At 39.7% G+C, this 72,089-nt stretch overlaps 4 protein-coding genes across 7 annotated transcripts; 1 reads left to right on the top strand and 3 right to left on the bottom strand.

Moving 5' to 3' along the window:
* Positions 1-3,800: 3,800 nt before the first annotated feature.
* On the bottom strand, positions 3,801-9,115 carry LOC145031329 (uncharacterized). Of its 4 annotated transcripts, XR_013676917.1 has the most exons (15): positions 8,351-9,115; positions 8,071-8,263; positions 7,891-7,917; positions 7,647-7,764; positions 7,335-7,436; positions 6,995-7,234; positions 6,374-6,875; positions 5,929-6,083; positions 5,512-5,572; positions 5,314-5,376; positions 5,117-5,230; positions 4,970-5,042; positions 4,556-4,681; positions 4,300-4,453; positions 3,801-4,118 (listed from the first exon to the last, which is right to left on the bottom strand). XR_013676917.1 is itself a non-coding variant. In XM_078979865.1 (7 exons), exons 2-6 carry the CDS (start codon positions 8,121-8,123, stop codon positions 7,148-7,150), a joined length of 342 nt encoding a protein of 113 aa, XP_078835991.1. In that variant the 5' UTR covers positions 8,124-8,255; positions 8,351-9,111; the 3' UTR covers positions 6,753-6,875; positions 6,995-7,147. The 4 variants fall into 4 exon arrangements, 2 of the variants coding, with proteins under 2 accessions (XP_078835991.1, XP_078835990.1); XR_013676916.1 differs by having other exon boundaries at positions 7,891-8,263; XM_078979865.1 differs by lacking the exons at positions 3,801-4,118; positions 4,300-4,453; positions 4,556-4,681; ... (3 more) ...; positions 5,512-5,572; positions 5,929-6,083 and having other exon boundaries at positions 6,753-6,875; positions 8,116-8,255; positions 8,351-9,111.
* A 2,337-nt stretch (positions 9,116-11,452) lies between these two features.
* LOC145029964 (uncharacterized) lies at positions 11,453-11,908 on the top strand. The gene has a single exon (XM_078978409.1). The coding sequence runs from the start codon at positions 11,453-11,455 to the stop codon at positions 11,906-11,908; it is 456 nt and encodes a 151-aa protein (XP_078834535.1).
* Positions 11,909-28,013: 16,105 nt separating this feature from the next.
* LOC145029965 (uncharacterized) lies at positions 28,014-31,066 on the bottom strand. Its single transcript, XM_078978410.1, has 3 exons — positions 31,024-31,066; positions 28,481-30,375; positions 28,014-28,372 (listed from the first exon to the last, which is right to left on the bottom strand). The coding sequence occupies exons 1-2, from the start codon at positions 31,064-31,066 to the stop codon at positions 28,517-28,519; spliced, it is 1,902 nt and encodes a 633-aa protein (XP_078834536.1). The 3' UTR covers positions 28,014-28,372; positions 28,481-28,516.
* Positions 31,067-33,304: 2,238 nt separating this feature from the next.
* LOC145031332 (uncharacterized) lies at positions 33,305-37,323 on the bottom strand. The gene is made up of 3 exons (XM_078979868.1): positions 36,259-37,323; positions 33,772-35,666; positions 33,305-33,663 (listed from the first exon to the last, which is right to left on the bottom strand). The coding sequence occupies exons 1-2, from the start codon at positions 37,289-37,291 to the stop codon at positions 33,808-33,810; spliced, it is 2,892 nt and encodes a 963-aa protein (XP_078835994.1). The 5' UTR covers positions 37,292-37,323; the 3' UTR covers positions 33,305-33,663; positions 33,772-33,807.
* Positions 37,324-72,089: the final 34,766 nt, after the last annotated feature.

A 72,089-nucleotide genomic window follows, 5' to 3' on the forward strand; every position in this document is an offset into this window, starting at 1 on the left:
TCATTAAGCTGACTTATACTTTGCACTTGCTATATAGCCATAGGCTCGATACTTCATATAGACATGAGAGATCATGTCGTAGTTGACAGGAACCAAAAAAATACCAAATTTCGTTTTATTCCTCTATCTGTACCAAATTAAACCACTTATGTTGTCCTTCATCCACATAACCTAATCTTAATCAAGATGCATCCAAAATCAATATTTACACAAGTAGGACTAGATTAATTAGTAATTTAGTATGGTAAGTCTTGGAACATCAAATTCAAAAAAAAACAAAAATACCCTTTTAAATCTTTATTACACAAGGGCTTAAAATAGTAAAACCACATACTAATATCTTTGTGCTATTATTATTAGTTTGAGCATATTTAATAGGTTTGACATAACCCCAAAAAGATATTTTTCCATTTTTTTTTCTTATTTATGCACCATAACATCGGGCCTTTTTTTGTTCTTTAATCCAAAAAGGCTAAGTCACATCCAATTACAACCATGGTAATAGTTGCAAAATTAAAGGATAACAAAAAAAAATTTTGATTTAAGATTATAAAGAATATGAAATAAAATTACAACATAATGAGGGTGGATTTTGATAGCATCATAATTTCATCTTGTGTGTTGCCAACATGCTTTAAACTTGTTCCATATTTTCCATGTTTAAGCAGATTCCATTCCCAATCCTCGACATTTGTTTTATCTTTCTCTAGTATACTTAATGAAGTTTTATTTTTTCATCTTATCTTTCTATTGTTTTTGTCTCTTATTTGTTCTTATCTACATGGTTTTATTATTTATTTTACAAATTTTCTTATTCAACTGCATTTTGAATCGTCTTTGTTTGTTTTTGGACAGGAAATTGCTAGTATTGATTCTAGAGTATGTGATAACGCGATTTGTTCAACATAGCATGGAGCTTGGGGATGAAGTTTATCTATAATTAAGTTTCAATTTTTTTTTTACTTTTATTTGTTACTTTATGTTTAACTGTACTTGTGTAACATCCATAAAATTCTCAAAAAAATTTAACTTTTAAATAAACCCAAAAACCATCATTGTTTACAATTTGTTTTCAAAATAAGTTAAACATTAGAGAAATCCCAAAAAACGTGAAACAAAGCATGAGGAGGTGCACGATCATGCCTTCGCCTTCCCATGATCCTCTGAAATACCTGAAAGATAATCTAAAACTCTAAGCCCAAAGCTTTGTGAATTCCCACAAAAAATACCATCAGAACACATAAACATCACAATAATAACATGCATATAGAACCTTCAGCATGTCTGGACTGCCACATCGGGCCTTCAGCCTGTTTGGACCGTCCTCTGGACCTTTGGCTTGACTAGATTGCCTTATAGGCCTTCAGTCTATCTGGGCAGCCCTGGGTCTCTTTGCCTTCAACATAAAGAAGGACCGTCTCATCCCACCCCAAACACACATCAACGTATATGATATCAACACTAGCTAGTATGCATAGAAAATCATTTAAATTTAACAGATCTCTAGCATTAACATATTGCTACACATAGTATCAAACAATAAACCAGGATTCAATCCAAAGGATTGGCTTGGGTGCCTTTGACCCGAAGATACAGTTAGGAAAACTCACCTCTCAAGCATTGTAAAACTAATAAGGTCTGACTCTGAATCTCAGCTCCCAACTCAAAAGCCTACAACCACCATGTGGCCAATTCCATCAAAACCCAAATACCCAAAATACCCTTAAAAGTCAAGCTTGGTCAACCATGGTCAAAGTTAAAGTCAACGTTCATGGTCAACAGTCCATGTTGAACCAACATTCCAGGTGCACTAATAAACTCGTCGTGTTTCTATATCAATCAGATGGTCAGGAAAACCCCAGCCAACTCGCTGAGTTGTCTTGAAAACACATTGTGTTTGCTCGAGCTTAATACATTTAGTTGTTCCTATGATTCCAGGGACTCCAAGGCTCAGATCTAAAGTAAAATGCTATCAAAAAGGATAAAGTTTCTAACTTTATCCTTTGGGGCTACTCCAAGTGTTCAAAAACCTATCCACTAGGCTTGAAGATTCAAGGGCTTAACCGATAAGCACAAAATGCTTGAGGTTTGAAACCCAACCTTTCCAGAAGAGATTCTAGCATCAAAATCAACATAAAGTTGGTTCTTTATAGACATGCATGTATTGAACCCAAAATGGGTCAAAAAGGGTAAAATATCACCTAAACTCCATGCATGGAATCAAAACTCAGCTAAAGACCAGATCCAAGCCACTACAAGATCACCTTGACCTAGACATTCGTAAAGTTGCAAACTTTATGAGATCCATCCATTTCAACATCCAATAATAAGGAGAAAAAGGGACAAAACACAAGATCTAGCTATATAAAGGAATAAAAATCGGATCTTGGACACTTACAATGGTCCAAAAGAGTGCCAAATTGAAGATGAGGGATTTGCTTGCTAGATCCTTACTTCCTTCTTCCAACTATCTTCTTCTTTTTCTCCAAAAATACTACACTAGCTCACAAATGAGAGGGAAGGATGATTAGGATTCACAAGGGTCGTTATGGGGGTTTGGAGGCTAATAAAAAAAATTCAACCATAGGGATTTAAGGGGATTAAATAGGATGCAAAACCCTAAAACTTAGGGTTTCTCATCCAGCTGCCAGCACGTCGAATTTCCCCTCACCAACACGTCATGTTCGTCCACAAAAATACGATGCCGAAAAGACCTTCCACTCGTCGTGTTAAAGATTTCAACACACCAAGTTCCCATGGAAAACATGCTTAAATGAATAAATCTCATACCTGGAAGTCAGGATGTTACAAGTTGGTTCCACATTTAGACATAATAGACTCAAAAAGTTTTAAAATATTGATAAAAAACAAGGGAAATTTTATTATTTTTTATGTGATACAATTTAATTATTCTATATTTTATATTATAGATAAGATTATATAGATACAAGTAACCTAAGTTATAGAATCTCTTAGAGTATTTATGGGTGTAAAAGGTGCCACAAAATAGTTTTTGTATTATGGAAAGTAATTAGGTACCACTAAAAGCTTAAAATGTGCAATTAAAAGTGGCATGAAATGTTGAATCAAACGAGCATGCAATGGCACAAAATATGTGCAACTAAAAACTTTTCTTCTATTGTGACGAATAAAAAAATTGTCCATAAAAGCTTAAGAAACTGCAGCAGCAAGAGTTAAAAATGTCACTAAAGAGTTTTAGTGGGAGCGTTTCTATTGGCACTTATTATATGTGCTGCATATTCTCTTAGAAGCATTTAGCGGCATTTTTTTGGAGGTTTTAGTGTCACTTTTTGTGTGCCACTAAATGACATATTTTTGTAGTGATGGGACTATTATTTTGAGTTGAACACAATGTAACAAGTATCACTACTAGAAAAAAGGCCTTTTACGACGCTCATTGCGCGTCGTAAAACGCTCAGACGACGCGCAAATGCGTGTCAAGGAAGGCCCTGTCATAAAGAGAGACGATGCGCATTTATGACGCGCATTTACGACGCGTATTTACGACACGCGGTTATGACACGCAATGCGTATCAAGGAAGGCCCTGTCATAAAGGAAGACGACACGCATTTGCGTGTCGTAACCTTACGACGCGCGTGTTTATGACACACAATGCATATCAAGGAAGCCCCTGTCAAGAAAGGCCATGTCATAAATGAAGATGACACACATTTTTGCGTATCATAATTTTAAATGTTCTAAAAAAAATATTTATATATTTATTAATTTTTAAATTAAATTTGCATTTAATGTCTCATAATAGAAATAAAATATCATATACAAAAAATACAATCCATTGCATAAAATTTAATATCATACAATTCTATTTTTTACAATATCTAAATTTGCATGTAATCTACTCTCTACATCAAATTCCAACTAAGTAAAGTTGCATCTTGCCTTTCATAATTCTTTAAGACTAATGCTCCAAACAGATGTTATATGGATAAGAAGTTGTACATTGGCCCATCTACTCTGTGTTTCATACTAACAATTGAAATGAAGAACGCAACACTTGCATTTGCAACATCTTATCTCTTTCGGCTTGAGCTTTCTTTTCCTCTTCTAACTCCAAAGCTATTCGCTTTCATCAACCCTATAAACACAACACAAAATCACTTGTCATTTTCATTCTACTTTTAAAATTAATTCTTATTAGGACATTCTGCTCTTAAACCTACCAATCTACAAATTTTTCAAAGAATATAATTTATAATTTTTATGGAAAGTACATTGCTATTTCTTGAATACAAGATGTTACAAATCAAGAAACTTACATGGACTGCCGACCACCATGAACCTGCAAGACACGAGACATCAAATAAATCAAAATTAAATTTTGATTTTTTTTGCTTTCAGTAACGATTAACATTTAACAAAAAAACAAAAGGTCAACCCACTCCCTTTGCCTCATTCCAGCTGACCCACTCCCTGGAAACAAGAAAAAAAAACTATCAACCAATAATTTACTTATATTTGAGAGGTTTTCATATTGATTTATTTATTTGTTAATAAATAGTTTACATACTACACCTATGGTATGGATTAAGTATTCAGGGGAGGATTTACTATCAAGGAAAATGTTGAGGGTAAATTGTTCACATTGGTTTAAGTGATCTGCAATCTCTTTGAATTTGAAAGTATGACTTCGTCTTGAAGCTGCATAAAATAAATATCAATGAATACAAGCGCATAAGTCATAATCACATCTATTATTGTGTGCACATTAAACTAACACTAATTGCTAAAAGAATAAAGGTTTTGACATGTGCTACCGACTTATGCACAAGTATTAATCAACTATGAAAAATGGTTTTATTATTGGACCTATTTAACATATGCATGGACTTATTAAGTTTATTCATGAAAAAGAATAGAATAGAAAAACACCTTTAGCAAATCTACCCAGTTTTAGCAAATGTATTACAAATACAAGAGTTGTTGTACCTCAACTGCTCTTGCTTCAAAAAAGTGATCAGGTCTGGGCGCATGACCACCATTATGCTGAAGGAAATTTTGCCTTCTTACAACCAAAAATAAATAATAAAAATAAAAATATAGACTAAAGTTTTTTTTATTAGATAAAGTACAGACCTTGGTTCCATAAACAAGACCACCTCCAGCAAGAGGATGAAAGCAAGCTACATTGACCTCATCTTCTGCACTCGGAAGCGCACTGACAAGTTCCATATCTGAAACTCTATATACCTGAAACCCAAAACCATATGTTCAAATAATAAACAACCATCAATCGACAAATGTGGATAGAAAATTAGAAAAAAAATAGTAACCTCTAAAACTGTGTAAATGGATAATGAGGTCTCCCCATAATAACAATGCTTTTAAGAGGGGAACTGTGATGTCGACCATAAGCAAGCAATATGTGTTCAGAGGTTGGCGAAAACCGCAAACATTTTTAAATTAATTAAATTACATTCAAACAGAACGTAAATTTCTTCATATTAGATATAATACATAAACCTACTTACCTGAATAGATGTTGAACAATGAGCAACTCTAATCGGCCTCGACTTAAGTATAGTACCAAAACTACACCAAACCAATATCAATACATTAGTAATTTTCAATTAAATAAATATATATATTAAAATATAAAATGATAAATAGAAAAAGAAATTGAAAATTTACGTTGCATCCTCGAGCAAATATATCCAAAACAATTATAGGTAGAATAACATAGTAGGTTGTTCGACTTCAGCAACAGTAATAAAGACTTAACACCAAAATAAGAAACTGGGACAGGAAAGTAAAGTTCACAGGGCAAAAAATATGGTAATGATAGGGAAGGGCAAAACTGGAATATATGCAGTTTTGGTAATCTGAATAGGGAACAGAGTATACCAAAGTTTTAGAGGCTTTTCTATAGAAATAGAAGATGATCTTACTCTGTCCACATCCACATTATTCTCTGCCTCCAGCTATGTTGTTGAAGTTGGAACCTTAAAAGAAATGTTCTTAGCTACATTAAGTTGTGAAGCTTTTTAAGCAAAAATGGAAAGGCATGAGATCTGATTGGTTAATTCATCAACCGAAATGTCTTCTGTAAGCAAAAAGTAAAACATGAACTTCAACTTAAAAAAAAACTAATACAGAAAAAGGCATAAATTAAAGGAGAATATGTTATATATCAATGGAAACATACTAGATTGGATAAGTTTCTCAATGGCAATGATATCATATGTTTTATCATTACATGACTCCTTAATTAGATCAAGCAAAGAAAGAACTGTTTGTTTCCAATACCGAATGTTGAACTCCATTGGTCATGCACTCATGCTATGAATACAAATAAAAAGTCTTAAGGAATTCAGAAAGATAGCTTAACCATACCTGGGAGATCTTGTAGTCAATGTCTCCCCTTGAGATGAAAACTTTAAATTACTACTACCCTCACTTCTTCTATTATTAAATCAATGCAGAACCTACTGCACCCATTAATGCTTTGATCATTTTGTTTCTTCAGGAAAAAAAAAGAAAAAACACATCAAATCATTCACTGATTCCATTAGATATCATAAACCAAATCGAACCTAGGCAACTCTTATCAAACACAACTAAGTTTTTCAGTTTTTGCATTTCTAAAACTCTAAAAAATCACTTCAAAAAATATAATAATAATAATAATAATAATAATAATAATAATAATAATAATAATAATAATAATAATAATAAATGATCGTGAAAAAAATATAAAAATGGCTACATAAACCAGAAGAAAAGGAGACAAGTCGGTCATAGACCATCCAAATGAAAACCAGCTATCCTTTTTTTCATCCTCTACTTGGCTTCTTCCATTGATTTTACATATTCAACTTTTGCATGTGCAAAGAACCTGAAAGATGAACGCAAAATCTCTAAAAGGTCACAATCATATATTACAAAAGATACAAGTAATTATTAAACCAAAAAAAAAAAAACAGTAACACGTGCTTGTGTAACCAGAACACAAACCTCCATAGAAGAATAACTTTTGGATCAAGATCTCTCTCAATACTTCTAGCTTCTGGGTCATCAGAATCCATCGTTTGTTGGAGTATACCAGCATATAACTTAATATATCACCTACGAAGATGACAGAAGTGCTAAATTTGGCTCCAAGATATCCTATAGTGAAACTAAGTAGTGGCGATCTCGAGCCCATGCAGAAACTGCATGACCCTTGGCAGGTTCATTTATTCCATCTTCAAATATCTATCATTTGTGAAAATTGAAGCTTAGAAATCTTGCACATCTAAGGGTACTTACTACTTCCATTACAACTGTTTAAATATGCAAGGAACAAGGATCATACCTCAACCCAATCCTTAGGACTGAGATCTTCCCATTTCTTATCCACCATCCAAGGAGGTTGACTGGAATCGTGATACATAGCAAGCCTTTCAAGTTGCAATGACTGAAAAAAAAACATGTGAGATATCAAAAAGACATAAACTTAATATTTTTTGGTAAATGATAAAAAAGTAGAAGACATATATCATGACTAGGACATAAAGAACTGAACTTTGTTAAGAATCCATTTCCTGTTTCTAAGACCTAAAGAGGTGTCAATGACTAAATATTTAAATGGAAAAGCAGGATACAAAAGATGGAAAATGGGACTGACCTTTCGTAATTTATCTAGTGCACCACTGGTGTCAAATGTTTCATTCCCCTTTTCATCTACTGTAAAAGCAGCAAGCTTTGCCAGAGTAAGACCAATAGCAAAAGGATGTCCTGGATTGCTGAACAAAAAAACATTGTTCAAATCAGGCAAATGAAGAAATATGGACTGAGAAGCTGATTTTTAGGCAACCTCATCCTCCATCCTTAGAGATTATTAAGAAAATGTGCAGAAATTATTAACAAACCTTTCCAGAAACCGATGCTTAAGGCCCCTGATGAAAATCCATGGACATATTCAGCCAAATATCGTCGAAGCATTAAAAGGATTATAGTTATTTGCAATATAAAGGAATAAAATAATGTTCAAGACAATAACAAGCCATCAATAAATTATAATTATACTAAGAAAACTGAATAAATTGTACCATTAAAAAGATTATAGTTATTTGTAATATAAAGGAATAAAATACTGTGACATGGCAAGGAGATATTGTTGCTGAAGCCCTCCACTCTAGGTTCTCTCCACCACAACCAAAACCAGATGATTTGAACGATTGGTGTAAACAGTCAAATGTCACTCCCAATACTTCAGAAGCATCATTTTGCTGAGCTGCATTTCTGAGAAAGTGAGATGAAGTAGGAAAGAAAAAGATTTTAATCCTTTTTTAATGTAAAAAACAAAATCTTTTTATAAATGTAACTAACCTCGACAGACAGCTGTTCCTTTTGTTTTTGGATTGCAACTTCTATGCAAGAATCGAACTGATGGAGAAATTCGTTCACCCTCCAACTGTCTAATTGTGGAGGGTGGCGACATAGAAACACGCTAATAGCCTACGCTGCCGACCATGGCGGTAGATGGTGCTTGGCGGGGAAAACAGAAAAGAATGAGAAGAAAATAATAGGAATCGATAGCTTAGGTTGGAGAAAATTTTGTCTCGAAGTCCTCTTCCCCCTCTTCCCTCGACGGTGACTCATAAATCCGGCAGACCCACACAAAAACCTTGAACAATTCCCTCTCTAGCCGCCAAGACGAACGAATAGAAGATTAGGGTTGTTTTGCGATGCTAGTGGTTTGGTTAGAGGGGATGTATGAACTAAATATAAGCAATTGTCCCTAATAGAAGATCTCAAAGGGACCCTGGTTTCAACAGAAGGCTTTCATCCAAAGGATACCTGATGTCAAAACGTGGCCGCTAATTAGGTTTTTTTTTCATGTGGAGGATGTAGTTGGAGGTTTTCATCCAGAGAAATCCCGAGTTGTGTTGGATGAAGGACTAGGGTTGGAGGCGTTGGAGGTGGGTGAAGATGAAGTCGATCCCTAAGGCTTTTTTCTTGCTAATTCAAAGATTAGGGTTGATGGCTGAGAAAGGATCGAACAGGCGGGGGTTTTGATTTTTATGGATTCCATTTCCCCCTGGTTTTGATTTTTATGGATTCCATTTCCCCCCTGGTTTTGATTTTTATGGATTCCATTTCCCCCCTTAGCTATTAAAACGCACGTTTCATTAAAATTATAAAGCGACAACCACAGACGACGCACGTTTAAGATAAAGCACCCTCCGTGTTTTTAATTTTTCTTCTTCAGACACTAATTCAAGGGAACGCAATAATGCGTGACCTAAATCCTTAAATTTTTTGAAGAGATGGCACTTTTTTAACGTCACTCTCTTTTGCGTAACATAAATCTCCGAGTGTCGTTGTTTGCGCATCGTAAAAGGGTCTTTTTCTTGTAGTGTATGGCTTAATTATTAATTGGAATATATTATTTATTATTATTATTATTATTATTATTATTATTATTATTATTATTATTATTATTATTATTTACCTTGACTCGCTCAACTTCACATACAAAGTATCTAAACAAATTACTAGATAGAAAAATAAGAGAATAAAAAAAGATGATTTGATGGTTAGTTCTTGTGTTTTATAAAACTTTGAACTTTACCCCTTAAGGTCGTCCTGTATACCTGCAACAAACATGCTCAGCCACGGACCACGACCATGCACACTATCCTGCAGGTTCGTGTTCGCTCGTGGTAGTGGTGATTTGTGGTGGCGAGTACAAGGCGAACGACCAATCCGTTTCTTCTTCACTCTCAGGTGAGTATCTTCTCTCTCTCTCTCTCTCTCTCTCTCTCTCTTTCTCTTTCTTTCTTTCTCTTTCTCTCTCTCTCTCTCTCTCTCTCTCTCTCTCTCTCTCTCTCTCTCTCTCTCTCTCCCCCCCCCCCTCTTCGTTCTTCTTTTCCATTCATTGTATGCACTCCTAAGTGGGTTCATGGGTTTTCGTGGCTGATCGTGAATCTATCCACGACGGTTGTCGTGGAGAGTATTACTGATGGTGTAATAATAATTTTTACAATACTATTTAATAAAGGCATGGTGGCAAGATGATGCGAGTGCATTGATGCAACAGGCTCTTGTCATGTCAATGGATAGTCCTATTGTACTATGACAACAAAAGATGCTCCTACTATGACAACAAAAGATATTGATATGTTGCTGCTCTACTATGACAACAAAAGATATTGATATGTTGGAGGCAGCTACTAATGATTAAGATTTGACATTTTGTAACTCACTATGAATATTAAGATTGATATTTTTACAATTTTGCTAAGGGGTTTTACAATTTTCCATTCTAGAAGGTGAAAAAGATAGTTTAGCGCAGGCAGATATGCGGAAACTCTTGGTTGATAATTCATTTGTCTCATCTATTCTTGCTTCAGTATGTCTTTTTCATGTCAGGGAACGTTACATTATACTTCCATCCACCTTGATTTCCTTTTTTACAAATCTGAGAGAGATAGGATATATCTTATATATATATATATATATATATATATATATATATGTGTGTGTGTGTGTGTGTGTGTGTATGTGTTGGGTGTTGTGTTGATGCAGAGGGGGCATGTGATTGCATATGCGTCAAGGAAGCTGAAGCCTCATGAGGCGAAGTACCCTACCCATGATCTTGAGTTGGTGGAGCTGGTTTTCTCCCTCAAGATTTACACCATTATCTTTATGGTGTTTGGTGTACAATCTACATGGATAATAAGAGATTACGATATCTTATGTAGTAAAAGATTATGATTGGAATAATTGTATCAACCCGACATGGCCAATGTTGTGGCCGACACCTTGAGGTGGAGGACAGTCAGCTCCCCGATTCTTGATCTTTATTTGAGGATGATTGTGATGAGTCCAGTCTTGGAGATGATCAGAGATACAAAGTAAGAGGCCATCAAGGAGGAGAACTAGAACAGTGGGCGGGTGGTCTTCCTGGTTTTAGCCTTTGATATCGATAACAGGGGTTTATTGACTCTTCATGGATGGCTTTTAGTATCGTATGTTGGTGGGGCTTGACAAGTAATGATAGATGAAGCTCACAACTCGAGATTTTCCAATCATCCATGGGATACCAAGATGCATCATGACCTTCAACATGACTATTAGTGGCCTTCTATAAGAGGGATGTGGCATGGTTGGTGGAGCGGTTCTTGACCTACTGGAAGAACAAGGCCTAACATCAGCATCCTCATGGAAAGTTGCAGCATTTGGAGGTCCCACTATGAAAGTGGTAGTAAGTCACGATGAATTTCTTTTAAAAATTGTCGAAGACTACAAAGGGTTTTGATGCTATCATGTCTGTACTGGCATGCCTCCTTTTGAGCTTCTGTATGGGAGCAAGTGTTTGACTCTTATCTGTTGAGGATAGGTCGGGCAGAGAGGTTTCTAACGGCTTAGACGTGGTTGATGGCCTAGAGCTGCCAGAAGAGTTATACGGACCGATAACGCTCTGAGATGGAGTTTAGGGTTGGATATTTGATTCTCCAAAAGGTGTCACTTTGGAAACGTGTTATACGATTCAAGAAATGGGGCAAAATGGGTTGCATGTTTATTGGCCCTTTTACAGTGATAGCCCAATTGGGAAAGGTGGCATACCGGTTAAAACTTCCTTTGGAATTGTGTCAGATTCACGACACCTTCCATGTTTCCCAGTTGAGGAAGTATATAGTTGATGATAATGTTCTGGTTCCTTTGGAGGACATTCAGGTCGATGGTCACTTGATTTACATCGAGAGGCTGAGGGCGATTCTATATAGGAAGTTGATGACCTTGTGGAACAAAGTAGTGAACATGGTGAAAGTTCAGTGGCAACATCGAAAAGGCTCTAAGTGGACTTTGGAGCCTAAGGTTGAGATGCTTACGCACTACCCTAATATGTTCGTAGAGGCAGAGTTAGAGGATGAGTTTTGATTTTAGTAGGGGAGAAGTGTCACACCCGTCTCCAAGTACCATTTTAACCCTTAACATTTTATGTTATTGAATTTTAGCCCTTTACGCTGGGCGTACAAAGATTGTACGCCAGGTGTAAGTCAACATTAGTAGTGATGGAAGATCATTCAAGAAGTGGTGGTGCATTAAAACATTTGGATCCAGTATCTACATATCTTTGTTCATCTATTGAAGGTATAAAGTTAATACCTTGGAGCTTGTTTTGATAGATCTTCTTTAGTCTTGGATTTATGTTTATTTTGTCTGAATACTTGTATTCGTTCTTCAGCCTCTTTTCACTCTGCCTCAATGACAGATGACTTATAGTGAGAGCCTCTTTTCAGCTCATTGTGATTATTGCAAAGTTTCATCGGACATATATGGGCTGTTCGAAGAGGATGTAACAAAATGGCTGATCTGATCAACATAGTAACGATCAACATCATCACACGAGAAAATTTGGAAATTTGCAGATGCACTCATATTATAATTCAAAAATGATCTAACTCTATAGAACTGTTTACCTATCCACATAACTGTTTTTCATTCCACAGAGCTGTTTGTTAGTCCGTAAGAGCTATTTTTCAGTCCACAGAGCTGTTTGTCAGTCCTCAGAGTTGTTTGTCATTTCGCAGAGCTTTTTGTTACTCTGTACAAATGTTTGTCAGTCTGTAGAGCTATTTGTTATTCCGCAGTCATTTTTCGTGTTTAAGTAATCATTTATTCTTCAAAAAAGTAGCACCTGTATTCTAAAATTTGATTAATAATAACCAGTATCTCTTGTAGACGATTGTTTTATATGTAATGTTTTATGTGTAATGTTTGCTATTGCTTTATCTTATTATTTGCAATGTTTTATGTTACCATGTCATTCTAATGTTTGTGTTTTCTGTTTCCATGTATTTATAATGTTTGTGTTTTATGTTTCCATGTATTTGTAATGTTTGTAGTCTCTGTTCCATGGAATAAAGTAGAAAACAACTAAACTTCTTTCGTAAATAACCTAATAAAAAACAAATACAAAACATTACATATAAATAAGCTGATTATAACCAAATACATCTAAATAAACAAATAAAAACCAAGTACATAAAAATAACCTACTACAACCACAATACAAATTAAATGTAACATCCCGAAATAGCAAGAGTTGAGTTGAAGGGCTAAAAGTGTAATATGGGAAAGAGTGACTCGGCGAGTCCATAGATGGACTCGGCGAGTAGAGTCGCGACTTGGTCGCGTGAATAGCCGACTCGGCGAGTCAATGAGATGGACTCGGCGAGTAGGCGCTGAGTGGAGAAAACCCTAATTCTCGGGGTTGAGCCCTATATAGAGAGCATTATGTTTCCTCCCCAGCCTCTTTATCACCCCCTTGAGTCCCAGAAACCCTAAAATCATGGAGAAGCACCATTGTTGAGTGGATTGGAGCTTGAAGAAGTAATTGTTGAAGAAAGTTTGGAAAATTGAAGGTGTGGAGCAAGGGGCTTTGCTTGCAGATTGGGGCATACCTTTGAGATAATATCTCGTTCTTAGGCTGTTGATCTCTTGTCTCTTCATTTTGGGGTTTGAGGGGAAGCTTATCTTGGGTGATATTCGAATCTAGAGGTTAGGTCTGAGGTTGCTACCTCAGATCTGGATTGGTGGAGAGTTGGAATGCAGGAAAGTCCCTGTGTTGAGTGTTGGATGAAGCTATCTTGTCCCAAACCTTAGCCCTAATGTGCAAAATGCATAGATCTCTTTGGATTCACGTAAAGATTGCCACTTTACGTGATGGATGAGTTGTAGGAGGCTAGATCTATGTTTTTTATCAAATGCATGGTCTGGAACGCTTCTGTTTGGATGCAGACCGGTGGTACTCGGCGAGTCACATGGGTGGACTCGACGAGTTGCTTGAAGATGAGCTGGAACTCGACGAGTTGGATGAACAACTCGGCGAGTAGGTTGAAGATAACCTTAGACTCGGCGAGTCTGTTCTTGGACTCGGCGAGTCTTGTCGAAGAGTCCCAATATTTTCTGGTTGAGTCGAAGAATCGGCGAGTCAAGGGATGACTCGGTGAGTTATGTGCGAGTGGACTCAGAGTTGTTGGACTCGGCGAGTCTCGGGGTGACTCGGCGAGTTAGGTCGCGGATTGAGTGAAGTTTTGAGTTGGGAACTCTGCGAGTCATAGGGTTGACTCGGCGATTAGGGTCAGTCAGGGGTTGACTTTGACCTAGTCTTTGACCAAGGGATGACCAGTGGTTCCAGGGGTATTTTGGTAATTGTTGATTATGGTTTGAGTTCAGTGCATTGGTGGTTGTCCAGTGGTGGAGATCGTATCAGGGATCGGAGCAGCTTGGGTTATCTGTTCAGTCGGCAGTTTCGAGGTAAGTTATCCTCACTATATCTATAGGGTTTAAGACACCAAGGCCGACCCTTTTATCGGATGGAAATCCAGGTAATTGTCTATTGTATGATATTGCGGGACATGGGCCGGAAGGCGTTACGTTATGGGCCAGAAGGCATTACATGTTGTGGGCCGGAAGGCAATGCAATGTGGATCGGAAGGTCATGGCCTGGAAAGGCGTATGTGCATAATTATTATGTTGGCTGAGTCGTAGGGTGATGTTATGCTAGTGATCGGCTAGGCTGGTATCTTGGTTAGGGTAATGATATGTTATGTGATCTGTTGATCGATTTGCTAACTGTGAACTGTTATACGATTACATGTTATGTGCATGGTTGTCTGGTCTGGAGTGTAACCCGGTATGCATTGTTGTTCTATGTTCTGTCATGATATGTATGCTTTTATGTTGCGGGCCGGAAGGCGATATGTTATGGGCCAGAAGGCAATGTGTTATGGGCCGGAAGGCATTACGCTATGGGCCGGAAGGCGATATGTTTTGGACCGGAAGGTTGTGGCCTGGAAGGGCGTATATGTGGTTGGTATTTTAGGGATATCTCACTAAGCTTTCGGGCTTACAGTTGTGGTTTTTATGTTTTCAGGTTCTCAAGAGTCTGTGGCAAGGCAAAGGCATGATCGTACCATTCCTCGCATTGGTGTTTTATGAAATGGACCTGGGAAAATACTCTGTTAAATAATATATTGAAAACCTTTTTTTAACAACGTTATTAAAATGGATTGTTTTGAAAAGTTTTAATTGTTTCGAAATTTTGGTCGTTACAAGTTGGTATCATAGCCTTGGTTTGAGCGAATTGGAGGAACACTCGTGTGACTCCAGTCTCAAATCGAGGAGGGTTTTAAAAAAGAGGAAATAAAATGGGTTTTTTTTTTAATTAAGTAAAGGAGGACGCAGAGGTACGATCAGCCGGAGCCAGTAAGTAACCCCAAATTACCATTCATGACATTTGTTTTATTGAGCTTTGATAGAACAGCATGCTAGAGTTAGGCTAGGGATCTTTAGGAATTCATGTTAATGTTGCCTGATTGTGATGCCTGTAGCCTAGGGTTCCTTATGGGAGATTCTCAGTGTTCCTCTAGTGGTGAGGGTTGAGCGTTGTTATGCATGTTTCTCTAGGGTGTTGTGGTAGTACTTCATACAAATATGGGTAGGTGTGGAAGGTAGTATGGGCCCGTACTACTGAAAGCACAGGATCCGGGACAAGATTGGGTACAGCAGGAGGAGTTGTGGACGGGTCAGTACCGCCCGAGATTATTGGTCAGATGAGCTCGTGCGAGTTGGATGCGAGGATTCGCGAGATCCTGCATGATGAGGTGGCTGCATTGTTCCGGGCTGAGTTGTCGGATTTGTTTGGGTCGATCAAGACCGCCATGGTTGAGTATTTTGATGATCGTTATGCGGCTCTCGCGGTGACGGCTGCCGCGGCGGCTACAGTGGCTGTAGCAGCGGTAGGGGGAGGAGCTGATAGGGATTTTCAGTATCGGGACTTCGATAATATGGAGCCTCCCACCTTCGATGGAGTTCAGAACCCGATTGTTGCTATGAGATGGTTATCGGACGTGGAGGGGTGTTTCTTCATGTGTTCATGCCCTGCTGATCAGAGGGTGAGGTGTGCTCTGAACCTGTTGAGGCTCGGGGCAAAGGATTGGTGGAGGTTGACCACGGGGTCATATTCGGATGCGCAGAGGGCTGCGATTTCATGGGATCAGTTCAGAGAGATGTTCAGTACTCGTTATATTCCGCAGGTAGTGAGGGAGAGGTTGGCTTAGGAGTTCCTTGAGTTGAAGCAGGATTCGGAGTCGGTGACTGAGATCACCAGGATGTTCACTAAGAGGGCGATGTTTTGCCCTGAGTTCGCTTCAGAGCAGGCTCAGATGTCTCGATATCTGAGTATGCTAAAGAGAGACATCAGACAGTTTGTGTCCGCACAGAGGTGCGGGACATTGTTGGAGTTGCAGGAGGCCGCCAGGCGGCATGAGTTAGAGATTGAGTTGCAATTGTGTGAGCTGAGGCAAGCTCCGGTTCAGTCGGAGACGGCAACGAAACAGTCTAAGACCGTTGATTCCAGGATGGGGGATCTGAGCAGCCATACTCGTGGGAAGTGTGGGAGGAGTCACACCGAAGTTTGCAGATCCGGTGGTGCATGCCGCAAGTGTGGAAAGGAGGGGCACTATGCGAGGGATTGTCGGCGGTCAGCGCCGGTTCGGGATTTGAGGATTTGCTATCATTCTCATCAGGTTGGACATATGAGGGTCAACTGTCCACTGCTTTCCGCAGGGCCAGTGCAGGCTCTAGCACCGGCCACTTTGAGGATTTCAGGAGAAGGTCAGGGTGGAGCAGAGCCCCAAGGGCTCAGGGTCGTGCTTATCAGCTTGTGGCAGAGGAGGTTAGAGCAGTGCCGGATGCAGCTACAGGTATGTTTTTTCTTGATGTCATGTTATCTTGCGATTATTATGGATTCGTGTTTCGGGTTTTCGTCTTGGTATCCGTTGTTCCTTGAGAGTTTGGCATGGTTATAGATTTGTGTTTCGGGTTTTCGTCTTGGTATCCGTTGTTCCTTGAGAGTTTGGCATGGTTATGGATTCGTGTTTCGGGTTTTCGTCTTGGTATCCGTTGTTCCTTGAGAGTTTGGCATGGTTATGGATTGGTGTTTCGGGTTTTCGTCTTGGTATCCGTTGTTCCTTGAGAGTTTGTCATGGTTATGGATTTGTGTTTCGGGTTTTCGTCTTGGTATCCGTTGTTCCTTAAGGGTTTGGCATGGTTATGGATTCGTGTTTCGGGTTTTTGTCTTAGTATCCGTTGTTCCCTGAGGGTTTGGTATGGTTATGATTTGGTGTTTTGTGCTTTCGTTGGTTATCATTCGTGAGGGTTATTAGTGGAGATGCGACATTGGGTTGAAGGTCGGGTAGCATCGGCTTCCCGAAGAGTGGTTAGACACAGTTTGAGTTTCTTTTGAGCGGGCTAATCAGTGTTGATGTCAAATCTCGTTAAGGTTGTTTCTGCTTGTGGGAAGCAGTGCGCGTGTAAGTGTTTTCTTTGTGCAGGGTTGTTCTAGAAGGTCGGTGATGGCGACCGGCGGTTGTTAATTAGTGCTATAAGTGGGGGAGAACGGGAGAACTCTCTGGGAGATCGATGAGTATTTTAGAGTGCTTAGCTGTTGGGATTCAGCAGTGTTCTGTCAGCCCAGAGTATAGGCTGATAGGAGCGAGTGTCGGGCATGCGGGGTGGGATACAGACCTAGGGCACTTGATTGTGGAGGCCGGGGAGCAGGCCGGGATCGAGTATGTATGATGGAATTAGAGTTCGGAAGCCCCCTTGAGGACTAGAATGGTATGCATGGGAGGGTTTCCGGGGGTGATAGCCCGGAATGATGAATGCTAGTTGAGCGGTCCAGAATGGGCTGAAGGGCTAGTAAGACGGTCCAGTCATGCTGAGACTCTGCAGGTATTGTTGGATCAGTTTGAGGATATGGATTGGGTATGTCACAGTGTGTTTGCATTAGAACGGCTGGCCCCGGGTAGTGATCTTGATGAGTTGAGATAGTGCATGGGCCTGAGAGTCCCTGCGATGAGAGTCAGAGTAGGTGTGTTGGATGGATAGCGGATACGCTATGAAAGGGTGGTGTGGCACTTGTCAGAGTGACAATGTGGTCGAGTGGTTTCCTTGGTAAAGGAAGAGAGAGTGAGGTGTAACTCCAAGAGGGAGTACAAGTCACAGAAGGGAAAGCGGCAGAGCAGAGTTATGATTTGAGTGATTCGAGTATGGTTTTTGAGCAGCATGTTTGCGGCAGTGGAATAGAAGCTCATCCGGTTTGGGATGTTTGCTGAGGCCGCGGAGGGAATTCCGCAAGTGTAGAGCCAAGAGGCTCGGAAGGGATGCAGGGAGAGAGTCTTGGACTCTCAGTGTGATTCTTATCAGGGTATTGGGTATGTATTAGTGGTTTATCCTGGGGGATGTTTGAGGATATTATCAGTATATTAGGTTTACCCAACCTGAGGGTGTTAGAGCTAGTTCAGCATGTGTATGCGGTTGCAAGGGGAGAACTCGTGAGAGTTGCTTTGAGATTGAGAATGGGTCTCTCAGTTGTCCCGGAATGGATAGATTGGGATTCGGATCGGGAATCTGGTTCATGGTTTTATACCCCTTATGGGTCGAGTGATTGTTGAAGATTTGGGGCAGTGATGCATCTGGGGTAATTTTCGGTTATTGAGTGTGATTATCAGAGGCTACGGCTGGTGCCCGATTAGAGACGGTGGTCAGGACACCGTAAGGGAAGGGAAAGTGTGTTCGAGTTTCGACGAGTATGCCTTGTGGGACCTGGTCCGGTTAAGGCCAGATGGCGCGTTGTGGGAACATCTTTGGAGTTGTATTGCTGTAGGCTTCGAGGGTGAAGCCTAATTTATGTGGGGGAGAATTGTAACATCCCGAAATAGCAAGAGTTGAGTTGAAGGGCTAAAAGTGTAATATGGGAAAGAGTGACTCGGAGAGTTCATGAATGGACTCGACGAGTAGAGTCGCAACTTGGTTGCGTGTTAAATAGCCGACTCGACGAGTCAATAAGATGGACTCGGCGAGTAGGCGTTGAGTGGAGAAAAGCCTAATTCTCGGGGTTGAGCCCTATATAGAGAGCATTATGTTTCCTCCCCAACCTCTTTATCACCCCCTTGAGTCCCAGAAACCCTAAAATCGTGGAGAAGCACCATTGTTGAGTGGATTGGAGCTTGGAGAAGTAATTATTCAAGAAAGTTTGGATAATTGAAGGTGTGGAGCAAGGGGCTTTGCTTGGATTCGAGTTCCTTGCAGATTGGGGCATTCCTTTGAGGTAATATCTCGTTCTTAGGCTGTTGATCTCTTGTGTCTTCATTTTGGGGTTTGGGGGGAAGCTTATCTTGGGTGATATTGGAATCTAGAGGTTAGATCTGAGGTTGCTAACTCAGATCTAGATTGGTGGAGAGTTGGAATGCAGGAAAGTCCCTGTGTTGAGTGTTGGATGAAGCTATCTTGTCCCAAACCTTAGCCCTAATGTGCAAAATGCATAGATCTCTTTGGATTGACGTAAAGATTGCCACTTTACGTGATGGATGAGTCGTAGGAGGCTAGATCTATGTTTTGGATCAATTGCATGGTCTGGAACGCTTCTGTTTGGATGCAGACCGGTGGTACTCGGCGAGTCACATGGGTGGACTCGACGAGTTGCTTGAAGATGTGCTGGAACTCGACGAGTTGGATGAACAACTCGGCGAGTAGGTTGAAGATAGCCTTAGACTCGGCGAGTCTTGTCGAAGAGTCCCAATATTTTCTGGTTAAATCGAAGAATCGGCGAGTCAAGGGATGACTCGGTGAGTTATGTGCGAGTGGACTCAGAGTTGTTGGACTCGGCGAGTCTCGGGGTGACTCGGCGAGTTAGGTCACGGATTGAGTGAAGTTTTGAGTTGGGAACTCGGCGAGTCATAGGGTTGACTCGGCGAGTAGGGTCAGTTAGGGGTTGACTTTGACCCAGTCTTTGACCAATATTTGACCAGTGGTTCCAGGGGTATTTTGGTAATTGTTGATTATGGTTTGAGTTCAGTGCATTGGTGGTTGTCCAGTGGTGGATATCGTATCAGGGATCGGAGCAGCTTGGGTTATCTGTTCAGCCGGCAGTTTCGAGGTGAGTTATCCTCACTATATCTATAGGGTTTAAGGCACCAAGGCCGACCCTTTTATTGGATGGAAATCCGGGTAATTATCTGTTGTATGATATTGCGGGATATGGGCCGGAAGGTGTTACGTTATGGGCCGGAAGGCATTACATGTTGTGGGCCGGAAGGCAATGCGATTTGGATCGGAAGGTCATGGCCTGGAAAGGCGTATGTGCATAATTATTATGTTGGCTGAGTCGTAGGGTGATGTTATGCTAGTGATCGGCTAGGCTGGTATCTTGATTAGGGTAATGATATGTTATGTGATTTGTTGATCGATTTGCTAACTGTGAACTGTTATATGATTACATGTTATATGCATGGTTGTCTGGTCTGGAGTGTAACCCGGTATGCATGGTTGTTCTATGTTCTGTCATGATATGTATGCTTTTATGTTGCGGGCCGGAAGGCAATGTGTTATGGGCCGGAAGGCATTACGCTATGGGCCGGAAGGCGATATGTTTTGGACCGGAAGGTTGTGGCATGGAAGGGCATAATGTGGTTTGTATTTTGGGGATATCTCACTAAGCTTTCGGGCTTACAGTTGTGGTTTTTATGTTTTCAGGTTCTCAAGAGTCTGTGGCAAGGCAAAGGCGTGATCGTACCGTTCCTCGCGTTGGTGTTTTATGAAATGGACCTTGGAAAATACTCTGTTAAATAATGTATTGAAAACCTTTTTGTAACAACGTTATTAAAATGGATTGTTTTGAAAAGTTTTAATTGTTTCGAAATTTTGGTCGTTACATTAAAAATATGGGAGATCTTTTATAAGATTCCAAGGGAATTCATACTTGAATTCTGACCCGTCGCTAATGGATTTGTATTCCTCTTTCACCGCTTCCAAGATCACTTACTCATTTTCATTCAGCCGTGCGTATTCAATTTTTTAATAATGATCATTGAATAACAATATTTATGTTTTTGCTTCATAATAATTTTCTAAGATATCAACGGTGTTACTATAGTTTTATGTGGTTGTTTGAGGGTTAATGTTGAAAGTATAGGTTAAATGGGTCCAAAAACTTGGATCATTCACACTGATGTTCTCGTAGACATTAATATATGCACGAGTTAGGCGTAGTTTCTCCGTAGTGCTCTGTGGTCTAGAACCCATTGTTAGCGAAAACATGAGTGGTAATTTTTCAGAAAAAATGAATTAAAGAAAGGGTATAGAGTAGATTAAATGATATGCATTCTAAAGTGATTTTATAGTAAAATCTTTAGTGATGAAACTGTAATTTTAATATAATAAAATATTACTGGTGCGGAATTAACACTATTTGATAGAGAGTATGTGATACAGTACTGCGGGATTAACACTACTTTGTTGTGGAGTTGATGAAATCGTAATGCAATATTTTGTTGGAAAACTCATAATAAACATATTTTAAAATAAACTTGATTCATTCAAATTAAACCATGGAAAGTATGCTCCCGTATTCTTATTTCGTCCATTGGTTTTGTGAGTCGTGCGTCCCTTGGTTTTCTGCCTCCTACTTCCATTGGGTTTCTATCACTTGTATCCCTTCGTCTTCTGTCGTTTTTGTCCCACTTCCTGACGTCCCTATACATTTTCTACTTTTATTTTGCTTCTTTGGGACAATTTCCTTACACGTCCTTGCATTATGTGTTGTACTATGACATCAACTACATCTTCTTATTTTTTTGTTCCTCACCTTGAGAGGGGATACGATTGGTATTTTTTTATCTACCCACTCGATGTATTACCATTATAAGAGAGTTAACAACCATAATGTCATTAAGAACCTCCCAATCACGATGTTTTGGTAGGGGTAGACGGCCTCCTCGTACATCCTTCGATACATTTCAATTTTATAAGTGTCTATATCCATAAGCTCACAATTTTCATTTTTCAAGTGCATTAAAACCATTATCACATGACCACAAGGCAAACCAGTTAGTTGCCAATAATTGCAAGAACAAGTATTTTTCCTCAAATCAACTATGCCACCACTTTTAAAGTCATGTACTTGATATGTTGCATTGTCAACACCAGATACCGACCATCCTGTTATCCCATCTTTATTTTTTTTAACCATAGATTTGACCCACTTCGTATGTAGTGTTCTACTTTTTCCGTTAAAACAATGACATATCATTATATATGACATTTATAATATATTTTGACAAAATTTTAGTAATACCTGTAGGCATCGGATGTTGGTAAAACCATTTATGCATAAGCACGTGAAAGAACTCAAGAAGTGGTAATATAAGCAACTTCCTTGCATGTTTTCATACAACATTCATGGACTCTGCGTTTATTGAGGTCAAGTAATCGTACCTTATGGTAGCTCAATGCGATCTAGTCCATTTATCACATGGATTTGACTAAGGTGTGTCGTTACATCTGGTCCAAGAGTGCACAATCTCCCCTAATACTGTACAAACTTGGTGGTCTTGTAAGCTCTTAGAAGCTTCAAAAACAAAATTGTTGTTTTTTTTCCAAAGGTGTGCGCTACGTTTCCTATTAGATGAAAACCACTTAAGCCTTGTTGAGAATTTGTAAAAACATATTGAATACTTACGATAATTGATGCGGCCCAATCTGTACCAACGTCAGACCTTCCAAATCACGAATTCGTTCATGTAGTTTTTCAAGAAACCATATCTAAGAATATGTAGTCTCTTTTAGGCAAATTCCATACCCAATAAGGAATATCTGATTGTTGCCATCCATGGCAACTGCATGCAATATGTTGCCTTCGTACTTTCCCATCAGATGGGCACCATCCATAATAATAAGTTTTCTACAACCCCCCCCCCCCCCTTGAAAGCATGTAGCTGGAACAATTTTGTAAAAAGCATGAATATATTAACAATTTACTTTATTTACAAAAATATACATTTACAAAGCTTTAAATATAATTTATTTATTTATCGTGTAGCCAATAGCAAAAATGCAATACTCGCAGTGATACTCCAAATCAGTTTCTATGTATGCCACAATCACATGATTATGTTTCTTGAAGTTGTAAAAATAAACTAGATGTTTGGAGAAACATTCTTCGGGTGTCCCCAACATCAATCCCGTAGAAAATTATCTATCATGCCATGCTTGTGAATAATTTAAATTAATTTCCAGCAATGCACTCATATCACTAGTTATATCTTTAGGCCTCCAAACTCTCAAACTAGCTTTCCTATGATTTGGGTGTATTGGTAATGAAGAACATGTGTGCTCATCATTAAACATCTTAATTTCAAACATTCAGATTCCTTAATGATAGCTGCATATAAACGCTAATGATAATTTCCTTGCAAACAAACAACCTCATACTAAGATTTTGTTGATTTTTGTACCTTAATGTGAAACTTTTCTTTAACCATTTTGAATTTAATAGGACATGCTAGGTCTTTTTTGGTATTATAGGTTTGATTCACAAATATTTTATTATTCATACCTAAAATGTGAAATGGTCCAGGTTCAAGAATAGGGTCTGGACAATCAGGAATGGGAGGAATACAATACCATGGGTTAAAAGCATTTTGTCGTTGTGTGTACTTCTCCCACCTCAAATAAATTTTGTTTTTCTGATTTTGTCACGTGCAAATTGGGTTCTTGATCATTATCTGATACAGAGTTATTAGGAACTGAAGCTCTCTTTTGATAACCAACCCGCACGTCATTTCCTCGTCCAAAGGAATGGTTTCCATTGGATTGTCTTTCTCCACAACCTCTACTACTTTTTTCTCCAATAAACTCGTTGTTCTGAAGCTCTACTACCTCTACTACTTTTTTCCACTAGATTGTCTTTCACCACCGAAGCTCTCTTTTGATAACCCACCCGCACGTCATTTCCTCGTCCAAAGGAATGGTTTCCAATGGATTGTCTTTCTCTACAAACTTCACCCGTGGCTGTTCATGAAACTTTTCACCAAGCACCGATAAATACAAATGAATTGTCTTCTTTGTTTTAGACATTACATGTCTTAGATGAAATACATTTGATTCATCTACAATCTCCATAACATACCCACATCTCCATAACATACCCACAATCTGGGTAGATAAAAGACAATAATATATTACCATTGAACACACTTGCTTTATCTCTAACCATTTGTAATAACATCTGATGGTCACGGTTAGGAGGAAGATTTAAACCAAATTTTTTAACATTATTTCTAACTTAAACCTCATTTCTATTAATCGACAACCACAACCCTCTCGTACACAGAATAATAATACTCTTTATTTCGGAACACTCTCTCCATAGATAAAAAAACGACAAAAACGGAAAAAAAGTTTATAGTCATTAAGAATGCTAAAATACCGACACTACCATTAAAAAAAAGTCATTAGTTTTTAAAACCGCTCCAACAACCATTTCCCTGTAAACAGTAAATCTTTTTGTAGAGACGAACTCTGCGAAATGTCAGAGAAAAATCGATGCCTTAATCTACCATTTCCTAAGAGCAATACATTGGTTCCGCAGAGTCATGGTTATTTCCATAGAGCACCACTCTACGGAACGATGTAAAATCACTTTTTTTCTTTTTTCCCACATGTCTGATTCCTCAAAGTGTATGGACTTCCGTAGATTCCCTCTCTGCAGAAGTCGTGGTCATTTGATGAAATTGTGTTTTTCATGGTTATATAACGCAAACAATCCCTTACTTTTGGTTACTTGATTATGTTATTAATAAACTAATATGATAGAAATTGTTAAATGATTAATTTTTATAAATTAGATGTTTAATAAATTAATATGAAATCAGTTAGAGTTGATTAGTTATTAATCAAAATAAATCTGGAATTAATCTTGGATTAGTTGGAATTAATTAAAAGTGCAAGGGGTGAATTGTAATTCTTTAATAGTTGAACAAAAGAGATCATTCTATAACCATCCAAGCATGTAGGGTTTTGGGATCTCTTCTAGGGTTTTTGAAAGCCACCTGCTTGCATAAAAGGAAACGATTTGAATTTTTTTTTGTCGGTTCGAATTTTGTTTTGTCTGCAAGTTACTTAAACAATAAATTGGACCCCTTCTGTTTCAAATTTCGTGCATACTCTTTTCTAGAGGTATATGAACGAAAATTTACATTTCTTCCTATCTCTCCTTACTTTTCATCTAGTTCTAGTGCTTGGGTGTGAGCTATTAGAGACATCATCCTTTTGGTGCTAATTTTACAAGATCTTCAAACGAAGGATTGGAGTGATTTGTTTCCTACAATAAATAAAAGGTATGTAACTCCAATTTTGTATTGTATTTTGCTTATATTAGGGTGTATCTAGTTTTTTTTACTCATGTATATTGCATTCTAAGTGTACGAGATAGATCCTTTTAGGTTGCATGTGCCCTTAAGTATTAAGTGAAGTTTCTCAAGAACATAGTTTTTTTAACCTATAAAATCCATCATTTTCTACCGATCGTAAGCTAGGACAACAAATCATCCATTTGAACCATACGTTTCATCTGACCCAAGGCTTTCGGGTATCACACACTTCACTTTCCTAAAAACTAATTATTGTACTTTCCCATACTTGAAGACATTATAATAAGTGTGTGTTACAAATGGGTAGCATATATTTCAAAATGGGATTTTGCTTTGTTCAGATACAACAATTTTGAGTTTGTATTGACAAAATTATCTTTAGAACACTTTAAATTATTTATAAAACCATTTTATAAATTATTATTTTTGTCAAAATATTTCCTCATCACACAATCCTAGAGAAAACATTAAAAAACACAAATCACATGGAACTAACGTAACCATTGTCTCAGTCCAAATTCATTTATCTTGTACGCCATCATAAAGAAAATCTATGTCATTCTAGGGACAAACAACCACAATAATGCATAGCTTCCAATTGTACTATCATCTACACTGGGTGTAGTACACCCGATACTCTAATGGAACTCTATCAAGACCCGAATTACTATAGATCTTTCTTTGTTGACTTTGATCTTTATTTATCTATAATTTGCAATTCGAAACATTTTCCTAACTAATGTAATATCTATTACAATTAGAAAAGAAAAGTACATTACGAATAACATCATGAAAGTCACGAGTGAACTAATTTAAATAAGCTAAACAACTCAAGACATAATAAACACAGGTCCAAATGATTCAATAAATTTACCATATCCATATAATGAAATGTAACATTATTTTGATAAATGTTGTAAATTAATAATTTACAAAACAATCTTTGCTAATATGTTGCATTGTCAATAGAACTCGTTTAAAGACATAAGATATAAACACGGTGCTGTTGGTTTAGGTGTCTAAGCCAATAATTAAATTAGTGTAATCTTGAATTATTAGCAAAGTCTTTTTGGGTTGCCCTCAAACCTAGTAATTGAAAAGGATGATTTTTAGGGGGGGGGGGGGAGAGAGAGAGAGAGAGAGAGAAATACTGATTAATTAATTTATTATATTAATTAGAAATTATATTGTTTAATTATAAATTAATCTGAAATTAATTAGAATTAATTTTGGGATTAATTTGAATAATTAAAAGTGGAAGGACTAAAGGTGACAATGTTCAAAAGATTGAACATTGACCAATTCCAGAACCTCCTTAAGAGGGGGAACGAATTCTAGAGGTCTTCTAGGGTTTCCTTGGGCATTAAAGGGTGCCATGGATGCCTTAGGGAGGAAGTTAAGGGATTAGCACGTATCTTAGGAACCTGCCTTGTCCCTAGCTCATTTGATAAACTATAAAAACCCTCCATTGGTTTCTAAATTTTGGCCATCCCTATTCCTCAACGAAAAGATAGAATTTTACTCCCCACTCTCTTCTCTCTTCACTCTTCACATCTACTAGTTTCTGAGGTGCTAGGGTTAGGTGTGAACAATCAAAGACACGAGATTTCTAGCCTAGCTTCCACATGGTTGCGAGAAGGATTGTTTGATTTTTTTTACTACAACAATCACAAAGATATGTAATTCTTATAATTTCGAAATTACCTAGGGTTATAGAGTTTATTGTTCAATAGAATTTTACTTCAATAAAGTTATGACTATATCTAATATGTTGCATGTACCCTTAAGTGTATAAGGATTTATCTGCATTATTGCATGTAAATCCCATCAGGTTCATGGTTTTTATTGTATGAGTTCATGCTAAAAAATACAACCAAAATTATAAGAAAATCAAAATGAAAGGGAAACAAACACTTTGAATTCAAAACAAAATCGTTCTTGTCGTATCATCATGGAACTTGAAACCCTTTTGTATGATTTTTACACACACTTTCCCAAACAATATGTACATAATCATAGACATTATTGAATAACAAAGTGTTCTTCTTCATAAGAAAATAGTTAATTAAACAGAAAAGAAAATAAACATTTAAATCGGCAACATATTGATTAAATACTAAATCACGATTATATCTATTAATAGAAACCATAACCCTAACGTTTTTAACACGTGTAATGAAGATCAAGGAAGTGAAACAAGAGCCTTTTGACAACGACATACCTCTTACCAACAAAAAACCAAGAACCCTAGCTTTGGAGACTTGAGAATTTTGGCCACCATGAAACTTGTGTTTTCTTTAAGTTGTTTCCCAGAGATGAGGAAATGTGGAGAAGGAAAAGGGAGGAAAACTTTAAGGTTTTGAATAGACCCTTGAACCCCTTATGCATGCTCCTTTTATATAGTTCTTGGAAATCTTATCATGTCTAAATTTGAATCAAGGATGATATTATTTTATTCATTAGTGGTTATCCTTTAGAATTATCTATTAATTATTCAAAGAATTTATATAAGTATTTTAATCACAATTATTTAATTTCCACCAATTAATTTCTAAATATTAATTAACACTTTAACAAATAACAATAAGTTCCTATTATTTATTAACACTCATTAAATAATAAATAATTTCCTCTTTATTTAGTTTTCAATGTTTTTATCTTGGTTCAAGTGGGTAAACCATATTGGATCATGTAATTAATTTGTGTTAACAATATGTTGTGTAGTTGCCAAATCTCCAACAATATACGACTCCAAAAAAAAGGAATGAGAAGATTAAACCAATAATATATAAATATAAAATAACCATTAGTTATCCATTTATACAATATAAATATGTAACATGAAAATAAAATATATTAAAGCCACAATTCTCTTATCACCCTTTTCTAGCGACAAACACTTGAACATTTTCTTACATTTCCAACATATAATCCTTCGAGCTCTTTTTCAAGGATAAAATGACCCACAACGGCGATGTCGAAAGAAAATGGTTGAAACAAAAAGATTGGTGATGTGAGGTGCAATGTTTAAGACCTTTTTACAATGAAATGGTTGTAGAAGAACAAAATTTTGAAGCATCTCCTTGAGGAACATTCTTTATGAAACTCATATGAAAAATAAAACCTACATCAATAGATTTGAAGTTGTTATAGATGTGTCATAGCTTTTAAAATTTTGTTATAATGTTGGGAATGTTTCATGATATAGAAAAGAAATAAAAAAGATACTTACATGGGTGTATCTTGCAAACAACAAAGTTATGGGAGTCTAATAATTAGTTGGGGGTGGAGGAGAACCATAGATGTATACAGGTGGAAGAGGTGATTTTACTGGTGGAGGTGGAGATATGTAGTGGTATGGAGGTGGTGGTGTCTTAACTGGTGGTGGGGGTGATGTGTAATGGTATGGAGGTGGTGGAGATTTCACGGGTGGTGGAGGTGATGTGTAGTGGTATGGTGGAGGTGGGGACTTCATTGGTGGTGGGGGAGACGTGTAGTGGTATGGTGGAGGTGGGGATTTAACTGGTGGTGGAGGTGAAGTGTAATGGTATGGTGGTGGTGGGGACTTGACTGGTGGTGGAGGTGAAGAGTAATGGTAAGGTGGCGGTGGTGATTTAACTGGTGGAGGAGGCGATGTGTAGTGGTATGGTGGTGGTGGGGACTTAACTGGTGGTGGAGGTGAAGAGTAATGGTAAGGTGGTGGTGGTGATTTAACTGGTGGTGGAGGCGATGTGTAGTGGTATGGTGGTGGTGGGGACTTAGTTGGTGGTGGAGGTGAAGTATAGTGGTAAGGTGGTGGTGGGGACTTAACTGGTGGTGGTGGTGAGGTGTAACGGTATGGAGGAGGTGGAGATTTCATAGGTGGTGGAGGTGATGTATAATGGTAAGGTGGTGGCGGGGATTTAACTGGTGGTGGTGGTGACCTATAGCGGTATGGTGGTGGTGGTGACTTAATTGGTGGTGGAGGGGAGGTATAGTGGTATGGGGGTGGTGGAGATTTCACAGGGGGTGGGGGTGATGTGTAGTGGTATGGTGGTGGTGGTGGGGATTTTACCGGTGGAGGAGGTGAACTGTAGTGGTATGGTGGGGGTGGAGATTTCAACGGTGGTGGTGGTGATGAGTAATGGTATGGTGGTGGAGGGGATTTTACGGGTGGGGGAGGTGAAGAGTAATGGTATGGTGGTGGTGGAGATTTCATGGGTGGGGGTGGTGAAGTGTAGTGATATGGTGGAGGAGGAGATTTCACCGGTGGTGGAGGTGATGTATAGTGGTATGGAGGAGGTGGTGACTTAACAGGAGGTGGAGGTGATGCGTAGTGGTATGGTGGTGGTGGAGATTTCACTGATGGTGGAGGTGATGTGTAGTGATAAGGTGGGGGTGGTGACTTCACCGATGGTGGTGGTGAAGTGTAATGGTATGTTGGTGATGGAGATTTCACTGGTGGTGGTGGTGAAGTGTAATGGTAAGGTGGAGGTGGTGATTTCTTTAGTAGTGGGGGTGATGTATAGTGGTACTTGGGAGGAGACTTCACTGGTGGTGGAGGGGAAGTGTAATGGTATGGTGGTGGTTGAGATTTAACTGGTGGGGGAGGAGATGTGTAATGGTATGGGGGAGGTGGTGATTTCTTAGGTGGTGGGGGTGATGTGTAGTGGTATGGAGGAAGTGGTGATTTCTTAGGGGGTGGGGGTGATGTATAGTGATATACTGGATAATACTTAACAGGTGGAGGGGGAGACTTGTACAAGTACGTGGGTGGTGGTGGTGGTGGAGATTTGTAATAATATGGAGAATGAGTGGGTTCTAGTTTTGGTTTTGGCTTCTCACAAAGCGTAGAAGGAGTCTTAGGAGCATATGCAAATGGTTCAGCCTCAAGGACAACCTCATACACATTTTTGGATTTGACCTTTAGCACAACACCCTTCAAACCACCATGAAGATTTGTTGGAATATTACATTTGGTTCCTTTTGGTGCCATATGAAGCTTAGCGGTACAAGCTTTTGCTCCTCCATATTTGGAATAGTCCAAACCGTCAACAGTAATTGCATATTTTCCATTGATCTTAGTGTTTCCATATGCAAAAATTTCTTTCTGGCCAACAGCCTTGCAAGTAATTTCGACAACAGCACCTTTTTCAACACAAATAAAAAAAAATCAACTTCATGTACATTTTTTGGTCAACCTAGCTTTTGTAATATGTCGGTTACTATAAAATTAAAACATGTTATGATATGCATGATATGACATTGGGTTTAAATATTTAAATTAAATAAATATTATTAACTCTTATACAAAATAATCTTAAATATATAACTTATAATGTAGCCTTTCATAAATATGTTGGCATGGTATCTTTATTTTATTTTTTTGAAGTATTATAATTTATATGGTATAATAAGAAATGAATATATGATTATATGTCTTAACAAGTTAACTCAAAAATGAAATATTAGAAAATTAAAGCTTCATTTTCTGAGAAATATACATATCTTTCAATATGTTTTTTTATTTATTTTAAAATGCAAGATAGTAAACAAATAAAACCAACAGATAAGATACAACAATTTTGAGTTTGTATTGACAAAATTATCTTTAGAACACTTTAAATTATTTATAAAACCATTTTATAAATTTTGAGTTTGTATTGACAAAATTATCTTTAGAACACTTTAAATTATTTATAAAACCATTTTATAAATTATTATTTTTGTCAAAATATTTCCTCATCACACAATCCTAGAGAAAACATTAAAAAACACAAATCACATGGAACTAACGTAACCATTGTCTCAGTCCAAATTCATTTATCTTGTACGCCATCATAAAGAAAATCTATGTCATTCTAGGGACAAACAACCACAATAATGCATAGCTTCCAATTGTACTATCATCTACACTGGGTGTAGTACACCCGATACTCTAATGGAACTCTATCAAGACCCGAATTACTATAGATCTTTCTTTGTTGACTTTGATCTTTATTTATCTATAATTTGCAATTCGAAACATTTTCCTAACTAATGTAATATCTATTACAATTAGAAAAGAAAAGTACATTACGAATAACATCATGAAAGTCACGAGTGAACTAATTTAAATAAGCTAAACAACTCAAGACATAATAAACACAGGTCCAAATGATTCAATAAATTTACCATATCCATATAATGAAATGTAACATTATTTTGATAAATGTTGTAAATTAATAATTTACAAAACAATCTTTGCTAATATGTTGCATTGTCAATAGAACTCGTTTAAAGACATAAGATATAAACACGGTGCTGTTGGTTTAGGTGTCTAAGCCAATAATTAAATTAGTGTAATCTTGAATTATTAGCAAAGTCTTTTTGGGTTGCCCTCAAACCTAGTAATTGAAAAGGATGATTTTTAGGGGGGGGGGGGGAGAGAGAGAGAGAGAGAGAGAGAGAGAGAGAGAAATACTGATTAATTAATTTATTATATTAATTAGAAATTATATTGTTTAATTATAAATTAATCTGAAATTAATTAGAATTAATTTTGGGATTAATTTGAATAATTAAAAGTGGAAGGACTAAAGGTGACAATGTTCAAAAGATTGAACATTGACCAATTCCAGAACCTCCTTAAGAGGGGGAACGAATTCTAGAGGTCTTCTAGGGTTTCCTTGGGCATTAAAGGGTGCCATGGATGCCTTAGGGAGGAAGTTAAGGGATTAGCACGTATCTTAGGAACCTGCCTTGTCCCTAGCTCATTTGATAAACTATAAAAACCCTCCATTGGTTTCTAAATTTTGGCCATCCCTATTCCTCAACGAAAAGATAGAATTTTACTCCCCACTCTCTTCTCTCTTCACTCTTCACATCTACTAGTTTCTGAGGTGCTAGGGTTAGGTGTGAACAATCAAAGACACGAGATTTCTAGCCTAGCTTCCACATGGTTGCGAGAAGGATTGTTTGATTTTTTTTACTACAACAATCACAAAGATATGTAATTCTTATAATTTCGAAATTACCTAGGGTTATAGAGTTTATTGTTCAATAGAATTTTACTTCAATAAAGTTATGACTATATCTAATATGTTGCATGTACCCTTAAGTGTATAAGGATTTATCTGCATTATTGCATGTAAATCCCATCAGGTTCATGGTTTTTATTGTATGAGTTCATGCTAAAAAATACAACCAAAATTATAAGAAAATCAAAATGAAAGGGAAACAAACACTTTGAATTCAAAACAAAATCGTTCTTGTCGTATCATCATGGAACTTGAAACCCTTTTGTATGATTTTTACACACACTTTCCCAAACAATATGTACATAATCATAGACATTATTGAATAACAAAGTGTTCTTCTTCATAAGAAAATAGTTAATTAAACAGAAAAGAAAATAAACATTTAAATCGGCAACATATTGATTAAATACTAAATCACGATTATATCTATTAATAGAAACCATAACCCTAACGTTTTTAACACGTGTAATGAAGATCAAGGAAGTGAAACAAGAGCCTTTTGACAACGACATACCTCTTACCAACAAAAAACCAAGAACCCTAGCTTTGGAGACTTGAGAATTTTGGCCACCATGAAACTTGTGTTTTCTTTAAGTTGTTTCCCAGAGATGAGGAAATGTGGAGAAGGAAAAGGGAGGAAAACTTTAAGGTTTTGAATAGACCCTTGAACCCCTTATGCATGCTCCTTTTATATAGTTCTTGGAAATCTTATCATGTCTAAATTTGAATCAAGGATGATATTATTTTATTCATTAGTGGTTATCCTTTAGAATTATCTATTAATTATTCAAAGAATTTATATAAGTATTTTAATCACAATTATTTAATTTCCACCAATTAATTTCTAAATATTAATTAACACTTTAACAAATAACAATAAGTTCCTATTATTTATTAACACTCATTAAATAATAAATAATTTCCTCTTTATTTAGTTTTCAATGTTTTTATCTTGGTTCAAGTGGGTAAACCATATTGGATCATGTAATTAATTTGTGTTAACAATATGTTGTGTAGTTGCCAAATCTCCAACAATATACGACTCCAAAAAAAAGGAATGAGAAGATTAAACCAATAATATATAAATATAAAATAACCATTAGTTATCCATTTATACAATATAAATATGTAACATGAAAATAAAATATATTAAAGCCACAATTCTCTTATCACCCTTTTCTAGCGACAAACACTTGAACATTTTCTTACATTTCCAACATATAATCCTTCGAGCTCTTTTTCAAGGATAAAATGACCCACAACGGCGATGTCGAAAGAAAATGGTTGAAACAAAAAGATTGGTGATGTGAGGTGCAATGTTTAAGACCTTTTTACAATGAAATGGTTGTAGAAGAACAAAATTTTGAAGCATCTCCTTGAGGAACATTCTTTATGAAACTCATATGAAAAATAAAACCTACATCAATAGATTTGAAGTTGTTATAGATGTGTCATAGCTTTTAAAATTTTGTTACAATGTTGGGAATGTTTCATGATATAGAAAAGAAATAAAAAAGATACTTACATGGGTGTATCTTGCAAACAACAAAGTTATGGGAGTCTAATAATTAGTTGGGGGTGGAGGAGAACCATAGATGTATACAGGTGGAAGAGGTGATTTTACTGGTGGAGGTGGAGATATGTAGTGGTATGGAGGTGGTGGTGTCTTAACTGGTGGTGGGGGTGATGTGTAATGGTATGGAGGTGGTGGAGATTTCACGGGTGGTGGAGGTGATGTGTAGTGGTATGGTGGAGGTGGGGACTTCATTGTTGGTGGGGGAGACGTGTAGTGGTATGGTGGAGGTGGGGATTTAACTGGTGGTGGAGGTGAAGTGTAATGGTATGGTGGTGGTGGGGACTTGACTGGTGGTGGAGGTGAAGAGTAATGGTAAGGTGGCGGTGGTGATTTAACTGGTGGAGGAGGCGATGTGTAGTGGTATGGTGGTGGTGGGGACTTAACTGGTGGTGGAGGTGAAGAGTAATGGTAAGGTGGTGGTGGTGATTTAACTGGTGGTGGAGGCGATGTGTAGTGGTATGGTGGTGGTGGGGACTTAGTTGGTGGTGGAGGTGAAGTATAGTGGTAAGGTGGTGGTGGGGACTTAACTAGTGGTGGTGGTGAGGTGTAACGGTATGGAGGAGGTGGAGATTTCATAGGTGGTGGAGGTGATGTATAATGGTAAGGTGGTGGCGGGGATTTAACTGGTGGTGGTGGTGACCTATAGCGGTATGGTGGTGGTGGTGACTTAATTGGTGGTGGAGGGGAGGTATAGTGGTATGGGGGTGGTGGAGATTTCACAGGGGGTGGGGGTGATGTGTAGTGGTATGGTGGTGGTGGTGGGGATTTTACCGGTGGAGGAGGTGAACTGTAGTGGTATGGTGGGGGTGGAGATTTCAACGGTGGTGGTGGTGATGAGTAATGGTATGGTGGTGGAGGGGATTTTACGGGTGGGGGAGGTGAAGAGTAATGGTATGGTGGTGGTGGAGATTTCATGGGTGGGGGTGGTGAAGTGTAGTGATATGGTGGAGGAGGAGATTTCACCGGTGGTGGAGGTGATGTATAGTGGTATGGAGGAGGTGGTGACTTAACAGGAGGTGGAGGTGATGCGTAGTGGTATGGTGGTGGTGGAGATTTCACTGATGGTGGAGGTGATGTGTAGTGATAAGGTGGGGGTGGTGACTTCACCGATGGTGGTGGTGAAGTGTAATGGTATGTTGGTGATGGAGATTTCACTGGTGGTGGTGGTGAAGTGTAATGGTAAGGTGGAGGTGGTGATTTCTTTAGTAGTGGGGGTGATGTATAGTGGTACTTGGGAGGAGACTTCACTGGTGGTGGAGGGGAAGTGTAATGGTATGGTGGTGGTTGAGATTTAACTGGTGGGGGAGGAGATGTGTAATGGTATGGGGGAGGTGGTGATTTCTTAGGTGGTGGGGGTGATGTGTAGTGGTATGGAGGAAGTGGTGATTTCTTAGGGGGTGGGGGTGATGTATAGTGATATACTGGATAATACTTAACAGGTGGAGGGGGAGACTTGTACAAGTACGTGGGTGGTGGTGGTGGTGGAGATTTGTAATAATATGGAGAATGAGTGGGTTCTAGTTTTGGTTTTGGCTTCTCACAAAGCGTAGAAGGAGTCTTAGGAGCATATGCAAATGGTTCAGCCTCAAGGACAACCTCATACACATTTTTGGATTTGACCTTTAGCACAACACCCTTCAAACCACCATGAAGATTTGTTGGAATATTACATTTGGTTCCTTTTGGTGCCATATGAAGCTTAGCGGTACAAGCTTTTGCTCCTCCATATTTGGAATAGTCCAAACCGTCAACAGTAATTGCATATTTTCCATTGATCTTAGTCTTTCCATATGCAAAAATTTCTTTCTGGCCAACAGCCTTGCAAGTAATTTCGACAACAGCACCTTTTTCAACACAAATAAAAAAAAATCAACTTCATGTACATTTTTTGGTCAACCTAGCTTTTGTAATATGTCGGTTACTATAAAATTAAAACATGTTATGATATGCATGATATGACATTGGGTTTAAATATTTAAATTAAATAAATATTATTAACTCTTATACAAAATAATCTTAAATATATAACTTATAATGTAGCCTTTCATAAATATGTTGGCATGGTATCTTTATTTTATTTTTTTGAAGTATTATAATTTATATGGTATAATAAGAAATGAATATATGATTATATGTCTTAACAAGTTAACTCAAAAATGAAATATTAGAAAATTAAAGCTTCATTTTCTGAGAAATATACATATCTTTCAATATGTTTTTTTATTTATTTTAAAATGCAAGATAGTAAACAAATAAAACCAACAGATAAGATAAATATTTCTGAAAATTAGTTGTCAATATGTTTATATGTATCGTAAGGTAAAAGCCATGTTGATAACCAGAAACATAGAACATGGGTCAACTATCAAAGCAAATGCATACACATCAATTCATATAAAAAACAGTTAAGGTAGTGCGAGAAACTAAAGTTTATACCTTTGAGGTGATGCTTGGCGTGTGATTGGATTGGGTATTTCCAGTCATAACAGCTATAGCAGTAAACTTTGCCCACAACCTTTACGATGAGTTTCTTGTGGTGTGGGTAAGGTACGGGGTAGAAGGATTTTGGTGGTGGTGGAGAACTATAGTAATAGTGTGGGGGAGACTTTGTTGGTGGTGGTGGGGATTTGTAGTAGTAAGGTGGTGGTGGAGAATGCACCGGAGGAGGAGGAGACTTGTAGTAGTATGGTGGTGGTGGTGACTTAACTGGCAGTGGTGGAGACTTGTACAAATATGGCGGTGGTGGTGAATGCACCGGTGGAGGTGGAGACTTGTAGTAGTATGGTGGTGGTGGTGACTTAACTGGCGGTGGTGGAGACTTGTACAAATATGGCGGTGGTGGTGAATGCACCGGTGGAGGTGGAGACTTGTACAAATATGGTGGTGGTGGTGAATGCACCGGTGGTGGTGGGGACTTGTAAAGATATGGTGGTGGTGGTGAATGCACCGGTGGTGGTGGGGACTTGTAAAGATATGGTGGTGGTGGTGATTGCACCGGTGGTGGTGGAGACTTGTACAAATATGGTGGTGGTGGTGAATGCACCGGTGGTGGTGGAGACTTATACAAATATGGTGGTGGTGGAGACTTGTACAAATAGGGTGGTGGTGGTGAATGCACCGGTGGTGGTGGAGACTTATACAAATATGGTGGTAGTGGTGAATGCACCGGTGGTGGTGGAGACTTGTACAAATAGGGTGGTGGTGGTGAATGCACCGGTGGTGGTGGAGACTTATACAAATATGGTGGTGGTGGTGAATGCACCGGTGGTGGTGGAGACTTGTACAAATAGGGTGGTGGTGGTGAATGCGCCGGTGGTGGTGGAGACTTGTATATATATGGTGGTGGTGGTGAGGAATAGATATAAGGATCAGCCGAGACAGCTATAAGATTAGCAACACCAAAGACGGTTAATGCGATGACTATAGGCCATAATGGGGCCCTGAACGGGACACCGGTGGTAACTCTCATGGTTCACCGGTAGTTAGAGAGGATGGGGTTGAGGGAGGGAGGTTATGCTTTTGGATATAAAGCTGAGAGGTATAAATAGCAAGTAACCCCAAGAGAATATGTCAGTAATTTGTATATTAAAACACTTGTCAACGCTTCCAAGGCCACTAGGCCACATTCTTTTTTTTTAAGCGCTCGTTCTCAAGAGTACTCAGACATTTATTTGGGTTGACATTAAATTTTATTTATCTCAAGCTTAACTTGAACTATTCAATAAACGAGGTTTATATATTTGACTTGTTTTCATTTCCATAAGGAGTCTCTGCGAACTTTGGGTTAACTCTTGGTAAATGGAGTCAAATGGTAGAGCATGATTTGATTTTATATTGTTTGAATACTAATATTTAACGCATTTAATGGTTCAGACTGCTATACATGAAATTTTGAAGGATATGGTTTCTGTGTCTATTAGGTAATTATCATAATTTATTTTGTTTGTATATGTTTGTACTGTTGATTTTATTGATAAATTGAACTTTATTAAGTGCATATCGTTTAAATTGAAAATGCATTATTTGTATTTACCAACATAAACTTACAAACTCGATTGCTAACATTCTTTCGGTTTACTGTAATGGTCAATGAATAAATAAAGTACAAGTTGCTTATTTCTCTTAATTAGCTAGTAGTGAATTAAACTTAAGAAAACTAAAACTTTAAGCTTTAAAAGATGTATATATTGTGCCACTGATAGTACATCCTTATACGCTCATATAAAACTCGCATTTTTACTTAATTATTTTCCAAAATCATACAAAAAGCGATACTGATTATTTTAAACAAATTTAATTTTAAAACCAAACATGATGCATGTGTCATGCTCTGGTGTGTGGGAACACTTGAATGAATTTTCTTAATCATCTTTTTCTCGTGCAACCCAATTGGAGAGGATTAGTGCGATCTTGAACTTGTTTATTTAGAAAACATGAATTGAAAAAGAAAATAACGACGTATCGTTGGTTCACTTGATAATATTTTGTTAATTTTAGTATTTTAGTTATGTACATTTTAAACAACTTTCAGTGTATATATATATATATATATATATATATATATATATATATATATATATATATATATATATATATATATATATATATATATATATATATATATATATATATATATATATTATTGATGGTATTTGATTTAGTATGTATTATATTAGTTGCTGTATCCACATATCTAGCATGCATTGAGCTGCTAATTGGTTACTGACATGACTTTTAACAGATCAGGAAGTAATCGGAAAACAAAACAACCAAGATCAAAATGCACAAAGACAAATAAATGATTATGAAAAGGATAGACTTTTGAGGGATTAGCTAGACATTAGCGACGTACTGGAGGATGACTCTGAGGTACATTAGTACAGAAGAGGTTTAATAAAGCGGTTTCTTTTATTTCTTGATGCGGTTATTCAACCACTTTAAAAAAATATAGCATCATAATATAGTGTTGTTTTTTGAGGCGGTTCTACAACCGCCTTAGAAAATGTCCAAAACCGCCTCATAAAAATAGTTTCATAAAATAGACTTATTTTTTATGCTGTCCAAAACCGCCTTATAAAATATTGCTTCATAAAATAGACTTACTTTTTTTGATGTTGTTATTGAACAGCCTTAGAAAATAAACAAACACAATACGAATGGCAACATAAAATATCATCAATCATTTGTTGATGCTATTAGTCAACAACATTAGAAAATGCAGAACCGCCTTATATAGATAAGAAAGACGCCAATCTCACTTGTTATTTCCTTTTCTTATGATTGCTACTTTGGCCTTGTATTCTTCCCTCAAGATGCTTCTGTAAATCAATTTCACTTGATGAACTCACATTACAAATAAGACATATCCACTCCATTTTCTTGTTTAAAACCTCACTTGAACCTGCAATAACTAGTAATGACGGTGGTGGTGGTTTCTTATCTTTTTTTGAATCATTTGGAAGACATTCAGATGAGTTCTCAGCAGACTCCATAGATTTGACAGAGTTTTCGGTTGTCAAATAGGCCACTTTGGCTTGATGTTTCTTTCTTTCAAGATGTTCCAGTAAACCACGCTCAGATATGCACTTATTTTCCCGATCGAACACCTCCTCTCTTCATTGGCAGCATCTCTCTTCCCATCATCATTTTCTTCTTTACTTGTGCTTCCTAAATGTAAATATGCTCCACATCCTCTGATATAATCTTCATGCTGAATCACTTTTCTTATATCTATCGATCCTCTTTGAAAAGTCATAGAAATCCCGATTTAAATAAAAGAAAACCAACACAAAACATGATTATTTCAACTATACTTGATGAAATCGAAAAAAATCACCAAATTGAATAATGCTCTTTAATTGAATAGTTAATGTGATCAATATTGCGTACCTTCCATAGCCTTTTTTAGGGAAAAAATACTATAGTTGGAAGAAGTTGATGTAGAAGGTGTAGGACATACTTGATTGCATTCATTTTGAGACTGAATCCTGGCACCCTGAAATCTACTACTACAAGGATGGAGATATTTAGGGTTTTGCACTAGGGAGAAGTTTAGTCGAAGTAAAAGACATGACGATGAATTCTTAGGAGTAAATTCTCATTTACGAAGAAGAAGCAGAGGATTTAGTGGTTTCATCAGATGCAAAATGGAGATAACCAGTAACGTTTAGTAATATGAATGGTTGATGAAGCCATATATTTATGAGGGGTAGGTTGGATTTCAATCACAAAATTTTCCAATGGGATGGAAACCTAGGTCGGAGGGAGATTATAATTTTTTTGAAGGCGAGAGGAACTTAGGTTTGGTGGGAGATTAGAATTTTTCGACCGCCATTGGGCGGGAATTTGCTGAAAATATTAGAAAGCTAAAATAAAAATTTAGAGGGAAAGAGATGATTTGGGGTAGTTTTTGGTTTTACTGATGCGACTTGTGTGGAATTTGGTGGTGGCTATGGAAGGTTTTTAGAAAGCTAAAAAAAAACATTTTAGAGGGAAAGAGATAGAGATTTAATGATGTTATTATATTATAAAAAGCATAAAAAAAATCCATATTTAATGATGCTTTTACATGAAGTAGCACTAAAAAATCATAGCGTTTTCATTTGATGCGTTTTTCAAAATATAGCATCAAAAGATAAAGATTTGGTGATGCTCTTTTATAAAAAGAGCATCAAAAAATCCTTATTTAATGATGCTTTTATATGAAGTAGCATTAAAAAATCTTTTTTTGATGCTATTCGTTGCTAACTGCCTTAACAAAACCTTCTGGAAATTTATCTAATGCTTTTTTAAAACGGTTCGTGTATTATTTAATGCTCTATACATTTAATGAGACAGTTTATAGCATCAACCGCCTCGAAAATAAAGAATGTTTCGCATTATTAAATCACTTGTGTAGTAGTGGTACTTTTATATCCATAAAACCCTTTTCTAATCATATAATTAAACACACACACGCAAAAAAATCGAATTGTGATAAGTCATTTTCGGATATATTTTCATGCAAGCTTAATTAGGATGGACGGAAATATAAAATGTTTCAACCTTGCAGTGAATACTTGGACCTTCGGATTTATGATTCTCAAAATAGACATTTCAAAATATCCTGGGTACTAATTTCATTGGGAAGAGTGCCTTATTTTTACAATGCAAGTGTTTACTTGCAAAGCTATTCATATTCAATTCTAAGAAACATTCTTTTCAATTTGTTTTTATAAATGTTGTTATTGGCTATGAATATGCTTTTTGTTTTGTTGTTTGGATATCCCAAAGAGTTGGATCTTCCAGAATTACATGCGGAGAATTTATCCAATACTTGGCTAGATCTGTTCTTTTTTTTTCATATTTATTTCCTTTTTCAAAAATCAAAACATATTACACAAAATAATTACTCACATTAAACATGTTTTTGTGCTAGTAAATGGATTTTATGCTCATAGTTTACTAACATATACTTGTTACTTTGGAAGGAAAGAACAAGTTATGCATCTTCCTGTTATATAAAGTTTCATCCAAAATCACATAGAAATTCCCTCTCAAACGATGGTTAAAAATCACCACCTCCCACTCTCTTTTAGGTTATAACTTATGCATCTAAAAACATGTCATCTCTCTCTTGTATGTTGTATTGTTGACTTCACTAACAGTCCTTTAATGACATGCATTGGTTTTATGACAAACAAAGTTGGTGTCTTAAAAATAATGTCATCTCTACTATATTTTGAAGGATTTAGGACACGCGCGTTTGCCTGTCCTAAAATTGTCTGTCGATTCATATTTTTAGGTGACACACATCCTTTCTTCATAGCAGTTAATAGGTAAACGAATCACAAAAAATTAAAAAACCATGCATCCAACATTCGTTTCCACAACTTTTCGACCCTCACATCCTCTTCTGATATCTCTACCTATGATTTCAGAAAACACCGATGAAAATTGTAGTTTTTACAAGAGAGAAAGTAATTGAAGAAATGTCATATTCAATGCTACAAAAAAAACCCAGAAGAAGGGGATGCAAACAATAGCTTTCTCCATTATTTTTTATCGTAACTCTTGGCGAGTATTAGAGGAGTTTTTAGTCATAATAAAAACAATAAAAGAGGTCGTCGAACGAACCTATTCTTCCGATTCAACAGGTAAACCAGGGGCGGAACTATATGGTTGGCAGTGGTGGCATGTGCTACCCCTCAAAAAATTATGGATACTGTTCAATATTTAAAAAAGAAAAAGGTTTAGTTTAAGTTTCTACTACTTACAGAACTTGTGTTGCTTGGTGCTTCTATTTAGCTTAATTTTGAAGTTCAAAGAGGCTAAAAGCCCAATTGTGTCCATCAAAATGTCTTTAAAGACTCCATTCAAATGCAACGGTGGAGCCTATCCTTATTTGCTTATTTGAAGGAGTGATTACATATTATACATTATAAAACCCACTATTAGAATTATAAGAAATATAAATACATGTCGATTGAAGCTACCTTTGTGTTTGGCATTGGAATTATAAGGAAATTCGAAGAAGTGTCATAGGTTGTATCAAGTGAAATGAATTTTTTATTTAAATTTAAAATATTTTATGGGCAATATTTAATTGAGTATACGTTCGTGTACAAATCATTATATGTCATGTTTATTGAGTTTTATTTTCATGTCGTATCGTGTTAATTTTTGTATCAAAATTTGAACACAAACACAACAAAATACAATATTGGATTTTTTTATACAAGACTACACAAATATGAATTCAAAGTTCCATTTGGTTTCAATATTGTTTCGTTTATTATATTTTTGTGGTATTGTGTCAACTTTAGCTACCTCTAGATTCATATCTAATGAAATAGTAATATTTAATTATTTTGATCTTATTATATATTACTATTAAAAAAATGTATGTTACCCCTACGAAAATTTTCTATTTTGGCCACTGAGGTAAACAGATGTTTGATTTTGTCTGTCCTTTTTAGGAGAATTCCTGTCTAATTAATTTGGGATCTAGGGTTTCATAACTCATCAAATAATTCTGAATCACTTCTTGGACCCGAAAATTTACCACTTCAAGTATTGAATCAACAACCACGCGACCTTTCTGTCCTTCTTCAAAAGCTTCATTCAAGGTAAAAATAAAAGTTTGGGATATTTTTAGTGCAGATGATTTTTGTACTTAATTCTTTTTTATTTTATGATTTAGTGAGTCTATGCATGAAGCTGTAATTCGAGGGTGCAAGGAGCATCATTGTTGTGGTTAGCACTTTTTTCTTTTCTTTTACATTTTATCATTTGAATAGTATTATAGAAATAACATCAAATTTTTATTATTTTCAAACATATGGGTTTAATGTTGGGGGATGTTCTTCGTTTACTTGACCTTATATAGTCATGGATATCTCCATCAGGAGGCGATGAAGATATCTTCTGGAAAATTCATCATCACTTTTTCATTTCATATTTTTAATAAAAATTTAGCGTTTTACATTTTCTGAAAATTATTTCTTTTCTTTCTGGAAGGCCTGTTGGCGACCCTCAGATGATCCGTTTTGGGGCATATTTAGTTCTTGTGCTTCGTCATTTACTTCCGGATTAAATAAGGATGCTTTTAAGGAGAAGATAATGACTCTCGGTGATCTTATTCTTTACATGCAAGTGTTTATCATCTGGTGAATGTATGCATGCAACAGCACCTACGAATGCTCTTTATTCTTCAGTATAGATCATAATTTTTATTTTGTGATGTATATTCGTTAGGCGTTTCTTTTTCTAGTGCCAAAGTGCTATGTAAATGAAGATTGGAGTTAATAATATCAAAAAAAAAAAAAAAAAAAAAAAAAAAAAAAAAAAAAAAAAATCTGAAATGTTTGTGATGTTGGAACCGGGTGACCTGCAACATTTCTTGACAATAGTTTTCAATTAGTTGGACAAAGGAGAATCATGCACTACAAAAAAAAAAAAAAAAAATGATATTTAGTGGCATATATTTTTAATGACATATCTCTTTTATACCACAATAGTATGTTTTCAGTGGCATATTTTATATGCCAGTATAAAATTAATAGATTTAATGACACTTAACAACTTATGTCACTAATATTAATATTTAATAATGGTATAAAAAATTAAAATGCCACTGAAAAGTCTATATTTTTTGTCATATATATTTTTATATATCGTTAAAGGTGTATGGAATGATTTTATTGATTTGATTTGTATGGGGTGATTTTATTGATATGTTTTGTGCCACTAAAGAAATAAAATTTCTGGTTCTTATTCACATCTGGAAAATGAATCCATGTTTCCTCAATTTCTTATATGTGTCTTTTTACATCATAGGTGTTAGAGAGCAAAGTCTAAAAAAATATTTTACCCCTAATCTCGCCACTCCCTTTTCTCTCATATTCTCTCCCATACATAACACCACCACAAAACTGCCATCGCCACTCAGTGCTTCCACTTCCGACGTCGCATCACCATTGTTGCTACGCCTCACCACCGTGCACCAAAGATTTAGATTCCAGCTAATGAATGTCCCTCTATTCTCCACTGGACTCCAATTAGCTACTATTTTATTCACTCCGACCACCGAATTTGGCTCTCCTTATTCTTTTTTAGTTTGTGTATTTGAATAGTGCCTTCGAGTTCAATAATTCCATAGAAGTTGTAAAATTAGATAGTCGTTCCTTTAGTTAATTCGTGGTAGAATTTTTTTTACAAACCTCTACATCTTAGTAGAAAGTTTTGTAAGTAATTGCAATCTGCGTCTTTATAGTTGAAGATGAACCTCTTAAATTATGGAATTCTAAACTTTTGTTTATCAAACTTGATAAGGTCGTAGTTACCTTGGGATAACTCCTCAACATCAACTAGTAGAAGTTTTCTCTATAACTTATACTACATTGTAAATAAGCACCATGTATTAAGTAGAAGTCATTAATATTTTAACAAGTGCAACAATATATGTTATTTGTTTGTAACATGCATGTTGTCCATTGCAACTTGTTAGATTTATATAGTGTTCCTATAGTTTGGGGTAATCACATTGTGGTATAAATTTTGATGAATGATGCTCTTCATTCCTTATTGTTCCCCAAACAGTGTGTAGAAGTTGTAACCAATATTTAATTCTTTAATTCCTAAACTTAATTATTAGTCTTGTTACTCATTACTCATGTAGTTGCATAGCTTCAACAAGGAACTCATGATGTGCCTTCAAGATGAAGAATGATGTTTTGTGAGTTTTTCTTTTAAGATTTTGGGTAGATTAAAGACTAGTTATATGGTTTAAAGTCAACCTTTTGTTGCATGTGTAGAATAAGAAGAGTTAAGTATACTTTAAACTTTAACTATATGATAATACAATTTGACACTTTACTTACAGCCCGGGGACATTCCTCGTTGTTGCACCAACTATGTGAAACAATTCAAGCTTATCTCAGTTGTTTATTGGAGGTTACTTAGTTTTTTGTTTTACTTCAAGACTTTGTATTCTTAAAAAGAACTTTATATGATAATAAAAGATAATTTGTTTCAGAAGATGAAGAAACCGAGCCACCTTTAATTGCTTCACCAATAACCGGTCAGATAAGTCTGTGACAGATGCTGAGCTACATAGAGAATCCTTTTGATAAATTTACATTGCTTTTCTGTCACTTGGGGTGAACTTGGAAAATTTCTCTGATCTCCCTCATGGGCCCAGGTTTCTCAAGGCATGTTCTTAGCATCCCAATCAAGCATACCTCACTTAACAGCTCCTGGATTCCCTCCAAGCTTATCAGCATCTGGATCCCCAACAATAAGCACTCTATTTCTTTTTCAACCACAAGAAGCATGTCTGATGATAGATTTACAACCTCAAGTCAATTAATCTCCTTGACTGGTGTGGATACTAGATCTCAGATCTCTACATAATTAGCTTTAGAAGTTTGAGTAGCTTTAGAAGCTTTAGTTTTGTGCAAAGAATAAGTAGAATATTGTAACGTCCGAAAAACACAACCAATTTAAATTTTCAAAACAGCCCGATTTTCATTAAAATGTTTACAAAAAGGTTCTCAATACAATTCATTTAAGTATTCCCAGAATCATGTCGTTACGAAATCCTAAGGAGCGGTACGATCGCGCCTTCGCCTGGCCACAGTCTCCTGAAGAACCTGAAAAACATTAAACCACAACTGTAAGCCCGAAAGCTTAGTGAGATACCCCCAAGATACCAACCACGCATACGCCCTTCCAGGCTACGACCTTCCGGTCCAAGACATATAAATCATACATAACATAACAGAACATAGAACAACCATGCATATCGGGTCTAACGTGACTGGTCCGCCGTATCGGGCCTTCAGTCCTTCGGATCCATCCTCCGGGTCTAGTCATGTCCTTCGAGTCTACAGTGGGGTTGGTCCGCCCGCATCAGGCCTTCAACCCACCTGGTCCACTCTCTGAGTCTACAGTGTGACTGGTCCGCCCGCATCGGGCCTACAGTCGGCCTGGTCCACTCTCCGAGCCTCGGCACGTCTGGTCCGCCCTCATGGGGCCTACAGCCTATCCGGACCGCTCGCTGGGCCTTCGGAACACCCGGTCCGCCCTGGGTATCTTGGCCTACAGCACAAAGCAGGACCCGCCTCAACCCATCTCCAGTCCAAACAACCATGTGCACAAAACATACATTCATATAACAATCATAATCAACAAACCGAGTAAACAGATCACATAGCATATCATTACTCTAACCGGGCTACCGACCTACCCATTCACTAGCATAACATTACTCTGCCTATCGAGAACTGACCTTCACAAGGCCCCCCCCCTAGCATATATCATCCTAACTACCAGGATGCAGACACAACCAACAACAACATGATAAACGTAACTAAATCTCGATACAATAAAAGGGCCGGCCTTGGTGCCTTAGACCCTGTAGATATAGTGAGGATAACTCACCTCGAACCTGACGGCTGAAAAGATAAGATCCCGCTGCTTCGAGCTCTGTCACAACTCCTCCACTGAACATCAACAATAACCCAATAAATACCCATAATTACCGAAATACCCCTAGAAGACAACTGATCAACCTTGGACAAGTCAAAGTCAACCCCTGACAGACCCTACTCGCCGAGTCAACCCGATGACTCGCCGAGTCCTTATGCTCGGACTTCCCTCACTTAGTGACCCAACTCGCCGAGTCACCCCAAGACTCGTCGAGTGCAACAACTCTGAGTCCACTCGCACCCAACTCACCGAGTTACCCCTCGACTCACTGATTCGACGACTCAACCAGGAATATTGGGACTTCCTTGACATGACTCGCCGAGTCCAACTGGACTCGCCGAGTCCAAGGCAATCTTCAACCTACTCGCCGAGTTGTTCTTCCAACTCGTCGAGTTCAAGGCCATCTTCAAGCAACTCGTCGAGTCCACCCATGTGACTCGCCGAGTTCCACCGGTCTGAATCCATACAGAAGCATCTCAGGCCATGCAATTGATCCAAAACATAGATCCAGCCTCCTACAATCCATCCATCACGTAAAGTAGCAAACTTTACGTGAATCAAACGAGATCTAGGCCATTTCCACCTTAAAACCAAGATTTGGGACATGATAGCTTCACTCATAGCACAAAGTTTGGGACTTTAATGCACTCAATGACTTCTCCACTCCAGATCTGAGGTAGCAACCTCAGATCCATCCCCCAACACCAAAATGTCACACAACCAAGCATCTCACACAACCCCAAATGATGAAACTAGGAATGCACAGCTCAAGGACGAAGATATTACCTCCAGAAGATGTCTCAATAACAGCTAAACACGAATCCAAGCAAAGCCCTTTGATCCAAACCACTTCTCCTTCAAGATTTCTCCAAGCAACACCTCTCCAAGCTCCAAGTTGCTCCACCAATGCTCTCCTCCACGAGATTAGGGTTTCTGGAACTCAAGGGGGGAATAAGAGAGGCTGTGTAGGGGTATAATGTTCTTTATATAGGGCTCAACCCCGGAAATTAGGGTTTTCTTCATACAGCACCTACTCGCCGAGTCCACCTTTGGGACTCGCCGAGTAGGCCACTAGACACGCGACCCAACTGCGACCTGACTCGCCGAGTCCATCCATGGACTCGCCGAGTCACCCTCTAAACTTACACTTCCAGCCCTTCAATTCTACTCTTGCGATTCCGGGATGTTACAATTCTCCCCCACTTAAATTAGGCTTCGTCCTCGAAGCCTTCGGCATCTCATCTTCCATTTACTTCCCACAATGCGCCACTTGACCTTGACCGAACCAAGTCCCTCAAAGTACAACCATAGAATCAGAAGCTCACTTCCTCCTTCCATACGGTGTTCCCCACCATCTACTCAAACCGGCACCCCCTGTACCCTCCGATAACCACACTCAACGACCGAGAATTACCCATGATGCCTTACTGCTCCAATTCTCATCCTTCACTTGACTCACATGGCTATAGAGCCACGCACCCTCGGATTCCCGATCCGAATTCCACTCTACCCTTACCCTGACGACCGAAAGACCCATTCTTCCGTTTCGGAGCAACTCCCCCGAGTTCTCCTATCGCAATCACACGTACATGCTGATCTAGCTCTGGCGCCCTCAGTGCGGATAATCTGATATACAGACGATATCCTCAACATCCTTCCAGGATAAACCACCGATACATACCCAGAACCCTGATCATGATCTCACTGAGAGTCCAAGACTCTTGCTCTGCATCCCTTCCGAACTCCCCTCCCTGACTCCACGTCGCGATATTCCCTCTGCGCCCAAAGCAACATATCGAGTCGAATAAGTTTATATTCCGCCGCCGCAACACACTACTCAAAGACCATCGACGGACCACTGCGATCGCAACTCTGCACTGCCGCTTTCACCTCCGTGAATCCCCACTCGCCTGCCCAGCCACCATGACAGGTACCATGGTGCTCATCCTATGCCACATTACCACTTTAGAGCGTACCCAATATCCATGCATTACCGCTACTCTGGCTCTTAGCACAAGGACTCTCAAGCCCATGCACTACCTTCACTGCTCAAGATCGCTAGCCGGGGCCAGACCTCCCAATGTAATCCCATCGCGACATACGCAACCCATAACCTCTAGCCGATTCAATACTATCCGCAGAGTCTTCAGCATGACTGGACCGCCTCCTCGGGCCTTCAGCCAATCTGGACCACTCTCAGAACCTTCAGCCAATCTGACTGGACCGTCCTCCGAGCCTTCGGCTTGACTGGTACGCCTACCGGCCTTCAGTCTACCCGGGCCGCTCAACAATCACTCATCATTCCGAACTATCTCTTCGGGAAATCCTCCCGTGCATACCGTTCTAGCCCTCTAGGGGTTCCGAACTCTACCCCCCATCATACATACTCGATCCCGGCCTGCCCCCATGCCTTCCTCAATCAACTGCTCTGGGTCTGTATTTCGCCCCCGCACGCCTATTGCTCACCCATACGAGCCTGCTCTCATCTGATAGAAATACCGCTGAATTTCCCCAAGCGGCTAAATAACCTTCCATGCCCAACGACCATCCGGAGAATTTCCAATTCTCCCCCACTTAAGACACTGACAGATAATCACCGGTCGCCATCACCGATCTCCCAAAGCACCTCGCAGAAATCAACACATGCACTCCAAGTGCGTTTCGCCAGTACCAACAGCTTTCATACCAATCATGCTCCCCCGCTGTACAACCCGCTCGAAAGCGACTCAACCTTCATCTTTCCGATCCTCAGATTGCAGAATCCAACTAGCCTCCAAACTAACGCCGCATTCGCCACCAATTCTCACAAAGATAATCAATGATGGCTCGAATTATAATCCCATAACCATAACGATCCCTCAAAGGACACAAGATACTAAAACCAAAATTTCGATCACAATTCGCCAATCCCTCAAGGAACAATGAATACCACAAGAAACCCGAAACGCAATTTCCATAGCCAACCAATGAAACTAGTAGATGACAATACTCCACAACAATCATAAATAATCAAAACATCAGAAAGAAACATACCCGCAACAGCAAGCTGAAAAACACGACCCTAAGCCCTTGGGGGCTCCGCTCCACCCTGACCTCCACCTGTGATCCTCAATGTAGCCGGTGCTGGAGCCTGCACCGATCCTGCAGCAATCTGTGGACAGTTGACCTTCAAATGTCCAACCTGATGACAATGATAGCATATCCTCAAATCCCGAACCGGCACCGACTGCCGACAATCCCTCGCATAGTGTCCCTCCTTCCCGCACTTGCGGCATGCTCCACCGGACCGACAAACCCCGGCATGACCCCTTCCACACTTACCACAGACGTGGCCACCCTGATCTCCCATCCTGAAATCAACGGTCTTAGACCGTTTCGTCGCCGGCTGCGACTGAACCGGAGCTTGCCTCAGCTCCCGCATCTGTAACTCAATCTCTAACTCACGCCGCCTGGCGGCCTCCTGCAACTCCAGCAAAGTCTCGCACCTCTGCGCAGACACAAACTGTCTGAGATCCCTCTTTAGCATGCTCAGATATCGAGACATCTGAGCCTGCTCCGAAGCGAACTCAGGGCAAAACATTGCCCGCTCAGTAAACATCCTGGTGATTTCCGTCACCGATTCTGAATCCTGTTTCAGCTCCAAAAACTCCTGAGCCAACCTCTCCCTCTCGACCTGTGGAACATAACGAGTACTGAACATCTCCCTGAACCGATCCCATGAAATCGCAGCCCTCTGCGCATCCGAGTACGATCCCGTGGTCAATCTCCACCAGTCCTTTGCTCCGAGCCTCAACAGGTTCAAAGCACACCTCACCCTCTGATCAGCAGGGCATGAACACGTGAAGAAACATCCCTCCACATCTGATAACCACCTCATAGCAACGATCGGGTCCTGAACTCCATCAAAAGTGGGAGGCTTCGTATTATCGAAGTCCCGATACTGAAAACCTCTGCTGGCTCCTCCCCCTGCCGCCGCTACTGCTGCGGTAGCCGCCGCGGCAGCCGTCTCCGTGAGAGCCGCATAACGCTCATCAAAATACTCCACCATGGCGGTCTTGATCGACCCAAACAACTCTGGCAGCTCAGCCCGAATCAACGCAGCAACCTCATCATGCAGAATCTCGCGAATCCTCGCATCCAACTCGTGCGTACTCATCTGACTGACAACCTCTGGCTGTGCAGACCCACTTGGAGCTCCCTCTCCTGCTCCTGATCCTGACCCGGATCCACTCCCAGCGTGCCCTGGAATCTCCATACTGAAAATAAAACACCAATCTCAGACATATTCCACTATTCCGGGAACCAGCTCTCATCCCAACCCTAGAGGTCATGATTTCCCTGATACACATATGAGTCCGTGCTTTCAGTAGTACGGGCCCATACTACCTTCCACACCAACCCATATTTGTATGAAGTACTCCCACAACACCCTAGTGACACACATAGCAACTCTCTATCCTCACCACTAGAGGAACACTAGAAATCTCTCACAAGGAACCCTAGGCTAGCAGGCATCATAAATCAGGCAACTCATCAATAAATCCTGAAGATCCCTAGCCTAACTCTAGCATGCTGTTCTATCAAAGCTCAATAAAACAATTGCCATGTATGATATTTTGGGGTTACTTACTGGCTCCGGCTGATCGTACCTCCGCGTCCTCCTTTACTTATTTTGAAAACCATTTTAAATTTCTCTTTTTGAAAACTCTCCTCAATTTGAGACTGGAGTCACACAAGTGTCCCTCCAATTCACTCAAACCAAGGCTCTGATACCAACTTGTAACGTCCGAAAAACACAACCAATTTAAAATTTCAAAACAGCCCGATTTTCATTAAAATGTTTACAAAAAGGTTCTCAATACAATTCATTTAAGTATTCCCAGAATCATGTCGTTACGAAATCCTAAGGAGCGGTACGATCGCGCCTTCGCCTGGCCACAGTCTCCTGAAGAACCTGAAAAACATTAAACCACAACTGTAAGCCCGAAAGCTTAGTGAGATACCCCCAAGATACCAACCACGCATACGCCCTTCCAGGCTACGACCTTCCGGTCCAAGACATATAAATCATACATAACATAACAGAACATAGAACAACCATGCATATCGGGTCTAATGTGACTGGTCCGCCGTATCGGGCCTTCAGTCCTTCGGATCCATCCTCCAGGTCTAGTCATGTCCTTCGAGTCTACAGTGGGGTTGGTCCTCCCGCATCAGGCCTTCAACCCACCTGGTCCACTCTCTGAGTCTACAGTGTGATTGGTCCGCCCGCATCGGGCCTACAGTCGGCCTGGTCCACTCTCCGAGCCTCGGCACGTCTGGTCCGCCCTCATGGGGCCTACAGCCTATCCGGACCGCTCGCTGGGCCTTCGGAACACCCGGTCCGCCCTGGGTATCTTGGCCTACAGCACAAAGCAGGACCCGCCTCAACCCATCTCCAGTCCAAACAACCATGTGCACGAATCATACATTCATATAACAGTCATAATCAACAAACCGAGTAAACAGATCACATAGCATATCATTACTCTAACCGGGCTACCGACCTACCCGTTCACTAGCATAGCATTACTCTGCCTATCGAGAACTGACCTTCACAAGGCCCCCCCCCCCCTCTAGCATATATCATCCTAACTACCAGGATGCAGACACAACCAACAACAACATGATAAACGTAACTAAATCTCGATACAATAAAAGGGCCGGCCTTGGTGCCTTAGACCCTGTAGATATAGTGAGGATAACTCACCTCGAACCTGACGGCTGAAAAGATAAGATCCCGCTGCTTCGAGCTCTGTCACAACTCCTCCACTGAACATCAACAATAACCCAATAAATACCCATAATTACCGAAATACCCCTGGAAGACAACTGATCAACCTTGGACAAGTCAAAGTCAACCCCTGACAGACCCTACTCGCCGAGTCAACCCGATGACTCGCCGAGTCCTTATGCTCGGACTTCCCTCACTTAGTGACCCAACTCGCCGAGTCACCCCAAGACTCGTCGAGTGCAACAACTTTGAGTCCACTCGCACCCAACTCACCGAGTCACCCCTCGACTCACCGATTCGACGACTCAACCAGGAATATTGGGACTTCCTTGACATGACTCGCCGAGTCCAACTGGACTCGCCGAGTCCAAGGCAATCTTCAACCTACTCGCCGAGTTGTTCTTCCAACTCGTCGAGTTCAAGGCCATCTTCAAGCAACTCGTCGAGTCCACCCATGTGACTCGCCGAGTTCCACCGGTCTGAATCCATACAGAAGCATCTCAGGCCATGCAATTGATCCAAAACATAGATCCAGCCTCCTACAATCCATCCATCACGTAAAGTAGCAAACTTTACGTGAATCAAACGAGATCTAGGCCATTTCCACCTTAAAACCAAGATTTGGGACATGATAGCTTCACTCATAGCACAAAGGTTGGGACTTTAATGCACTCAATGACTTCTCCACTCCAGATCTGAGGTAGCAACCTCAGATCCATCCCCCAACACCAAAATGTCACACAACCAAGCATCCCACACAACCCCAAATGATGAAACTAGGAATGCACAGCTCAAGGACGAAGATATTACCTCCAGAAGATGTCTCAATAACAGCTAAACACGAATCCAAGCAAAGCCCTTTGATCCAAACCACTTCTCCTTCAAGATTTCTCCAAGCAACACCTCTCCAAGCTCCAAGTTGCTCCACCAATGCTCTCCTCCACGAGATTAGGGTTTCTGGAACTCAAGGGGGGAATAAGAGAGGCTGTGGAGGGGTATAATGTTCTTTATATAGGGCTCAACCCCGGAAATTAGGGTTTTCTTCATACAGCACCTACTCGCCGAGTCCACCTTTGGGACTCGCCGAGTAGGCCACTAGACACGCGACCCAACTGCGACCTGACTCGCCGAGTCCATCCATGGACTCGCCGAGTCACCCTCTAAACTTACACTTCCAGCCCTTCAATTCTACTCTTGCGATTCCGGGATGTTACAAATATATCACATATGTGTTTGTGTCTGCATTCATTTGTCACAACTCCAAATTTTAGATCTAGCACGGTCTAAACCCTAACAAAGTACTAATGTAAACCACATTGCAATCATTGTTGCATTGTATCCTTTATTGCCTTAATGGCATGTTTGCGAGTTGAGTACTAAGCAAGGTTTGAAACCTAAGTTGGTTTATGTTAATATAACTTAACATAAGTTATACGTTTAAGGTTTAAACACAAATGTATGCCATATATTGGTGAAAATGGTCCTAGAATTAAAGTAAAGCATGAATTTGGCTCTTGGAATCTTTTCTAAATAGAGTGTTCGGCCACCACATTCAAACCAAGGAGAATTCGGTCAAGGTATGACCGAATTCACAAAGTGAAGTCCAACAAGGACCAAATTCAATAAGATCATGGCCCATTAAGACCGCTTTCCCTCCCCTATATAATGGTGTTCAGCCGAATTCAACTTCATTTCCCACTGTTTCACACTGAATCCTTTCCAATTTTTCTCTCAAAACTCATAAGTTTTTACCCGGATTCCCTTCAAATCTGCATAACATTATTAAGAGCACACCTAGAACACCAAGAACACTCAGTAAAATCTTCAAATCTTCAAGCCTTGACCGAAAATCCTATATCCCCACCAAAAACATTATTTTGCCTACCGAATTCGTCCTTCAACACTTCCAACTATTCCAAATTAATTTTGTAAGTCCTCCTTATATAACTAATTTATTATTTAACTACATTATTTAAATTAATTTATTATTAATTTAAATATGACGTCGAATATAATTACTTTAGGAAAACTGTTGAAAAATGTTTTTCTATGTGACCTTGTATGTGAGCATCACTAAAATAAGACGAACTATTTTTATATTATCTAACAAATATTATCAGTTGTTTCAGGTTGCGTGGATTTGTGCTTAAGTGTGAAATACAAAAATACACGAAAGATGGAATAAGCAAAGACGTAAAATAGACGTATAGTTGGTGGTTTGAAGACAAAACAAATCAAAGCTAAAATTGTTAAAGACTTCAAAGCTCAAGGCACCAATATGGAAATTCAATTTCTTAATTGAATTTATGGGGCATCTGTGAATGAAAGAACCCACGTATCTTTTCCCTACTACAACTTGGACTTCCTACTCCTACTACAACTTTGAATTCCTACTCCTACTACAACCACCAGCCATTACTTTCAAACAACAACTCAAGTGTACTACTAGATATTTGTTTCAAGTATATGTATACGTGAGTATGTATGTGTAAGAGTGTGTGTTCATTTTTACGTTGTAATATCTCCAGCAACATCATCAAATAAACCGACAAAAAACCTCAAGAACACCAAGATCAACAAGCTAAATGAAGAACACCATCAACCATCTTTATCACATGTTCTTCATCAAACTTTAAGATCATTAACTTCACCACCTTTCTTCATCACACCATTTACCACCAAACACCTCTCTTATATCAACCTCCTTCCAACCTCCAAATACCCTCCTTAAACCTCCTCCAAAAACCCTTTCAAATCACCACAACCATCACCACCTTGTTGTTCTTCACGACATCAGAATCTTCATGTCAAAAATGAAGAAAACTGGGCTCAGTACACGCACAAAAAGTCCAGGGAGATTTTCACCATAAATTCTTCAGAACCTTACCTACATCTAAAAAATTTTGTGAATGATTTTGACGAAGGGAAACCCCAAAGTCACACAAGAGAGGATTGGCTATCTAGAGATATTTTTGTTTTCGAGTTCATCATCTTCATTTAAGAAAACAAAAAATTGGGCACAACACAGCCAAAATACAACTAGGGAGATTTCTGTGACCAATTCTTCAAAACCTTACCTACATCTATAAATTTTCGTGGACGATTTTGACCATGGGAAACCCTAGAGAGATGTGAGAGAGGATTGGCTATCCAAAGAGATCTACTCGAAAAATCTACATTCATCACCACCCAAAGCTCTTTCAAGATCACCATTTTTTCTGCTTTACACCACCAAAACTACAACATTATTACAATTCCTACAACCCTCAAAATACCCACTCCAACCTCATCAAATTTCCTCAAAACACCTAATACCTGTATACAAATACATGACCCGTGTACCTTCCACTGTTTTGTAAACAACCCATGTTACATGAAAATGAACTTTGTGTTACTTATCAAATACCAGATTGATCTTAGTCCAAATATCGACCAGTCATTCCAAGAGTACAAATATCGACCAGTCGTTCCAAGAGTCCAAATATTGACCAGTCATTCCATCAGTCCAGTTCAGTTAATTTATTGACGAACCTACTTGATATATATTTATATACTTATATACTTTATTATAGCTTTATGTCTTTTAAATACAGTCATTTATATTATTTATAGTTTTACGTCATTTAAATACAGTCATTTATATTATTTATAGCTTTACGTCATTTAAATACAGTCATTTATATTATTATAGCTTTCAGTCATCTGTAGCTTTCATATTTATATTTAGTCCGCAATTATTATTCTTTATATATATCTACATCTTATATCTTTAACTTATATATCTATCACACAGTAACTGGTATCCGAGCCTTTTGTTGTGGTGATCGGATATTTATATTTCCAACAGTCAGTATCTGAGCTGATATAAAAGAATATTTTCGAACAATTGGTATCAGAGCGATTTACTCTGAAATTTTTGTCGAAAACTTTTGGTTAGCGTTTATAAACCTTCCATAAGCTTTTCTTTAAAAATTTCATTTTAATATCACTTGTTCAAAATCCTTTCAAAATTTTCAAAAAAATAAATAAATAAAAAAAGGAAATGTATTTGGCAAATTACTCCAACATGAACTCTATCTCCATTGCAAATAGCCCAGGATCTGGTTCAAGGTCACCAATACTTATTCCTGAATAGTATAATTCGTGGGTTGGCCATATGAATCTTCATCTTAACGCTATAAATGAAGATGTGTCGATGTAACATCCGGATTTTTACCAGGTATAATGAAGGTTTAATTATGTTATTTTGTAAGAGGGACTCGGCGAGTCGGGGCTCAGACTCGCCGAGTAGAGACGCAGGATTGAGCGAAGATGCGCGCTTGGACTCGGCGAGTCCAGGGTATGGACTCGGCGAGTCTGCGCTGTGTTATGGAACCCTAAATCCCCGGGTTTGTGGCCTATTTAAGGGGCCTTATGGCCGTCATTTGCTCTCATCCAACCCCCAGAGTGTGTCCCTAGAGTTCTTGAGCGTTTGGTGAAGGATTGAGAGCAAATCTTGACCTTGTGAGTGTTGTTTAGCAAGAAGAAGGAGGCTCTAGGCAAGAGGAAGCAAAGGAGGTTGCTATTTCGTGGATTTGGAGCTTGGATCATCACTCTAGAGGTATTATTTTCGGACCATTTCCTGTTTGGTGAAAGTTGATGCAAGTTAGGGCTTAATATGATAATTTATGGGGTGATTTGGTGCCCTTTTGTTCCCTCTTTGAGTTGAGACCATGGATCTGGATCCATAGAGGTCCAGAGGGCCTCACTCATCAAGCTTTATGGGTGAAAATGGAGTCCTTGGCCTTGTGTTGAAGTAATAGAGTCAAAATCATCATTTGTGATCATGTAGAGGTTATTTATGCATCAAGATTGTGACTTTACGTGCTAAATAAGCATGGGGGGACTGGATCTATGGATTAGTGGACTGGATCTGGCCTTTAGAGCAAGATTGAGTCAGTGCATGGCACGGACTCGCCGAGTCCGAAGAACAGACTCGGCGAGTAGCTTGAATGTTGCACGACCACTCAGCGAGTGGCCTCGCCGAGTTGGGATGAGTGAACTCAGTGGGTCAAGGGGGGAGTCAGGATGGACAGGTGGACCGAGTCAAACCGGACTTGCCGAGTCGTTCTTGAGACTCGGCGAGTTGAGTCGTGGTGGCCCCACAACTCGTGCCAGGTGGAGCTCGTCGAGTTGGGAAGGGATGCTCGACGTGTCAAGAGAGGGTTTCAGGGAAATTGGTGATTGCGCTCAGACTCGCCGAATCGCTATAGTGCACTCGCCGAGTCCGGTCAAGTTGACCGTTGACCAGCGTTGACCTAGATTGTCCTGTTATGGTATGGTCAACCCTAGTTGAGAAAGTGTTAATTAGAGATATATTTTGCTATAGGGGGGACTTCAGCTCGGCGGATCGAGTGTTTAGTGATTTCAGGGTTACGGTTTACCGAGACACACGAGGTGAGTCTTCTCACTATACTTTACCTTGAGTAGGTAACCAGAGTTATGTGTTAGAGTATTTGTATGCCATGTATGTTATGTGTTGTACTGCATTACTTTTATGTGTTTGATGCTGTGCATGTTTACAGAGCTAGAACCGGAAGGTTCACAGAGTTAGAACCTGAGGGTTCACAGAGTTTGGGTGCACGGACCCACAGAGTTATAGCTTCGAGTGGCTAATATGTGTTATATGTAGTATTTTGGGAACTCACTAAGCCTTGTGCTTACAGTGTTGATGTTATTTGTTTTAGGTACTAGTGACGACCGTGGGAAGGCGCCGGCTTGATCCGTACACACACGTTTGGAGCTTGACATTTTGATCTTGGGATTTTGTAATATATTGTTGAACAATTAAAAAGGGGTTGTTTCTATGAATATTGATGGAATTATGCTTTTATAAAAAAATCGAAAATTTTGTTTGAAAAATTCAGTGTTACAAATTGGTATCAGAGCCTTGGTTTGAGGGATTCGGGTACACCTTCGGGGGTATTTGAACTCAAACTGAGGAAATGAAGAGATATTTTCAAAATAAAAACCAAAATTTTCTAAGAGTAAAGGGTTTTCCAGGAAGAAACGTGTGTACGATCAGTCAGCGCCCGAACGGTGAATTCCCAAAATATATTTTGTTATGTAATAACTATTATTATGATGTGTGTGCATGCTAGAGTAGGCTAGGTATTGCTGATAGGGCTAGAGTGGCCTGTTTTGTGATGCCTTAGCTTAGGAATGGTGAGCTGCTATGAGACGCTGAGAGTAATTAGGTAGCAGCTAGGGTTTGTGTGAGATCTGTTCAGAGAGATTTAAGTATAATAGAGTACTTGGGAACTGGGATCCGAAGAGGACGATTTGGAGTGTGTACCGAGACGGTGCGGACAGTAGTATTGGGCCCGTACTACTAAAAGCACCGGAGCGGTACACAGTTCAAATAAGAATCTGGGGATGCCAAGAATCAAGGAGGGGTGGATTGTTGAATGTAAGAGTGTTCGAGTGAATTCTAATTATCGCATGTTGTATTTCAGAGGTTGATCATGGTGAGGACACGACACATGCCGGAGGATGCTGGATCTAGTGATGAGGACATTCGGCAGATCATTCATGAGGAGGTGGCTGCGGTCATCAGAGCCGAGATACCAGAGATGTTCGGGTCTATTAAGACCACTTTGATTGAGATGTTTGACGAGCGCTATGCCGCTCTTTCTGAGGCTGCGGTTGCAGCAGCTACCGCAGCGATTGTTGCGGCGAGACCCCAGGGAGGTGATGCGATGTTGTTCAGGGAGTTCAGCAACACCAAGCCACCAGAGTTTGATGGTACGCAGGACCCGGTGGCAGCTATGAGGTGGATATCTGATATGGAGGGATGCTTCTTCACTTGCTCGTCCCCTGAGCATTTGAAGGTTCGGTTCGCATTGAACCAGCTTCGCTTGGGAGCGAAGGACTGGTGGAAGTTTGTGACTGCGCATTTCACACCGACTGAGCTTTCGGCAGTGACCTGGGAGAGGTTCACTTCCATGTTCCGAGATGAGTATGTTCCTCAGGTGGAGAGGGAACGTCTGGCGCAGGAGTTTCTGACCCTCAAGCAGGGTACCGAGTCGGTTACAGCGATTACGAGGATGTTCCAGGAGAGGGCGATGTTTTGCCCTGAGCACGTGTCCACTGAGCAGGCACGTATGAGCCGTTATCTGAGCATTTTGAGGCGGGATATTCGGGAGTTCGCTGCGAACTCCTCGTACCGGACATTTGCCGAGCTTCAGGCAAATGCTCGGAAGAGGGAGATTGAGCTTGAGACTCAGGCCAGGGAGGAGGCGGAGTCTATGGGGAGGGATCGGCGACCGGCACAGTCCCAGCCGGCAGCCAAGCGGGCCAAGCCCGCTGATCCCAGACCCGGGAGCCAGAAGGGCCGCACTTGTGGGAAGTGCGGCAAGGGTCACGATGGCGCCTGTCGGGCAGGCTCTTGCTACAAATATGGCAAGGAGGGGCACATGGCTAAGGACTGCCCCAAGGGATTTGCAGTGTGCTTCCACTGCAACCAGACTGGACACCGGAAGGCGGAGTGTCCGCTGCTGCGCGGAGCATCTCAGGGGTCTGCTCCCGCCGCCATCAGAGCTACTGCTGCAGAGAGTCGGCCCGTGAAGGCCGAGGCACCGAGGGCTCGGGGGAGAGCCTTCCAGCTGACTGCGGAAGAGGTCCGCGCCGCGCCCGACGTTGTGGCTGGTATGTTTCCTTTTCATTATTGTTTATGGTGTTGAGATATTATGCTTATATCATGCTATGCTTAGGTACCTTCCTTGTCAATTCTGTACCTGCTTTAGTGTTATTTGACTCGGGTGCGAGTCGATCTTTTGTGTCCTTGGCATTTACTCAGCGTATCAGTGTTAGTCGTGGAGTATTGAGTCGGCCTCTGCGGGTTTCCATAGCCGCCGACAGGGTGATTTGTGCTACAGAGGTCTTCCGGGGATGTGTATTGGAGATATTCGGGGTCGAGTTTCCGATCGACCTGATTCCGATTGCGATGGGTGATGTTTGTGTTATAGTGGGCATGGATTGGTTGAGCCGATTCGGTGCGGTTATCGATTGCGAGCGACAGCTGGTGACTATACGAGATCCTAGTGGGGGAGTTCTTTCAGTGTACGGCGAGGGTACACGTTCTGGATCAGCCTTTTGTTCGGCTGCTAGGGCGAGACAGTGTTTACAACAGGGCTGTAAGGGTTATGTAGCGTATGTGATGGATACGCGAGTGATCTCCGAGAGACCGAGCTCTGTGGAGGAAGTTCCGGTGGTGCGGGAGTTTCCAGATGTATTTCCCGAAGAGTTACCAGGAGTGCCTCCCGCGAGGCAAGTGGAGTTTGGCATCGATTTGGTTCCGGGGGACGCACCTATTGCTAAGGTGTCGTATCGCCTTGCGCCTCCAGAGATGCAGGAGTTATCCTCGCAACTTCAGGAGTTGCTGGGGAAGGGGTTTATTCGGCCGAGTAGCTCGCCGTGGGGAGCACCCATCTTGTTTGTGAAGAAGAAGGATGGCTCGCATCGCATGTGTATTGATTACCGGGAATTGAATAAGCTGACGGTCAAGAACCGTTACCCGCTGCCGAGGATCGACGATTTATTCGATCAGCTACAGGGAGCATCTTGGTTCTCCAAGATTGATTTGAGGTCGGGCTATCATCAGGTGAGAGTGCGGGACGAGGACGTCCAGAAGACAGCATTCAGGACACGTTATGGTCATTATGAGTTTGTGGTGATGCCTTTCGGGCTCACTAATGCCCCGGCTGTGTTCATGGACCTCATGAACAGGGTATGTCGGCCGATGTTGGATCGGTCGGTGATTGTTTTCATTGATGATATTCTGGTATATTCGAGATCTAGTGAGCAGCACGAGGAGCATCTGAGGGAGGTGCTTGGGGTTTTGAGAGCGGAGAAGCTTTACGCAAAGTTCTCCAAGTGCGATTTCTGGTTACGGGAGGTCCAGTTTCTGGGACATCTCGTTAACCAGAAGGGGATATTGGTCGATCCGGCCAAGGTTGACGCAGTGATGAGGTGGGAGGTGCCGAGGTCACCTTCTGAGATACGGAGTTTTCTCGGGTTGGCAGGGTATTATCGGAGATTTATTAAGGATTTCTCCAAGATTGCGGTTCCACTCACCAGATTGACCCGGAAGGGTGTGGCATTTGCATGGGGTCCCGAGCAGCAGACCTCCTTTGAGACGCTTCGCCAAAGGTTGTGTGAAGCTCCAGTATTAGCCCTTCCGGAAGGTATGGAAGGTTTTGTGGTATTCTGTGATGCATTGATCCTAGGATTGGGAGCGGTATTGATGCAGAAGGGTCATGTGATAGCTTATGCATCGAGGCAGTTGAAGCCTCACGAGACGAGGTACCCCACACATGATTTGGAGTTGGGGGCAGTGGTGTTCGCCCTCAAGATTTGGCGGCACTACTTGTATGGGGTTCGTTGTACGATTTACACGGACCATAAGAGTTTGAAGTACTTGATGGATCAGCCTAACCTAAATATGCGGCAGAGGAGATGGTTAGATGTGGTCAAGGACTATGATTGTGAGATCTTGTACCACCCGGGCAAGGCTAATGTGGTAGCCGACGCGTTGAGCCGCAGGGCGGAGAGTACTCCCCTGCGAGATGTATGTTTGAGATTGACCGTGATAACTCCAGTTCTGGACGCCATTCGTGGGGCTCAGGCCGAGGCCGTGCGTCCGGAGATGCAGAAGAGAGAGCGGGTTGTTGGGATGGTTTCTGAATTTGTATCGGATAGTCGAGGCCTTATGACTTATCAGGGCAGGATCTGGGTACCGTTTGTGGGCGGTACCCGTGCTACATTGATGGAGGAGGCTCATAGATCGAAATTTTCGATCCACCCCGGGGCCACGAAGATGTATTTGGATCTAAGGAAGGAGTATTGGTGGCCCTGTATGAAGAGGGATGTAGCATGGTTTGTCGAGAGGTGTTTGACCTGTCGAAGGGTAAAGGCCGAACACCAGAGACCGCATGGCAAGTTGCAGCCATTGGAGGTTCCCGAGTGGAAGTGGGAACAGATCACTATGGACTTTATCACCAAATTGCCGAGGACTGCCAGAGGAGTTGATGCAATTTGGGTGATTGTGGATAGATTGACAAAGAGCGCTCACTTTCTTGCCATCAGTGAGAGTTCTTCAGCAGAGAAGTTGGCGGAGGTTTACGTGAGGGAGGTTGTATCTCGGCATGGGGTGCCGATCTCGATTATTTCAGACCGCGATGTGCGTTTCACTTCCCGTTTTTGGAAGAAATTTCTTGAGCAATTGGGTACTAAGTTGCATTTTAGTACCGTATACCACCCCCAGACCGACGGTCAGAGTGAGCGGACGATACAAACACTCGAGGACATGCTTCGAGCTTGTGTATTGGATTTTGGGGGTAGTTGGGACTCGTATTTGCCTCTAGCGGAGTTTTCCTACAATAACAGCTATCATTCGAGCATTGGTATGCCGCCCTTTGAGCTGTTATATGGTAGGAGGTGTCGGACTCCCATATGTTGGGGAGAGGTTGGGCAAAGGGTAATGGGTAGTACAGAGATCGTGAATCAGACGACAGAGCAGATACAGCTGGTCAGGCAGAGGTTATTGACCGCTCAGAGCCGGCAGAAGAGTTACGCGGATAGGCGCCGGTCCGAGTTGGAATTTCAAGTCGGCGACTTTGTTCTCCTGAAGGTCTCTCCTTGGAAAGGAGTGATCCGGTTCAGGAAGAGGGGCAAATTGGGACCCCGGTTTATTGGCCCGTTTCGGGTGATCGCCAGGGTGGGCCGGGTAGCCTATCGGCTGGAGTTACCAGCAGAGTTGGGACAGATTCACAACACTTTTCATGTATCACAGTTGAGGAAATGTATAGCCGATGAGTCGGCAGTGGTTCCACTTGAGGATATTCAGGTTGATGCAAGCCTGAACTATGCGGAGAGACCAGTGGCTATTAGGGATCGGAAGATCAAGGTTTTGAGGAACAAGGAGGTACCTCCGGTATTGGTTCAGTGGCAACATCGGAAGGGATCAGAGATGACCTGGGAGCCGGAGGATATGATGCGGGAGCAGCATCCGGAGCTGTTTTAGAGCGGGACTTCGAGGGCGAAGTCCAGTTCTAGTGGGGGAGAGTTGTAACATCCGGATTTTTACCAGGTATAATGAAGGTTTAATTATGTTATTTTGTAAGAGGGACTCGGCGAGTCGGGGCTCAGACTCGCAGAGTAGAGACGCGGGATTGAGCGAAGATGCGCGCTTGGACTCGGCGAGTCCAGGGTATGGACTCGGCGAGTCTGTGCTGTGTTATGGAACCCTAAATCCCCGGGTTTGTGGCCTATTTAAGGGGCCTTATGGCCGTCATTTGCGCTCATCCAACCCCCAGAGTGTGTCCCTAGAGTTCTTGAGCGTTTGGTGAAGGATTGAGAGCAAATCTTGACCTTGTGAGTGTTGTTTAGCAAGAAGAAGGAGGCTCTAGGCAAGAGGAAGCAAAGGAGGTTGCTATTTCGTGGATTTGGAGCTTGGATCATCACTTTAGAGGTATTATTTTCGGACCATTTCCTGTTTGGTGAAACTTGATGCAAGTTAGGGCTTAATATGATCATTTATGGGGTGATTTGGTGCCCTTTTGTTCCCTCTTTGAGTTGAGACCATGGATCTGGATCCATAGAGGTCCAGAGGGCCTCACTCATCAAGCTTTATGGGTGAAAATGGAGTCCTTGGCCTTGTGTTGAAGTAATAGAGTCAAAATCATCATTTGTGATCATGTAGAGGTTATTTATGCATCAAGATTGTGACTTTACGTGCTAAATAAGCATGGGGGGACTGGATCTATGGATTAGTGGACTGGATCTGGCCTTTAGAGCAAGATTGAGTCAGTGCATGGCACAGACTCGCCGAGTCCGAAGAACAGACTCGGCGAGTAGCTTGAATGTTGCACGACCACTCAGCGAGTGGTCTCGCCGAGTTGGGATGAGTGAACTCAGTGGGTCAAGGGGGGAGTCAGGATGGACAGGTGGACCGAGTCAAACCGGACTTGCCGAGTCGTTCTTGAGACTCGGCGAGTTGAGTCGTGGTGGCCCCACAACTCGTGCCAGGTGGAGCTCGTCGAGTTGGGAAGGGATGCTCGACGTGTCAAGAGAGGGTTTCAGGGAAATTGGTGATTGCGCTCAGACTCGCCGAGTCGCTATAGTGCACTCGTCGAGTCCGGTCAAGTTGAACGTTGACCAGCGTTGACCTAGATTGTCCTGTTATGGTATGGTCAACCCTAGTTGAGAAAGTGTTAATTAGAGATATATTTTGCTATAGGGGGGACTTCAGCTCGGCGGATCGAGTGTTTAGTGATTTCAGGGTTACGGTTTACCGAGACACACGAGGTGAGTCTTCTCACTATACTTTACCTTGAGTAGGTAACCAGAGTTATGTGTTAGAGTATTTGTATGCCATGTATGTTATGTGTTGTACTGCATTACTTTTATGTGTTTGATGCTGTGCATGTTTACAGAGCTAGAACCGGAAGGTTCACAGAGTTAGAACCTGAGGGTTCACAGAGTTTGGGTGCACGGACCCACAGAGTTATAGCCTCGAGTGGCTAATATGTGTTATATGTAGTATTTTGGGAACCCACTAAGCCTTGTGCTTACAGTGTTGATGTTATTTGTTTCAGGTACTAGTGACGACCGTGGGAAGGCGCCGGCTTGATCCGTACACACACGTTTGGAGCTTGACATTTTGATCTTGGGATTTTGTAATATATTGTTGAACAATTAAAAAGGGGTTGTTTCTATGAATATTGATGGAATTATGCTTTTATAAAAAAATCGAAAATTTTGTTTGAAAAATTCAGTGTTACAGTCGAAATGCATAGAAGGAACATATATTACTCCAGAAAATATGGCTACTCTTGCTACAAATCAAGCCACTCAAACCGAAATCAAAAGAAAGTTGGAACTCCAAGCCAAAAAGGAACTTGTGTTTGGAATACCTCACACTATTCTAAGTCAAATGCATGACATTATAATGTTAACCACAAATTAAATTTAGGAAATTTTGAAAAATCGTTTTGGCGGATATAAAAGAATTATCAAAAACAAAAGAACATATATTTTGAATGAATTCGATAATTTCAAAATGCTTTCATCATAAACCATCCATGATGCTCATGATAGGTTCAATCTTATTATGGTCAAAATGAACAAGTTGAGTATCAAAAAGACACAACAGGAGATAAATCTCAAGTTTTTAAACAATCTTTTCGAAAGATGGAAAATGGTTAAACTCATTATACAGGGAAATCCAGCTATTCATACTGAAACTTTGTAGAATTTGTATGGAGAACTTCAATCGTATGAATCCTCGATTGACCCACCAACCACTACAGCTATTGGAGGACCACTTTCTCTTGTGTCCACAACTTCACAAAATCAAACACCTTTCAATGATCAAAACTTTAATCATTTTAATCAGGCTACATATTTTCAAAACCAAACCATCCAGTCTGATTCGAATGATGAAGCCGATTATCAACAACTCTGTGCGTCGGTTGCAAACAAAAATCTTCAAAGATTTCTCCCAAATCATGGTCAATCAAAATTTAGACCAAACTTTCAAAACAAACCATCTTTTAGACAAAATAATTCAGGGTTTCAACCAAGTCCTTCATTTGGATAAAAGAGCTCAAGTTTTCAACCTAGACCTTACTTTGGACAAAGTTCTCAAAGACCTTCCTTTCATAACAACTCAAACAAGGTTTTCAAAACCATGGATTTCAAAACAATCCCAACTCAGGTCATAATAATAATCCAAACAACAGTTTTTAGAATCAAACAGAGGTTTCCAAAATCAAGGTTACAACAGTCAAAACAATGGCTTTCATAACAACCAAAATTTTGGATTCCAACAAAACCATTCTTAGCCTTCCCAACAAACCCAAACTCAAGCACCTGAAAGACTTCCGGTTAAAAGTCAAAAGGATGAAAGTGATGAAGAAGTGATCATTTGTCACAACTGCAAAGGAACAAATCACTATGCCATAGAATGCCAAGTCAAAAACAAAACCAAAATCAAAGACTCAGCATATTATGCCCAAAGAGCCAACGAATTGAAGAAGCTGGAAAACCAAGAAAAGCAAAGAGCATTGATGGCCATCCTTGAACTAAGTGTGGAATACTGGCCAACTTCTGATGACGAAGCTGACAATGTACCAGCACAATCAAACTTCTGCTTCATGGCAGGTGTTGATATACCTTCAAGAGCTCCCAACATCATACAACATGTATGGTCTACGATATCTGAACTTGGTTTTTCAGAAATAGTTTTTGAGTCCCGCATAAACAAAATTGAGAAAAGTCTGGAGGTTGATTTCAAAACATATCATGACACAATGGTCAATTATTATATTTGCAAATCTGAGTTACAAACCTTGCAACTCAAATTTAGAGAATCAACAAGAACAAAAAGCAAATTGGAAAGAGATGTTGAAAGAAAATCAGAATATTATAATCATGTCTTGGAAAAATTAAACTAGACCTCAATTCAGAAAAGGGATTTGGAACAAAAAAATCAGTCACTCATTTCTTCTGAAATAAAAGATGTTTTAGAAATGGAAATTCTTCAGTTGAAATAAGACTTTCAAGAATCAACTGCCAAATACAATATTTTAAATGAAAAACTGACTGATTGTTTAAAACAAATGAATTCTGTTGAAACTGAGAATAAAAGACTGATATGGAATATGGATTCTATCAACGTTGGTAGAAAATTAAGTGATGATATTTTCACCAAGGCAAACACCGGAGGAACTGGCAACATTGATACGAATTACAGACCAGGAATTGGAGGAGAATCTTTTGAAATTCAACAAGCAAAACAGGAAAACATGACGAATTGCGAAAACTCTGAATCCACTCTACCAGATCTTTTCACATCGGTTAATGAGGAAGATTCAGATGACAAAACAGTTATCAACTGTAGCCCATATGATACTGCTTTCACTGTTTCCAAAAAGTCTTTCAAAAGAGTTGTAAATTCTGAAATAGACTCTGCTAGTTTTTTAGCTCACCAAATCAAACATACCAACGGAACCACCAAACTCAAAAAAATTTTGAATGTAGAAAATTCCTCTTATGAGGATAGTAGTACTTCTGTACCAGCTGCTTTTCCTACAATGACTTCGTCAATTGTTGGAAAATTTAGTTTGGGACAAAAATACTCCAAGAAACAACAAACAAGCAAAAAATTCATTCAAGTCACCAAAACCCCACGTTTCAAGCCAAACGTTTTTGAAAACCTACCAAAGAAACCAGTTAAACTCTACGTCATACCTCTTAAACAGGTTACCAAACAAAAACCAAAACCTTTTCGAAAACATTTTGAAAACCACTTTCAAGATATAATTTTTCTTCATTCAAGGAACTTTCAAAAACCATCACATCAGAAAGTTTCAAACCATCATCATCAAAAAAAAATTTAAAACCACCCATCACATACCATATGTGAAGAAAACTTTTGAAACAAACCTTCACATCTAGGATATCTTTCACAAAATCACAGATCTTATCAACCCACAGGTTTTCAAAAACAAATCACATTTTGGGTAAACTTGATAAATCAAATCAAGCCTCAACCATTCCATCATCATAAGCTAAACTCTTACAACAACGCGAAGTTAAATTCTAATAGAAATTCATTAAGCAAAGCACACAAAATAACAAGTGACAAACCAGGACCCATTCAGATTTGGGTACCTGAACTTTTTGTCTAATTACAGGTAATTAATGCTGGAGAACCCAATGATGATACATGGTATATTGATAGTGGTTGCTCCAAGCATATGATAGGAAACCAGAACTACTTACATGACTTCAAACATACACAAACCAATCAAGATGTTACCTTCTGCAACAATATGACAACAAAAATCAAGGGTTATGGAAACATAAAAAATTGTAATTTCACCATAAAGAAAGTTGCTTATATTGATGACCTCAAACACAACCTCATCAGTGTTTCTCAACTGTGTGATAACAATATTGATGTTCTGCTCACCAAACAACGAAGCTTGATCATGAACACCAAAACCAAAGATGTTATAGTTGATTATGACTGTGCATGAAATATGTATCCACTTGACATGGATCTTATTTATGGTAAACCCGATATATGTCTGCTATCTAAAGCCCCAGCAGATATTAGTTGGTTATGGTATTGTCGCCTTTCCCATCTAAACTTTGGGTACATCAACAAATTGATCGGCGATGATCTTGTTCGAGGGCTACCACTTCTGAAGCTTGATAACGAAACTCTTTGTGCCGCATGTGAAAAAGGAAAACTTTCCAGATCCACTCACAAAATAATCTCAGAATCTAGTGTATCCGAACCACTAGAATTGCTGCACATAGACCTTTGTAGCCCTACCAAAACCCAAACCATACAAGGGAAGAAGTACATTCTTGTTGTCGTTGATGGTTTCTTGTGCTTTACTTGGGTCTTTTTTTAAGACTAAAATCAGAACCACCTGAAGAGATGATCAACTTCATCAAACAAATCGAGCTCAAACTTAAACGACCTGTTTGAAGAATCCGAAGTGATAATGGTTTAGAGTTCAAAAATAAGACTCTAGACTCATTTCTCAAAGACAAAGGAATTGAACATAGCTTCTCAGCCCCATACACTCCACCACAGAACGGTGGTGTCAAAAGAAGGAATTGAACTCTATGTGAAGCTGCAAGATCAATGCTTATATTCGCAGATCTGCCACAATACTTTTGGGCAGAAGAAATAGCCACAGCTTGCTACACTCAAAATCGTTCCTTAATCCATAAAGATGTTCATAAAAACACCATATGAAGTCATTAACAACCAAAAACCAAACATCAAATTTTTCCATATTTTAGGTTTTCGATGCTTCATAAAGAATAATAAAGATCACCTTTCAAAATTTGAATCAAGGTCGGACGAAGTAATTTTCCTTGGTTACTTGTTTTCCTCAGCTTCTTATCGAGTACTGAACAAACGTACCAGAGTAATTGAAGAAAGTACTGATGTTCATTTCGTTGAATTTTATGTTAGGAAATTGGATTATGAGCATTTTGGTTCTAAAATGATTGATAATATTTTTCAAAATACAATTCAACAAATACCTTCTCCTGACATAGACATTGAAATCGATATTGATTTACTTTTTAAACAACCCAAAACCGCATACAATTCTGAAATTCTAACTACTTCAATTCATCCTACAGGAACACCCACTGAAGGAACTCCACAAAAAAACCAAAATGATGCAGATCAATTCAAGGGGGAACCACCAACACATACTTCCTCTTTGGAACAAATACGAAATCCTCCTTTGAACACCCCATCCAAAAATAGCCAAAACAATCCCGATGCATCATTTATGGGGGAACCATCAAACCTATTCCAAGATGAAACCCCCGGAGAAGAACAATGAGATATTGAAACTCCAATTATTATAGCTAAAGAGAATTGCTTAATAAAGTGGCCCAGAAATCATCCTACAGACCAAATTATCAGAGATCCCAACTCAGGCATTCAAACTAGAGCAACATCCACAAATGAATGTTTATTTGGAGCCTTCTTATCCATAACTGAACCCAAAACCATACATTCTACTCTCAAAGATCCAGACTAGGTAAATTCTATGCAAGAAGAGCTAGCAGAATTTGAAAGAAACGACGTATGGACTCTTGTTCCTACTCCACTCGATATTACTGTTATAGTCTCAAGATGGGTGAGCAGAATCAGATGACAATCGAATAGCTACAAGCTAAGATGAAGAGTCTAAGTGACGAGCCTTTTAATGTCGGGTTAAGGCAAGGGAAGTGAGAACATTCAAGCAGAGAGAGATTGTTCCAACATGGATTCTTTGCCAGCAGTTCCCCTTGAGCTAGCCTAAGAGCTAAGGAGAGGACTTACTTTGTTTTCTTTCCTACGAAAGTCTAGTTCTGTCTCGGGTAGTTCGAGTAGTAGTAGCGAGCCTGGATATACATATATTCTATTTCATTAGGATAAACACCCAGCTGAAGCCAAAAGACTGACGACCAAGGAATCATTTTACTAAACAAGGCACGTCTTGTAGTCAAAGGATATTCACAACAAGAAGGAATTGACTACAATAAGACAAATGCTCCAGTTGCTAGAATTGAAGCAATTCGCATCTTTCTTGCATATGTTGCACATAATAATTTCAAAGTATTCCAAATGGACGCTAAATGTGCATTCCTACACGGAGAGATAGATCACTAAATATACATTCAACAACCACCAAGTTTCGAAGATCCCAAATTTCTAGATCACAACTTTAAATTGCAAAAAGTTGTCTATGGCTTGAAACAAGCACCCCGAGCCTGGTATGCCACGTTGTCAACCATTCTCAAAGAATCAGGTTTTAAAAGAGGTTCAATCAATCAAACCCACTTTCGTAAAATCTTTAATAAACATCTATTAATCGTACAAATATATGTTGATGACATTATTTTCGGTTCTACTAATGAATCCTTGAGTGCTAACTTTGCAGATCTAATGAAACGCAAATTTGAAATGAGCATGTAACACCGTAAATTTCAAAACAATTTTTTCAAATTTGTATAAAACATAATTCATTTAATATTCAGAAAACAACCATTTTCAATCATTCAATCCAAGTAATACAAAATCCCAAGATCTCAAAATCATAAATCGCATGCGTGTGTACTGATCAAGCCGATGCCTTCCCGCGGTCGTCACTAGTACCTCAAACAAATAACATCAAACACTGTAAGCACAAAGCTTAGTGAGTTCCCCAAAATACCACATATAACACATATTAGCCACTCGAGGCTATAACTCTGTGGGTCCGTGCACCCAGACTCTGTGAACCCTCAGGTTCTAACTCTGTGAACCTTCCGGTTCTAACTCTGTAGACATGCACAACATAAATCACATAGAAATAATGCAGTACAACACATAACATACATAGCATGCAAATACTCTGTCACATAACTCTGGATACCTACTCAAGGTAAAGTATAGTGAGAAGACTCACCTCGCGTGTCTCGGTAATTCGTAAATCCTTGAAATCACTAGTGCTCGATCTCCCAAGCTATAGTCCTCCTATAACACAATACATCTCTAATTAACACTTTCCCAACTAAGGTTGACTATCCCTTAACAAGTCAACATGGGTCAACGCTGGTCAATGGTCAACGGTCAACTTTGATCGGACTCGACGAGTGCATTATAACAACTCGGCGAGTCTAAGCGCATACACTGATTTCCCTGGGATCCTCTCTTGACACGTCGAGTATTCTCCTAGCTCGACGAGTTCCACCTGGAATGAGTTGTGGGGCCACCACGACTCAACTCGCCAAGTCTCAAGAACAACTCGGCGAGTCCAGCTTGACTCAGTCCACCTGTCAACCCACTCTGACTCTCCCTGAGTCACTGAGTCAAACCCTCAACTCGGCAAGACCACTCGCTGTGTGGTCTGGGCAATATTCATGCTACTCGTCGAGTTTGTTTTTCGGACTCGGCGAGTCCATGCCATGCAATCACTCA

This window comes from Lactuca saligna, chromosome 2, assembly GCF_052625555.1.
Source record: "Lactuca saligna cultivar CGN05327 chromosome 2, ASM5262555v1, whole genome shotgun sequence".
In the NCBI taxonomy this organism is placed as follows: domain Eukaryota; kingdom Viridiplantae; phylum Streptophyta; class Magnoliopsida; order Asterales; family Asteraceae; genus Lactuca; species Lactuca saligna.

Bases quoted from the DNA above. Each gene is read 5' to 3' on its own strand.
- LOC145031329 (XM_078979865.1), bottom strand. The intron at 7,765-7,890 runs GTTTGTTAATAA...TTTTTTGTTCAG, and splicing joins AAGCATCGGTTTCTGGAAAG to CAATCCAGGACATCCTTTTG. The intron at 7,235-7,334 runs GTATGATCCTTG...CACAAATGATAG, and splicing joins GTCCTAAGGATTGGGTTGAG to ATATTTGAAGATGGAATAAA.
- LOC145029964 (XM_078978409.1), top strand. From the start codon at position 11,453: ATGGAGTTTAGGGTTGGATATTTGATTCTCCAAAAGGTGTCACTTTGG.
- LOC145029965 (XM_078978410.1), bottom strand. From the start codon at position 31,066: ATGGCGTACAAGATAAATGAATTTGGACTGAGACAATGGTTAC. The intron at 30,376-31,023 runs GTTAGTTCCATG...GTGTTGAAAAAG, and splicing joins TGGACTGAGACAATGGTTAC to GTGCTGTTGTCGAAATTACT.
- LOC145031332 (XM_078979868.1), bottom strand. From the start codon at position 37,291: ATGAGAGTTACCACCGGTGTCCCGTTCAGGGCCCCATTATGGCCTATA. The intron at 35,667-36,258 runs GTATAAACTTTA...GTGTTGAAAAAG, and splicing joins CGCCAAGCATCACCTCAAAG to GTGCTGTTGTCGAAATTACT.